Source organism: Lytechinus pictus, chromosome 3 (assembly GCF_037042905.1).
Source record: "Lytechinus pictus isolate F3 Inbred chromosome 3, Lp3.0, whole genome shotgun sequence".
NCBI lineage: Eukaryota > Metazoa > Echinodermata > Echinoidea > Temnopleuroida > Toxopneustidae > Lytechinus > Lytechinus pictus.
Genome location: NC_087247.1, coordinates 22,522,311 through 22,594,399, shown reverse-complemented (window position 1 = coordinate 22,594,399; position 72,089 = coordinate 22,522,311). Strand labels below are relative to the sequence as shown.

The following is a 72,089-nucleotide window of genomic DNA, read 5'->3' as shown; positions in this document are numbered from 1 at the left end:
AATAACAATGATGTCGAAACGGCACTCATCCAGTGCTGAAAACCACCAACATGCCCGGCGGTCCCCCCACAGGACCAAGCAGCATAGCCTCAGCACAGCCGCCCTTGCATCGTATAAAAGTAATATAGCATGACAATTATAAAGCATACAATACAAAAAATCAATTAGATTGAAATACATGTTGGAGTAAGTACTTGGCGGTATTTCGGTCTCAGTTTGAACTTTGAAGGATATTGCCCACTAACAAACAATATTGCACATGACATAAATTTAAGGGGGGGGCGTCATCGTTTAAACTCTGCATTGTACAGAACCATTGCATTTGTGAGGAAAGAACATCTAAACCTGCTAGTCCTTATTCTTGGTAACCGGATCCGCCCAGACCTATTAAAAACTACAAAGTCATGGAAGGGATAGGTATCGTCTCTGATGATACTATGTAGCTTATCCAAGACTGCTTTGTAAGCTACGTCTTCCAACTGGGTTATTGGCAAACCTATCACTTTACTGGCATTTTTTATTGCCTTGCTCAGCCTATCCTTATTCTGGGAAGTTAGACCAAAAAACCAGATAGCACAGGAAAAAGAAATGATAGGTTTTATCAAACTTTCAAAACAGAACAGAAGAGTCTCTCTTTTGACGCTGAAAGATTTCAACTTCCTCAGAAAGTATATTATTTATTATTTAAAATTCATTAAAGATTAAAATTGTGTTTTTTTTTTAAGTCATTGCCCTTGTATTTCAATGAATATACATAGGCCTAATATAAAGCCATACGATGGCACTGTTTAGGGGGTCAAGTCAGGGAATATTTTTTGAGAGTACCGTTTTGTTTCCAATACTTGTTAAGGTTAGGGTTTCACACGCCAATACTTGTTAAAGGGTGCATTTTCAGAACATGGAAAATACTTGTTTAAGGTGCTTTTGGAAACCCCATTTTCACGCATGGCATCCACTCGTCAATGGAAGTGACCCCCCCCCCCCCCCCCCCTGGGTGTGGCCCTTTTAGTGTTGAAAAATTATTAGATATGGTAACATTAAAATTGAAAGAGATCACTGCCAGACAGACATTTCAGAGTAAACAACACACCCTATGAGATATTTTGATGGACACGTTTATGTTTAAAATTGTCAAAAGGTTGTGCCAATAGCCAATAGATGACAGTACTGTCTGGGCCTTGAGGTAATAAAGTAACCAATCGAAAAATTAATTAGGAAATATATCAGCCAAGTTTAAGGCCATGAGAGGAGCAGTACGAAGTTACAAAATGTTCTTGATTCTGCCGCTGAAATTATTGTTGTTCTCATAGAATGTGGCACCCTTTGCATGACCTACCTTGCCCTGGTATATAATCAATAATTTTATTGTGTGATGCGCATTCACTGAGGTTGCCGGTTATTGGAAATCAATTACTATACTCTAGTTTCGAAACATGAGTTAACCTGGGAGAGAGGATTGTTGCATTCTTTCCTTGTCATTGAAGCAGATGCAACCCATGCAGGGGGTCACCCAACACAATAGCACTGAGTTTACAAAACCATCCCCCATAACATATTACTTTCATATCTATGGATCAAAATTATTCTGTCATTAGCATAGGAAATACATGAGGAAAATGGGCTTTTTCACCAGCATGACAGCCCAAACCATCCTTCAAATTCTCAAAATGCAATGCTTTGGGGCGACCATCTTTACTTGCCCAAAGATCTACCATAAACTTCACATTCTACATTAAGGCATAAGAATGAGAATTGCTATTACAGCATGATTGCTTGATGGACAAATAAGGTAGCCCTTGAAATGAAAGTAATAACCCCCAAAATTCAGCAGTCCCCCCAATATGGAAGGAAGTAGCCCCCAAATATAAACATTATTTCCTATACTGTTCCTTATACACCTTTTCAAAGTACTCTGTAAATATCACCCTTTTGAAACATTAATAATACCAATACACAAGAACATTTTTTTAAACTATTCTCCAGACTTTTGATATCAACCCCACAATCCTACTTTTTTCTTCTTCTTCTTTCTTTTCTATTGATATGATAACATAATATGATTCAAAAAAAATATCTCATAACTCACTTTTAGAGGATTTCAAATGTAAGATATCATAAATTTAAAGTAAAATTAAGTTAATCAAGACTCAGTAAACTGTAGTTCAAAATCAAACTATTAAAGTAAATTGCACTTAAAATTTAAATTTAGAATACTCTTATAATCATTCAGATGATATGATAATTTATCTCATTACCAGTTTTAAAAAGAAAGAGATTTTGGCAACTTAGGTAAATGTTATTAATTACTTGCTCTGTCCTCGTAAATTGAATACTTGTTATAGTCATAAAGTCTAGGTCTATAATCTTATTACTATAATTTTCTTGTATTTCATCATCCTATTAGTTCTGTATAATGATCTATTCAAAGTCAAATCCTGAAAATGTATATGAAAAACCCACAAAACCTGATGAAATATCTGATTCAATTGCAATGTATATTTGAAGAATTCTATTGATATCAATGAGATATTATTAGATATACTTGGTCAATATTGAGCTCGCAATCATTCAGTGTTATTGCTCTGCATTTGATTTTGACCTCCAGTTTCATTATCTCTGGGAATGAAGAGTCAATATTTAACTGATAATACACAAACTGATGTCCATAATATTTACATTGATAATGATAAAATCATTTACATTTGGTGAGTATCCTGCATATGTGACTGTAGGTTTACTTACCCATAAAAGAATATAGCAGTGGCATAATCAGCAAGAAATTTTAGGGGGCTAGACGTGGCGGAGAGGGCAACGTTTTTAAAAGCAGAAGCGAGTCAGTATTTTTTTCAACAAAAATATAATTTTGTGATAGATTTGACTTAACATTCAGAAAATGATTTATATTTTACCTAATTTCTTTTATCACTTGTTTCCTCTTGGCCATGAAAATGTTAGGGGGTCCTTAGCCCTCCCAACCCCCCCCCCCCCCCCCATCTGTAGGCCAGTGGATATTAGAGAAATGAATACATAATATTGTATGTTAAAGCATTTTACAAGAGAAGTTTATTATTTTTTTTATTACTAATTTACAATATTGAATAGAAACCCCTTGGTTTATTAATTGAACTGAATCATTGCCCCTTAATTCATATAATCTTATAAGATACCAAAATAACATATATTTTTAAACAAAATTGTTGGAAAAACTGTTGTTTATTTAGCAAAAAGCAGAACTTTTTTTTTCAATTAATAACCTTGCGTGAGCTCAGATCATATCATCTTTCAATGAAAATTACCCATTCTGGCAGTAATTGTTCAAATTGCTTATTTGACTTTGTACCAAAAGATAAAAAAAAAACTTTTTTTCCTTTCAAGGTTCATAAGCTTTTATAGTGCATTGATCTGTCCTTACAGCTTCACGAATTTAACATTAATATTTAGCCATGACCTTGATGTGAAGGGAAAAGAAAAACTATTGCCAAACATGAGCATATTACTCATTAATGTTATCTCATATATCCTGTGAATCTGATATTTGACATGCCATGTGTTTGAATACAAAATGGATTTGTTTTGATAGTTTCAGAATCATAACAAAAATGATAAAAGAGGGTGGTTTTTTAAACTGTGAACACCCCATGGAAAAGTGCCAATAAAATTAATATGATGTTCAAATATTCACAAATATAAACAAAAGAGTCATGTCAGTGGAGGAACATCAATGTAATAACAATCTGACATTAGCAAACTTTTGAAAATGAACTAATATTCATCAAATATGAGAATGTTGTTTAATGTAAATTATGAAAATGAAACAAGATTATAGATAAAAATGAACGCAAGTGCAACTTCTCTTTGCGAGGAGTTAGCTTTGAAACACTTTTCATTTGAAATTAGTTGTGGACATAACTGTGGTTACAAATTTTCTGTGCCGGTTGGGCCTGACCATTGCTGTCCACTGTAGATAACACTGGTCCATAATCATATTTCTACTTACATGAGAATCTGCCAATCTCTTTTGGACTGCTGAAATTTCTTGGACTTACAAATTTGACTTGGGAGATGTTTTACATAATCTGATTCAAAATGAATTATAATACTTCAAGCTAGGCGATTGTTGCACTTATTGAAGGCCGACTTATACAGGGTCTACTGTATTTTCTTTTTGGCTGTCCAGGTCGTTGTTGCGAACATCTTGGAGGAAAGACGTAAGAAGGTTGTTGTGATCACCGCAGACTCAGAGACGCAGCTGGAAATCTCTGAAGAACAGATAGGTGGTGGCCAGGAACTGGAAGAAATTTTAGTCCAAGACCTAGTAGCCAAGCATGAGGCTTTCATTCAGAGTGCCAATGGAAGATAACACAGCTGGAAATCTGGAAATCTATGGATGGCAGTCGCAAAGGAACTGGTAGAGATTTTAATCCAAGACCTAAATAGCCAAGAGTGATGCTCTCATTCAGAATACCTCAGAAAGGTGTGTTTAGAATGAACATGCAAGTATGATGTCATTTTAAGAACAGATGATGAAGAGGAGGAGGAGGATGATATTATGTTGTCGATGATAACGATGATGGAGGGGAGAAAGTACTAAATTGAGGTGGAGTCATTTGTTTAACTGGCTTTGATGAGCTTTGTTTGATGAGTTTTAGTTCATCCAGCCCTCTCTCCTTATCAATTGCTGTTTGTGTTGTCATTACTTATAATCTCAATTTTTTATCATCAAGATATGAATAGTTGCCAATTCAGAAATCGTGGGATGATTTGAAAACTCAGACTTGTGTTGACCAAAATCTGATTAGCCTTTAACCCTATCTAGGCCGGGGTATTTTGGGAGATCACATGGTCGGGGGATGGGGGGTGCCTCACAGCCTCCCCCCCCCCCCCCCCCTTGAGATCTCTGCCGTCGATCAAGCCGAAAATTGGGCGCAGGTTTAACCAGGTTATCTGGGACATAATTCACAAAACTGTATAGTAATTTATTTTATGCCAATTGCTATGGAGTGATTATGCTAATTTATGCATAATTAGTATGCAAAAATATAATTACTTTTTCCTCTAACTCCTAAATGAAGCTCCAAATGTTCTAATTTTTGGTATAGAAACTCTTTGAGGTGTTCTTTGCGAATGCACAAGAATAAAAATGGCGATATTAGTCCAATTTTTTATTTTCATATTGTTTTTTTGCAATTTCTTGTGTATTTTCAATGAACTTTGTAAGGGACTCTTGCGATCATAAACAGCATAAAATGAATCCATTTAGACCACCAAAATATTCATACATTTATGATTGTTGGTAGAAAACTCAATTTGCATTGCCTTTGTACACAAAATCAAATTTTTTAGCAATGTTTGGTCTGACATGCACGTACAAAATGTAGGTGCTTTGGTCTCAAAAAGATGCGCAAGACTTGAAAGTAAAAAGTCAGCGAGTAGTGGGGTCAACAAATTTTGTGCAGCGAAAATATTTCGTGAATCGTTGAGGGGGGGGCCTCGGCTCCCCCTCCCGGCCTAGATAGGGTTAAGTAAAATTATGAAGTAATCTCTTTCATTTCCATGTGGCCAGCATTCCCCTCCACTACAATTCTAAATGGAAGTCATTCAAGCTTGAATCGCCTCTTGCAATTTTTTTTTACCATAATATTCCTTTTTTTAAAGTCTTCTTTTCATATTATAATCATCTATGCAGTATAGCTTGCATTAAAAATGACTTGATGCTTTGAAATTTCTATGAATTTTTCCCTATTTACTTTCAAGTTTCATGTACTGTATATGCATTAAAATAAAAACAATACATCTCATACATAAATGTCAATAATTACTGTAAAGATTTATTACAGATTAATTTGGACTGAATATGTTGATCACATGTTTGTGCTTGAATATGGCAGTGATTAATTTCAAGCACTTTGGAAACCATACGCATCAAAAAGTTACCCCTGACGGGTAATGCCCAATTAACCTGTGCTTTAAAATATTCAATTGTTGGTTCAAAATTTACATTATTTCATAAAGACATGCTGATCATGTGATTGTCGATATAATGGAAAGAAAGGTTAAAATTACTTTCTTCAGGAAATGGTAATAAAAACAAAACACGTCTTATCCTTGCAAAGTGTAATATGGCAGAATGATCCAGAGCATGATATTTTCAGCAGTCCCAGAATCATTCCACAGAACCCTGTTTTAAGGTTTAGTTCCAGCATGGACCTATTACAGATGGACACTCATCGAACTAACAAGTGATCGTCCTTGTGCTCTGAATAACATTCTCTTCATATTTTTCTACTTTCTTCCTATTCTGTTCTGCCGTCAATTAGGCGATGAGTTGAAAGAAGAAGTTTGTGATTAAACATTGATATTGCACAAACTGTATGTATGCACAGAAGATAAAATCATGCATAAATCTTGGAAAATCAATGTGCAGTTCTGGTTTACCTTTGGCAACCTTAGTTTATGTGGTTTATGTGGTTTATTTGAGAAAATGTATGCATAATTGCATATTTTAAGATAGAGGCGAAATTGTGATTGATTGCCTATTATTTATAATCCCATTTTCCCAATTTTCCTTCTAATATTCCAGATATACATGGCTCATATCATGTAAAGAGCGTTTATCTCTTAATGTTATTGAGGACATAATGTGTGTGCGGAAATGTACGGATCAAATAATAACATATTTTATGTTACAAAATCGTCTGCTGCTTAATTTTGCTGCTTCAAATCTAAAGCATGTTGATTGAAAAGCATTTTCTAACACGGGACATCAGCCAACAAAACCAAAACCAGGAAAGCTGTGCCTTTGTAAATAATCAGATACGCCTTGGTAGATGCTATTGTCAAAACACCTGTATGCACATAGTCACTAGGCAGCAGATCTTGTTTGATCAAAGAAATTATAATGTTGAATGTCCATCTCTAATAGGTCCATGGTCCCAGAGCCCCCTGCAACTTCGCCTTGGCACATAAGTATCATGTTATAAATTAATAGCCCTTCTCTCTGGTTCATTAGATCATTTTTATTAAAGTAACTCATGTAGAAAGAGGGAAGAGGAAGTATGATAAGTGAGAGGATGAGATGGGAAAGAGAAGACAAAGAGATGGTTGAGAGAGGGGGGGAGATAGAGAGGGGGGATGGCAAGAAAAAAATTTGGGTTTAGGGAGGAAGAGGGGCAAGTGTATACAAAGAGATGGTCAAGAGGGGAAAAGAGATGGTGAGAGAGAAACATGGGCTTAGGGAGAAAGAGATTGTAGGCAGATATGGTCACGAGGGGGAGAGACATGCAGAGAAAAGACTAGATAGAGAGAAGTGTATCGTTAGAGAACAAGACGTGAGGGGTATTAAAGAGAAGGCAAAAGAAATGGTTGAAAGGGGAAGAGAGAGAAATAGAGGGGATGGGAGTTAATGAACTTTAGGGATGTTCTTCAGAAGTTCTATCCCATCACCTCTTTTTTTAAGCTTGTCAAAATATTCATTTTTTCTAACAAAATAAGTCACACTTTCTCATTCACTTGTCAATTTATCATTATTCTCTCAAACATATTCACTTTACCACAAAAAAACTAAAATTTGCTCTGTATATACCATCAACCTTGCATATCTTTTTGCTGGGATCTATACATACATGTAATTAACAGATTTTACTGGCAAGATTACAACCAATATTTTGGGTTTTACTTTTTGCCAAAGTAATATGTTAGCAGGAAATATAATATCCACCTTGTCAATGTTTTGGCTTTTGCAATGTAATAACAGAATGATCATTACTGTAAATAAAATTTTCTCTCAAATTATATATATGTTAATTCTAGGGTCACATGGGAAGATTTCTTCACTGTAATTATTCTCGTCTCTTGCTATTCACTCTCTCACTAACCACTGCTTATTTCGTTCTTTTCAGATCTGTAAATCACTTTGAATCAGCAGACTGTCATTGAGAAAGTCATAGGTTTTTGGCTCATTTATTCAGCATCAATACAAAACAAAAAGATGCAAACAGCCCTATCACAGATACATTTTTCTATGATCATGAATATTAGAAATCATAGAATTGAATACTATGTATAAAGCCAGGCACATATGATGAAGACATTAACATAAATAGTTTACCTCATTTCAGGTACATAACCTAACTGCAGCAAGCCAGTTAAGTATCTTTGTTTGGAACATTGCATGATACCAATGACATTTCTTGGTTCACTTTGGCATTCTAGAACCCTGAATAGAATTTGGTTCAATGAACCCACTACTCTATGAATTGAGTATTAGTATGATGCACATTATGCACATGAATCAGATAAGGTACAAGGGTATTAATTTCAAGCCACCTAGCTTTTCTGGTCTTGAAAGTGCAGTCATAATGCTTGTTTACCCTGGAAATTGTGATTGCACTATACATAAATTAAATGGGCTAAAGTAACAGCTTTCACCCACACTAGGGAATGGTTTCCATTATAATGTACATAATGCCCAGTTCAAAATTTCCAAATGATGTTAAATAAATGCCTTGAAAAAACAAATGTTTGTCATGGTAAAAAGATGATTCATTGATGGATAAGCAGTGAATGTGCAGTAATTCAACAAAAGAACATAGCACAGCAATAACCATTCATACTTGAATTCAACTTCTACCCTGTACTATAATAATGCCAAGTCTTTTCAATCTGCAAAAAAAAGATTTATACTGGACTTCAGAACATCAAATTTTACCGCTGATATCATTAATGTTCTGTATTGCATACTTATTTCAGATATCGCCTATATGTAAACACATTTATAAAACATAAATGTGTCAAGCATTGAAAAATTTCAGTATTCATAATGAACACAGAATACAAATATTCTACTCCACACAAAAATACATTATGCTGGAAGATTTCTAACCAGTCCAAACAATGGAATGTTAAAATTTACACCATTTTAAATAGCTTAAAGCTGTACAGGAGAATATTGATTTTTAAACTTCCATGTTTTGCGTTTATCAAGAAATCTGAATAGAGAAAAATGTACAATTAGGTGAAAACAAGTATATGCCGAGGTTTTAATACTTCAACAAAAATGCTTAAGTTTCCCTTTAATAGTCTATACTGTACTTTTTACTAGATCTCTATCCATCAAGTATTGTTTTTTTATATTGACAAACTTTGTCAGCCATATTGCTTGTTAAGTACGAATGCATTTTAATTTGACATAATAAACATTTCTTTACAAAAATGAATATATTTTACAAATATTATATTACCTCTATATGAAATAAGTTAGACATAGTCATTTAAATCAAGATGTGTCACTTCAAACATCCAGATTGGAAAAAACAAACATTGCAGCAGTAAGGATAACAGGACACCTTTGACTTGGCAAATATCAAAATGCACATCGTGTCGGCCCTGTTGCATTTTAAATCTCCTTTTTGTGATCTATTCTAAGATCTAGAATATGTAGTTACAAGATGAGATGTATAAAAATATATATCCTGTTCCATGCATATATCTCAATCAGTCTGGATGGAAAGCAACGTTTACTACAGGTGATTTGCACTGCCCTAGAAATAATAAACATGGTCAGCATGACATCTACGGTTTAGATAATACATGCGCTATGTCATAGAGTACTCAAACGATCAGCACCACCTGTATTACTAAGTTCTGAGGCAGGCAAAGTGTCTGTACGATCATTCGCTACATTGTAGTGCACCTTGATGGGGGAAGCGCTATTACTGTGTACCAGTGGCTGCCCACTGATGTTGAGGCTTCCTTTAGAGTTTGATTGGCATGGGCAGCACCTCCCACCAATGGACAAGAACTTTGATATAAGGCGATCAAGTGGTGAAAGCGAGTGCATCCAAAGGGGTAGAAAGTCCCAGCTGCGCAGTTTCTCTGGTAGAGCTTGTGGCCGTTTAACTTGAAGGGTGTTCACCACTATTGCAAAAATGGTAATGAGAATGATGGGGATTCCAACACCCAACAGACACCACACACTGATGAGTGACAGACCAAAAATGGAGAGGGGCAAGAAGAAAAACATGAGGATGAGGTACATGATAGCAAACCAACGGTATTTTGCAGTGGTGTTCCCAAGCTTCTTGGCGAGCATGACTGGAACTCTCCTCATCACTGGAATAGGATACCAGAGGAGAATGCCGGAGATATTGAAGAACAGATGGCAGAGAGCAATCTGGATACTGTTTTCCAGCTTGTCACCAGAGCTGGCCATGGCAGCAAGTAGACCCGTAGCTGTAGTGCCGATGTTTGAACCAAGCGTTAAGGGATACATACGTTCAAGGGTGATGACTCCTACACCAACCAGCGGTGTCAGGGCTGAGGTGAAGACCGAGCTGCTCTGGACCAGGAAGGTGATTCCAGCACCTACCAGAATGGCAACGTATCCCGTCAGGAAGGAGAATGGTCCCGGGAAATCTGCATTCAAGGTCTTACGGATGATACCAGCAACACGACCCTTGAGGACAGAGTTGAGTGTCTTGACCATCATGATAAGACATCCACAGAGCATGACCAGCGCAATGACGAGGAGGATGCCACCTATAGCTCGATCTGACAGACCCGTATCATTGAAGACAAAGTGACCTGAATTTAAAGATAAAAAGTAGGAAACATCGTCATACCATCAAATAAAATGCTGCCTGATTTTTATCAAATTCACAGATAGCTAAGTCTATCAATGCTTCATTTGTCTTAATCAGACATATTATCACTACAGCTAATATTTTTGCTAAATTGCTTATTTTATCTTCAATCATAATCTTCCAGATGAAATATCCAGCCATTTTAGCAATTGATATATAACTAAAATACCATCCATTTTTAGATATACAGAGCAAGAAATCATCTGTGACAAGACCATATTCAACACTTACATTTCTCAATATTGACCTTGACCATCCTTGTGACCTGTCCAGAAGACTCTGTGGTAGTTGATGCCATTGTAGAGTTTGGAGCTGTCGGAGAACCAGTGGTGTCCCACCACAGAGGATATCCAGTTGTCGTCTTATTAAATCCAGTGTCAGTGCCAGAGGTGTTGAAGACATTTCCCCAACCTCCCCATCCCCAGCCAGTAGTTTGAGTAGGAGTAGCACCAGTGGTGTTGGCGACAAAGGCATTGGCCGTTTGATTGACAATCTGGGGAACCTCATCTGTCTCGCACCACACTTTCAAGAGGGATTGGTTCTCAGCCTCCAGCTCTCCAGTCGCAATCTTGGAAATCTTCTTGCTGTCAATCTACAGGAGGAAAAAAAAAAAGAAGTAAATTTAAGCGTACAAATTGCATTAAAACAATTTGGTGATTTAACAAAAATAACCAGTCGTCTACAGATCAGCTACCTATCCTGTCCTGGGCTCCTAGCTATGTACAAACCAGCTTTTATTTTCCTTAAGAGTGGCCACATATACATGTAATATGACCAAATAAATAATGTTCAGTCAATGCACAGACAGGTCTATGAATTAAGATTATATTTATCTGTTTAGTATTATTAAGTTTTTTTCTCACCTGTATGATCCTCTTTGAAAATGGTTTGGTTAGCACCTTCAGCAGTTCCACCTTGGCACCCTTCTTGGTCTGGATATTAAAAGAAGCCACGATGTGGCTGGTAAGATGGTAGAGATAGCCAGTTGCAGCCTCCAGAGGGAGCAGACAGATCACAGAAAGCCAATTGAACATATCATGTACGGTTGCCCCACCAAAGGCACGGCGGAACTCTGCTCGATTACCAGACTGAGCCATGGAGACAATGGTGTTGGTGACAGAAGTACCTATGTTGGCACCCATGATGATGAAAATGGCAGGTTTTACAGGCAGAACTGAAGAATGAAAATACACATGAGACAATTCATTACTAAATTAATAACAAAAATACATTAAGAATACATGCGATTTGCTTAATTGGCTAAGTTAAACTTTAAGAATTAAACTTTGGTGTTAAAATTATTTCTTTTGAAGAGAAAATAAATCAAATTTTGTGAAGTTTGGAAATTAGTTGGACCAGTGGGGTGTTATATACATGTATATAAAGAGATAAGTTTGGCTTTATTTACAATTGATTTTAACTTTCTTGTACACATTTTTGCCATAGGCTTAGAATTGAATTGAACAAGTACTTTGGCAGTAAAAAATTGGGTTGAGTAAGAAAGATGGATTTACAATTCGGCAAACTTACTTCCAGCAGCTACAATGCTCACAACGATGGAGGTTGAAGTGGACGAGCTTTGGACAAGAACAGTAGCTAGGATGCCGATCATCAGACCACATACTGGGTTGTTGAGCAGTTCATTCTGCGAGAAGACTTCTCCAGCTTCTTTACCACCGAGGAGACGGAAGGCAGAGCTCATCAGGTCCAGGGAACAGATGAAAAAGTAGAGAAGTGCAACAATGAGGATTGGCTTGAGTAACCAGCTGAACAACACCCGACTGAACTTGCCACAACATGTTAGCTCTGGAAATAGAAATCAATTGTTCTCATTTAATGATTGTACACTAGAACATGGAGGTTTAAAAAAAATCTGAACCAGCTTATTCTAGACAAATCTATCAATACTCTTCAGCATTTCAGCAGCTTCATTTCATCAAGATAATCAAAATCAGGTAGACCTGCTCAATGTGAATAAACATTTGAATTAAGATAACAGCAAAGCTAGCACTTGTATCAGCTACTCAGTAAATATGTTCAAGTAATTATGCCAATGAAATGTAAATATTGTTATTATTTTTGTGATTGTTAAACCAATAAAACTCAAATTAAAAAAAAATATATACTATATATATATATATATAATGATCAAGTAATCAGTGTGCTGATTTGAGATATGTGTAGTATTCTAAGGTAAAAATTGACCTCTTAAATACAAATTCTCAGTTATGAATTCAAGAATATATACTTGTGCATGCAATTCCTAATCATGAAACTGGTTTCATCATTCATTACATGTAAATCATCATAAAAGCGTTATAAAATAAATTCCCAGAAAGGATGAGGTCATATTGTAGTGTATGGACTCTGCATTACATCACGTGTACTGTAAATCACAAGGCACACAGTCTGCGCTTGCTCCATGCACACATGTACGATGTACATATACGGATTTCCATGCATGATGCTATTATACACCAGTGCACACTTTCACAATTCATACTACACACACACACACACTTCGGCAGCATCTATTGTGCATTCAAAGAATTCCTCTTGTGTGTAGAGTGAGCACTGTGCGAAGGGTACATGCAGGGAAATTGCTTGTATAATAATGCTAACCGGCTTCTGTACCGGCATTTTGGAGCGCCACGTGGGAGTTTGCCTTGCATTCATACTTCATACTAGTTCATAGGGTGTGCCACATATATGATATACTAGTAGGAAGAAGCATATGGCCATTGAACAAGAATTCATTTGAAATTTTAGTTATCTTAACTCGATATCCACCTTTACGGTACTCTTATCTTAATAGTAATAATACATGTATGTCAATAGGGCCATAACACAAAAGCTTAACAATGATCATAGAACATTTTTCTACAAATAACAATTGATTCCATTGTCTACAATCAATCATGAAAATCTAGCGTTCGATTAATTGCTAACCTTTGTGTTACGGGACCCAGATCTATACTTCTTTCTTAAGAATTTTAAAATCATCAAAAATTACATGTGCAATGTAAGCAAAAATGTAGAGTCTAGACTCTGATTTATAATAGCATATAACACATGCAATGCATGGAGCTATCCCAGGGAAATATGTCTATCTACAAGTACATGTATGTCCTTGATAGGAAGAAGAAATTAATTCCTGTAAGGTTAACTCAAAGCCTGACATAGAACGCAACTACCACCGGATTTCAATATCAAGAATGAAAAGTTAAAAATTTTATGCGGTTACAATGAAAATTCGATTAAACAAAATGTTTCACTCAGAACGAGATACCAGTACTTTTCTTTTTAATTAGGTCTGTAATTCTATTTAAGATAGGTCTATAAGTAAGAGACTATATAAAGGCAGACTTATTTTCTTAATCTATAAATGCCAAAGATTCAGGCATACAAAATAGCAAGGAAATTATAACAGATCTAGATACCTGTAATCCATATTTTGAAGCCCAGCACAAAATTTATGGAACAACTTATCTAAAATCCAGCATACATGCACTGTTTTCAGCTCAGTTGGGAGAGGTCTCTCCAAATTAATGTTTTACATCCTGCAATGACCTGCATGTCTTTATATTTAGTCATTTTCAAAATCTGAAATCAAAGTCAGCGATCAGTTTCATTGTGCAAAAAAAATATAGGGCCTTAGAAATCTATATAAATCCAGGTCTTACAAGAGTATGATTACACTAATCTCACAATTGTGATTGTGACACATTTAAAACCAGCTGTCTTATATAGTCTTTTCCTCAAAGTTCAATCATCTAAATGTAGATCCACTGTAGCCTTACTCATGTATCTAAACTTCATTAGATCTATATTTTTTAATCCATTTTAATTTGTATAATAATAATTCAGCATCATGCTTGCAACAACTAGAATCTGCAATTTTTAATTAAAAAATCTTTTAGACTTCTTTAAAAGTTATGTTTCAGAGAAACAGAGAAAGGTAGGCCCTAGATCTAATTCCACCTACTGACCTAGGCCTAACAAAACTTGATATGACAAAGTAGAGTCTAGATCACGAGAGAAAAAAAAGAGGGTTTTAAAACACTGAGAAATATATTGGATTAAAGTTATGAAATTTCAAATATATGCTTAATCTCACAAAACGGTTTCTTTATGCGAGGCCCACTTTATGCTGTATGATGGGGGTCCCCATGTCTGCGCACCTTAAAATTTAACTTATCTAGAGATCTTAGTCTAAGCCTGAATTTCTTTTCATTCCACAGAAATTTCCAAAAATATCATAAAATTTTTGGAGAAATAGACCCTATCTAGATCGAGAGTCTATGTCTGACTATATTAAAGATTTTCTTGGAAAAATTCTTGGCCAGTCATTTTCAGATTGAACATAAATGTGGTAGGGCCTAGGCCAAGGTCTGCGCACCCATTTTCTTTAGATCTACACAAGATTCAGCGATTTTGATGAGAAAGGCCGCATTTTGAGGCCGTCGCATGAAATGCCTGAATTTATTTTCAATAGGTTTTCTGCCATTTTGAAATGGATGTCTGTCTACATGGTCTATGTAGACTATTGCAAGTGTAAAGTTTTTGGTCGTTGGCGTTGTGTATCTTCTTTTACTAATACCGGTACTATCAATCCAATTTTTTCAGTTCTTGGTAGGCCTAGAACAAATTTGAACCTAGGCCTAATAAAATACAAAAAAAGTGGGAATATGAGTTATGACATCAATTTGCTCATTGAATATTCATTGAATAAGACATGTCTGTTTCACCAGAATAAAATTATTATTATTAAAATGTCAAAACTTTGTCTTTGTTAGGCCTAGGCCTACATCATGTTCTACTTCTAGATGTAGAGCTACCTACTAGTCCTACTCCTAGATCTATTTGTTGACCGAGTTTGATCAAAATAAATTTTCAGTGTTTTGTTTGTCTGGTGATTTTGGTGAAATTTCTGTTAAAATCATTATTTTCAGCCCGCAGAGCGTCCCTTTTTAAAGGAGAATGAAACTCTTGGAGCAAGTTAGCTTTTGTTAAAGCAGAAAAATCAAAGAATAAGATCAACAAAAGTTTGAGTAAAATAGGACTAGCAATAGAAGAGTTATGAGCATTTGAATGTCGAGATCGCTAATGCTATGGAGATCCTCCCATTGGCAATGCGACCAAGATCTATGATGTCACAGATGAACAACTCTCCCCTTTTGGACACTGAAAATATACCCCAAAACATCTCTTTTTGCTCATTCTAATCATATGACAAACGATTCATCAATGATATAATGTTGTGAAACCTCTGTACTTGTCCTCTCATAAAGAGAACACCTCACCTTGTGATAGACTCTATAAAAATGAGAATATAAGTGAAATAAGTAATAAAGTAATGTCTAATGAGGGAGTTGTACGTGTGTGACATCACAGATCTTGGTCGCATTGCCAATGGGAGGATCTACATGGCATTAGTGATCTCAATATTCAAATGCTCATAACTTTCTTATTATTCATTCAATCTTCCTCAAACTTTCAACAATATGTTTCTTAGATTTTTTTCTTTGATATGGATTCAGCTGGTTTCAAGGGTTTCATTCTCCTTTAATGTTTCACTTCAGTCACATTTTCCACAAATTCAGTTTCAAACTCAAAGTTTAGTCTTTAGTTTAGTCTAGATCCAGAGTTTAGACCCTAAAACTAAAAGGCCTAATCAAGGCCCTAGAAAAGTATTTAAAAAAGTCTGAAATAAAAATTGTGAACATACCACTCCAAGGTGTGCTTGTGTCTTTCAGCTCAGACAGGGCCCATGGATCCTCCTCCTCCTCTTCTTCTGCTCCAGCAGGAGGCTGTTCCTCTGCAAGCAGGGTGCCATCTCGTTTTTTCTCTTTCACGTTCTCATCCAAATCCAAATCAAGATGAACATCTCCATTTGCAGCATCAGTGGCTCCCAGATCAACCTGAAAAAAAACAAACAATTGGTGAAAATAGGTCTAGAATCTAATAATAAAAATAAACAAAAACAAAACAGTGGCTAGTATCAATTCCAGTAAGATTAATGGATGCTGAGGAGTGAAGTTGACTGAACAAGTTTCTCAAGGCAAGTCAAGAAAAAGTCACAAGAGTTTGCAAATTTGTACCTTTCGAACTTCCCAAATAATTTGGTTTTGAGTAAGATCTATCACAGAATATGGCGGAGGTGGTGTCTGGCTTGGGGTGTGTATTCTCGATGGAGCCAATAAGGGTAAAACAACTTGAGAATCCTCCATATCTGGAGTACTACTTCTTGGTGGTTGTGTCTCTGAGAAGTCGGAGGCAACCATCTTGCTCGAGTGTCAGACATTAACTGAGATATTTTGCTAGCGCCAATTGAAGATTTTTCGAACCCGGCCAATCAGCACGTCGCATATCGGAACCTCCTCTGTGACGTATCATTCATTCACAGATAACCGTACTAGACGTACATGTGATGGCTCATGGTGTTCACATGATCAGCAGTTGTGGGACGAGTTCATTTTATTACGGGGGTTGTTAGAATTTATAGAATCAAGACAAATATAGTTGATTGATATATATCTGCAAGGAAAGGTAATATCATATAATATTTTATATCTAAAAAAAGTATTTATATATTTTATAATAGCATTTTAATGACAAATATTGGTTTATATCCACACCTTTTCTAAGACTTAACCTAATTGTATAATAGATTCGACCAATTCTCTGCTGTAAACATACGTAGACACTTTGAGCACGTGGAGCACATAAGATAATACCGGTACGTACCGTGAGTAACCCACTTTTTGTGTAATTTTTTGTGCTATCGTAGTAATGCTAGTGCATGTGTATTGTGCAGAGTGCACCTGTACCTCAACGTGGAATGTACATAATATAATGCACAGTAAACATATCAACACCATTCTGTACAAAGTATCGCGATCGAGGACTGAAGTTCACCGGGTCGGATTCGTTTGTTTACATACTAGTAGTAGATTAGAGTCTAGTAGTTGTAAATACACATGGATTCACCCCCTTCAAAATTATGAATGAATGGAGCGTTGCAGTTGCAGGTCTGTAAAATCCACAGGGAAAGAAAATATTTTCAATGTTTTCATTTCATTTCAGGCTTCCAAGTTTAATTTTAGTCATCGCGGGGCAGCAGGATCGAACCTAAGGCTATTGCCCTTTTGCAAGTACAATGTAATTGTAGTTTAGTCATATTATAGATCCTAGATCTAGACCTAGATTCTAAATAAAATATACATATTTGTCTAACTTAGTAGAGCTAGATTCTAGGCCTACTTTCATTTTCTGTTGGAAGTTGGATCATAGAAAAAACAATTGCCAATATTATCAAAGAACTATGGGGAATTTAGTCCATTACCCCCTAAAATATAAAAAAAAAAACCCTCCCCGGGCGCCCCCCCCCCCTTGACCCTGACCCCGACCCCACACTGAACCGCGAGGTACATGTACAAGTACAAAACTACCTACATGGGTCATGGTACATACAGCGCCCGGTCTCCTGTTTAACGGGTACAAATTCAGCGCCATATGCCATGTGATTTCTGAATGAACCGTTAGGTTATTCACATGTAGCTAGTGAAGCATGAAAGCGGATTCGTCTGTCTTGTCTATCTTGGAAAGGCCCAAATTTAGGGAAATCCCCTCCGAGCGACCGTTATCCCAAGGATGTTTATTAAATCGGGGATCTGGGGAGTGTTTCATCAACATTTTCATCCGACAAGTAGTCAGATCAGAAATCTTTCTCTGATGTTGATTCATGGATTGGCTGAGAGGTACTGGTACTATGGTAACTGTCGGATAAAATGGGACTTGTCGGATAAAACGTCCGACAAGTCCTTATATGAAACGCTCCCCGGGATTAAACTATCAAGGTTAACGGTTTGGAAAAAAATATAATAAAGGGAAACCATCATCAATTAGTATAAGCCTGTCGTGCATCGTCAAATCACACAGACTTCATAAAATTTCCTAATTGCAAAGATACCCATATCTTTGTTGATTCCGAATCCTTATTTTTTATCAATAGTGATAAAATGCTATACAGGACCAATTACATTACGGCATATAGATTTTATTTCGAGTTCCGTTTTTTTTTTTGGGGGGGGGGGGGGTGGCTGGGTTTCGAGTTCAATGTAATTTTCCACCAAAACAGAGTAATTTGACCAAGTGAAATTTGTATGCTGGTCTCACATCAGTTCCAGTAGGCCTATTGAAATAATGTCATAATTCATCATATATGTCACCAATCTATAAAGGGAGATATCCATTTATGATTATTAATAGTGGAAAGAATGGGTCGTTTGTAGGTCTTAGTTAAAAAAAGAGATCAGCATGAATTATTAATTGATAAATTTATTTGTTTCATTAACACTAGATTTTAGATCGGAACATAACAAATTTAATTAAAGCTCACACTTCGCGCTCGCGTTGAAGATTTTAAAAAGTGAGGCCCATCTTGATCATGGTGACAAAAAGCGCTTCGCGCTCGCATAAGTTACTGAGATCCTCATCTGCTCATAAGCCACCGCAAACAGTCCTAAACATAATTTGTCTTTTCAGATCAGTATATAATGTCAGCTCGCTTTGCACTCACAATTAATGTTTGTTAGGCAGATACACATCTTGGTCTTGATCACGATTGCAAAACTTGCTCAGAATGTTCAATTTTCAGCTCTGACTACATCCAAAATTTTGAGCTCGCGTGCCGCTTTATGAGAGATGGTGAAGACCTCCTTAAAACTTTAATACTTTATTTCAGACTTCAACCTCTCCTCAAAAGTTATAGTTTTCATAAAAAAATAATAATTTGCCAAAACCGAGCGACTTAATTGCCAGCTTTATTAACTGTTAATTAAGCTCAAAGTAAATAAACTGCCCAACTTTTTCTTTTCAATTTGATTGATTTCAATGAAGTAAGCTTTGAAAACATGTTGCGTGTTTTTGCTATATCAATCACAATTATTTGATTGTGGCTAAAATAGTGCGCCAAAATTACCTTCCACGCTCCCTCCACACGCTTAAAATGATCATGAAATTTGCACGGCTATAATAGCTCCCAATAAAACTAGTCTGTTCCGTACATGACATCTGCATGCATAGCCTAATGCATGTTAGGTTTTGATAAAACTATGTCCCATAATATGGTATTGGGAATTAGTGTTTGTCAACTATTCATCCCATCCTTGCTCTTCAAACATACACGGGATAATCACGAGCACAAAAAAGAGCTCACAATGGATCGATCAATATCACAGTTTCCGTCGCTTCAAAACGAAGGCTTTTGTGTAGAGGAGGCGGGAAATTTGAAAATGGTAAACAGTGGGAGTGAAGCAAACACAGCGAAGCGAACGTACAATAAAGCACGACCGGTGGTACTCAGTAGTACTAGTAGTGCATATATTGGTGGGTATATTCATGGAGGTATATGACGCCGCGCCAGGGATGACGAGTTGGCGGTAATAGTCAAATATGACTGGTCGCCATTAATTTCCAACAAACAACAACGACGCTTACTGTTGTTCGAGTTTGGTTTGGTTTCATTGGTTTCATTCACGATTATTAAAAACTATTCAAAATATAAACAAAATGTATATCAAATTATTATGTGTAACAATATTCAAACATATAAAAATACAAAATATATAACTCATATCTTAGGGATAACCCTTTTCAGATTTGCTGTGAATCCGAACAGCCAATCTGCCCGGCCAATCTGTTCTTTCACGAGGTGAAATGGCGTTTTCATCAGAAAAATGACTTTTGTCAATGTATTTTTTATTTTCAGGAGAGACAATAAATTTTGTAATAATGAACATCAATCTTGAATTGGAATATATTCTGGTTCGACAAAATGGTTTATTTGTATTTATATATAATATATGTATATATATATATATATATATATATATATATATAAGGGGGGTGTGTGTGTGTGTGCATGATAACTCCTTGGTTATTTGTGAGTCACAGACTATACTAGTACTTGTAGTCTACAAAAGAAATAGAGGTCGGGTTATAATGTCCAATTTGTTCTGTCCACTTGCAATCACGCCCTCATCGTTTATTTACAGGTAATGCTATGAACCATGTGAGTAAAAAAAGAGAGAGAGAGAGAGACCTCACAAATCCTCATTTTTAGGAAAAAAGTATGTCATTGGCGCATAATCATATGGTTACAAAGAGTATCTTCTACCAAATAATTTGATACCATACTTTTTATGTGGTATGTCTTCACGTTTGGATAATCAGTAGTTATTCTTTGCAGTGATGTAAATTTTGACCTGCGCCAAAGTAAGGCATGACTGCAATGAATGAATCCAGATGAAAATTTAGTAAACATATTTGCAAATCCATCCTCAGTGAAATTAACCAGAGAATTGATTCTTAAAAAGTGTTAATTAAACAATAATTTAGTACAAATTATTGAAAAGGTGTTTTGAAATGTATTTAATGCAACCGTTGTCATGGTTGTAAGATTGTCATTGGCATCTGAATTCATTTTATTAGTCATTCCCTACTTTGGCGTAAATCACAATTTACATCACTGCAAAGAATAGCATCCTGTGACCATGACGGTATCAAATTATTTGGGAGAAGATATTTTTTCAGGCCATGTACAATGATTATGTGTTCATTAAATTAGTTTCTTTAAATTGGGGATTTGGGAGGTGTCAAGTTTTTTTGTTTTTGTTTTTTTACTCACATGCATGGTACAGAAAAAAAACAGGATTTTTTTATAAATTAAAGAAATAGACATAAATTGAAGAGTTTTAGAAAATGATGGATGTGGGGAGGGGCTGGGCGGGGCAGATGTTCCCGCTCTCCCAAATGTTTGGATGGTAATTATTTTGTTTCGGAAATGATGCTCACCATTAGGCCTAACCTTTTTCCGAGTTGTCAGAAAATAAAAACCTTTTCCGAGACGAGATAGGTCACTACTCACTATAGACGTCAGCAAAATGCTCGATATGAACATGGGAGCATGCATGTTGTTGACTTATATTGATATAGAGTAGGCCTATGAATTTAGTATTTACAATCGTCATAATTTTTATATTCTTTATGCATTAAAGGTCATGTTTTGTGAGTTTGACTTTCACCAAAAAAACAAATAAATTCAGAGTATGACGACCATCGGGTGACGGTGACGATAGAAGTGGCGATGATATGAATACATGACGCTTGGTCTACACATTGGTTACCAAATCAAAAGAGGTGTCTGTGTAACAAAAATTAATATAATTTACGTTTTTGCTCTCGAACGAAAGGGGGGAGGAGGTGGTGAGAGAAGAGCCTTAGGGGACGTGTGCAAAACTCCAGCACATGTTCTTCACATGATAGGATGTGGCGTCGAAAATTGCCATGTTCCAAGAGATACTTCAGCTTCTTCCAACTTTAGCATCTAGCAATCAACCCTCCATCAAAATACATCGAAATCAGCTTTGCCTCCATTAACCAATGATAAGCACTAATTGCAAGTTTGATTCAAGAGAGGTTTACTGTACATGTTTCTTGTGATGCACTCGCTATTAGTAACCTTAAGGATCGCATTCCGAGATGGGAGGTATAAACAAAATCTCCATCTCCAATCAGTGCTGACTCCGGGTGCTGACGTACGCCATGCATCATGAGGATGTATTGCGTGCACTTTGCGAGGATGCATGTGTCTTGAGAAAATGGGCGAAATTTCTGCCCAGGAAATGTTTACTAAAAATATTTATGATAATCTTACAAGTTAAGAAATAACATTTCTTTCTAGGAAGAGGGCAACAATGTTCCCCTTTCAAGATAGACTCGATTTCATGTATTACAACTATTGATAATAATCATAATAATAGATTTATGAACATTATATCATGCAGTTCAATTTTCTTCGATTAATCAGTATAAAAACAAGCAATAAGCAAACTATTTGTATTCCAATATTCCTTACACACCCAAATGCCTTCAAACACCTCTCATTCTCAAATCTTGGCGCGATGTGGTTGTTATCCGTCATTATGCTAAAATTTGGAATTTTTCATGAATTTCCTCCTCGAATTTATTCATCCGATGGCTTCAACCACGCAGTGCTCTTCACTCAAGAACTCCATCCATTGGAAGTACAATATTATTATGGATGCATCAGATATCAGACCACATTTTAGCCGGCCAAAACGTGCTGGTATTAAACAGTGACGGAAATGTGCTAACTATGATCATGAAGCTATTACAGATTGTATTGTTAGTTTGGTATAGGCGGGGGTATATATAGGCCTATGTGTTTTTTCCTTTTAATGAAAATGTGTTGTGACTGAAGAAAATGACAGCTGCACGAGCGGGAATAATAGGTGAGGGAGGGGACCAGGGGCTTTTTTTATAACTTGTCTATCTCTCGTGTTCCATTATCATTGCTTGTTTGTTACGTTGTGTCTACCTATAAACCCCTAAAAGTTCTGCTTTTCAAACCTATCTTACAGATTTTCTCTTTATTTCGTCAAGTTGAAGTTTATCTATCTGCTGCACCATTTTATTGTAAACATCAATTTCTTTATGTTGTTATTATGTCTTGAAATAGATCTCCATTTCGAGACAAATTTATGTATAAAAACGATCCACTCAAACGTTACACGGTATAGACCAGCTAAAATCAATAATTTGTGCTTAATGCAATAACATGCAGACTGCGGAAATAACTCAAGGGCAGTGTTACTGGGATAGGATCTGGCGACCCCCCCCCCCCCCATCACAATCACGGGGGAGGATGACGCTTAAAAAATATAAGAAACTCGAAAGCGACCGCGAGCTTGTAACGAGGCGCTTCTTTATTTTATAACATGAAATTGGAGAATTTATTGTATTCATATAGTTTTGTTGAATTTTTTGAAATTTTTCACCCCCCCCCTTCCCCCTTATATACGGCCATGATCAAAATACACCGCCCTTGCATGATAAAATAAAAGAAGTAGAAAGTATATACTGCAGCAGCCATGGTCGACGCATCGAGCTTGAACATGCTCTGCTCATGGATGATCACGTGATTAGGTAGACGATGGTCGTCCCGAACGGGATCGAAAAATCAAAGATGACGGCTGACGCAAGTGGGTTAATTGTTTTTTTTATCTCTGCATGCATGCTCATATACACCCCAGTCACATCACCTTACCGATTCCCATCCGATATTTTCACAGCCTGTTTTTTAATAAGATCTTACTATCATACAAATGGGGGATTGGGGCCATGGATCCCCCTCCCTCAAAAAATTAAAAATAAAAAAAGGAAAGGGCAAAATGTGAGATTATTCTCTGAATATTAAGTCAAAGTTATCTACTAAAATTTTGTCTAATTTTAATTTTGCCACATACGCCGTATCTGGCTCCCTCAAAAGTTTTGACTCATGAACCCCATTGCTGATAAGTTCTTACTACCCCCCAAAATGTAACGAGTAAATATTAAACATTGGTCCCTAATCCTACAAGCATAAGGAGCGAAACTTATTTTACCAAAACCTCACGGAAAAAATAGTATCTCTTCAAAGTCTGGGGAGACACCACTTTAAAAGGGAGAGTCACAATGCTAGCAAAATTTGGGTTAACGTTGCTGTCCAATTATTACACGGCCTATCATGATTTGGGCGGGAATGAATAGTCACATCAAAATTGTCACCATCTTTTGTGAGGAACAGGTGGAAATAATCAATATGTATCTGAAAATCAAACAGATCATTTATTGCTATGATAATGTAAAATTGACGTGACTTTTACCCAGTGCTCCTGTATGCTTCATGACACAAAGCAGGCAAAATAAGGTATTGGATCTCAATCCTCTGCATGAACTTTACACTTCATTTCGACATCGTCTTAATCAAGTTTATTGCCTGTATCATGACTTCGATTTAATATTGATGCAAGAGAAAGCAAACACGCACTCTGCATTGTTCAAACACAAACTGATCCCGCCAACAGCCAATATCTGATGATCGTCCACATCATCGTTGTCATGGTTACGACCGTGACGGAGAATGGTATACTCTGTGAAGTGGCCAGGCAGGATGACGATGCTGCATCGATCTTCCAGCAATCGAATCAATGTGACTCGATACTCCAGGCAATGATTCTATAAAACTTGAATTGATGAGATTACTTGAAGTCAACCTCGGGTCAGATCGATGTGAAGAGCATTTTCGCTCTCAACCCCTCTCAACATCATCTGATGCTATGTACACCCAGGTTCTCACAAAGATGCTCTTCTGCTATTTTCCCATGTACCTTTCGATACAAGATTTCTAATTTGTGGTTTGAACAAGTTTAAACTTTCTCAAACTCCCCCCCCCCCTTCTCTCTCTCTCTCTCTCTCTCTCTCTCTCTCTCTCTCGCTTTCTCTTCCTCTTCCTCCCCATCCTTCTTCTCCTCCTCCTTCTTCTTCTTCTTGCTCCTCCTCCTCCTCCGTCTTCTTCTTCTGACTCCTCCTTCTTCTTCCCCTCCTCCTCATTCTATTTCTCTTCTTTTCTTTCTTTCTTTCTTTCTTTCATTTCTTTCTTCTTCTTCATCATCTTCTTCTCCCTCTTCTTCTGGCTCCTCCTTCTTCTTCTTACCCTCTTCATCCTCCTCCTTTTTCTTCCTTTTTTCATTTCTTCTTCTTCTTCGTCTTCTTCTTCCATCTTTGATAGAATTTATAGTATTTTAAGATCAAGAATCTCGTGCATAATTTTGTTTAAAAAAAAAAGATAAATTAATTTTAAAAAAGAGATTAAAAATTTCGATGTGAAGACAAAATTTTCCTACCACCCCTTTCACCCTCCCATTGTGCCTTTAAGTCCTGAGAAAGTTTCATCGTCTACCATAATATAATATATCGACATGATCAGAGTCGATCGATGTATATTTCTCAAGAACTTCTCAATCAGCAAACAGCCTCAGCAGCATGCGCACACGTAGGTGTTACTAATTTTGTCTTGAAGAGTTGATGGCTCAAGACGTGAATGGAATCCTTGCAGGGGCGGATCCAGCTTTTTATAAAGGGGGGGGTTGGGGTGGTATGCGAGGGAGCGTAGCGACCGAGTCCAAGCGAGCGGAGCGAGCGAGGGGGGAGGGTGTGGGAGGGGGGGGTGTCCCCCCTCCCACAGTAGGGAAAATTTTTGAAAATCTGTGTGTGAAAATGGCGTTTTCTTGCATCTAAAACACCACTCTTTTTGGTAAAGAGGTCGTTGCCAAATTAACCCCCATGAAAAGTTTTTTTTTTAAAGATAAGATTTAAAAAAATGGTCCCCGGATTTTTTTTTGGGGGGGGTTGCAACCCCCCCAACCCCCCCTCTAGATCCGCTTCTGCCTTGGTATGACATCAACCTATATTATCTTCAATACATGCACCCATTGACGAGGTATAATCAATCATCATGATCTCTGACCTGAGCCGTGTCTCTCTTTGAGCTGACATTGTCGGTTTTATAATGATTTAGTGATCAGACTATCGGAGAAATCCATATCAATATGCATTATTTTGGGCACATAATACAATAAATGAATCATTTTTTTTTCAAAACTGGATGAATATAAGTCTTTTCCCCAAAATCGATAGTAATAACTATATCGGATGAATATAAGCTTAGCAGATAATTATTGATGAATGGATGGATGAATAATAATTTATCAAGAATTATATAAATAAAGACGATTTGAAGAAGAAGACAATGATTGGGTCCATCGGTAGGAATTAAATTTGATTAAAAAATCGTTTTGGATTTTAGATACATACTGCCAAAACCAATATTATTAAGGCTCTTTAGTTTTCTACTCATTTTATTTTGCAATGCAAAAAAATTTATCATGACAACGCCTTCCCCAAATATATTGTGATCCCCCCCCCTTGCCCCTGGGTATGCACTGGCCCATGTATATTATGACTAAAACTATATGAACTGAAACTGTGCCTCTTTTACTCGGTGACTCAGAACAGGTGATAATAGCAGAAATATCGGATTGTCTGCATGAGAGGGATCATAATTTGTGAAATACAAATGCAGATATTCTAAATGAAGATAAAATGCACATGAAAATCACATGTACGGCCACTGAACGAGCATGCTTATTAACGATGCATGCATGAGAATTATCCTAATGGAATATAACGGAATAAGGGGATGATTATTATGAGGAAACAACATCCTCTATTACAGCCACTAACGGGTGGCAGAGTTTCGAGTCCACCGATATGAAACACTATTTTTTCTCAAATAACTTCGATCCTATATAAAGGACACATGTACTTTGACCAGGATAGACCTAAAATACATATTTCCCGAATAATGATACCGGCCGTAAATAAACGGAAAATCTTTAAAGGTCAAGTCCACCTCAGAAAAACGTTGATTTAAATCAATAGAGAAAAATCAGACAAGAATAATGCTGAAAATTTCATCGAAATCGGATGTAAAATAAGAAAGTTATGACATTTTAAAGTTTCGCTTATTTTCACAAAATAGTTATATTCACAATTTAGTCACATGCAAGAGAGAGAATCGATGATGTCACTCACTCTCTATTTCTTTTGTTTTTTATTGTTTGAATTATAAAATATTTCAATTTTTACAGATTTCACAATAAGTACAAACTTGACTAAACCATTAAAATGTTAAACAATGGTAATTCCACATGTTCAGGGAGAAATAAAACTTTGTTTCACATGACATTGATGATAAAATTAGAATATTTTATTTTCATACAATAAAATACAAAAGAAATAGTGATGTCATCAGTTCCCTCATTTGCATACCGACCGGGTTGTGCATAATTATAATTGTTTTGTGAAATTAAGCGAAACCTAAAACTGTCATAACTTTCTTATTATAAAACTGATTTTGATGAAATTTTCAGTATTTTGCTTGTTGGATTTTTCTCTTTTTATTCAAATCAACTCTTTGTTAGAGTGGACTTGTCCTTTAAATTCGTCATGATTTTTTTTGTAATGATAAAATCCCTAATTGTAAATTATTTTCAGTGTATAATTATGGTGGTGCGCTATATTGTACTACGATCCAAAATAACATTGGAAACCGCATAGAATTTGAAACAAGGAAATACATACATCCCATTTTTGTCTCACCTGCATAGCAGAGTGAGACTATAGGCGCCGCTTTTCCGACGGCGACGGCGGCGGCGGCGTCAACACCAAATCTTAACCTGAGGTTAAGTTTTTGAAATGACAGCATAACTAAGAAAGTATATGGACCTAGTTCATGAAACTTGGCCATAAGGTTAATCAAGTATTACTGAACATCTTGCCTGAGTTTCATGTCACATGACCAAGGTCAAAGGTCATTTAGGGTCAATGAACTTAGACCATGTTGGGGGAATCAACATCAAAATCTTAACCTAAGGTTAAGTTTTTGAAATGTCATCATAACTTAGAAAATATATGGACCTAGTTCATGAAACTTATACATAAGGTTAATCAAGTATCACTGAACATCCTGCATGAGTTTCACATCACATGACCAAGGTCAAAGGTCATTTAGGGTCAATGAACTTTGGCCGAATTGGGGGTATCTGTTGAATTACCATCATAACTTTGAAAGTTTATGGATCTGATTCATGAAACTTGGACATAATAGTAATCAAGTATTACTGAACATCCTGTGCAAGTTTCAGGTCACATGATCAAGGTCAAAGGTCATTTAGGGTCAATGAACTTTGGCCAAATTGGGGTATTTGTTGAATTACAGCCATAAATTTGAAAGTGTGTTGGTCTAGTTCATAAAACTTGGACATAATAGTAATCAAGTATCACTGAACATCCTGTGCGAGTTTCAGGTCACATGATCAAGGTCAAAGGTCATGTAAGGTCAAAGAACTTTGGCTACGTTGGGGGTATTTGTTGAATTGCCATCATATCTCTATAAGTGTATTGGTCTAGTTCATAAAACGTGGAAATAAGAGTAACCAAGTATCACTGAACATCTTGTGCGAGTTATAGTAGTTTTCAAAATCAGCACTGCTGCTATATTGAATCGCGTGATGCAGGTGAGACGGCCAGAGGCATTCCACTTGTTTGTATATAGAACATAGGCCTATGAAGAAACATTACGGTTGCGAAAATAATGATCGTAAAGTGGAATTTTTTTTAGAAGTAATAGCAATTACTACTCACATTTTAAAATCAATCTTTATAATACACCAGTAATTTATTCTTCATTATTATACAATAATCTTCTCTTTCAAATTCATAACGATTAATTAATATACGATTGTTAATAATTTTTTAGAAATTGAAAGGGAAATATATATGAGAATTCCAAACGGACTAAAATAATCGGCGGCGCTAATAATAGATTATAGCATGAGTTGACAGCGAGCTCATGATGAGATTCGATAATAATTGATGTCTCATTCATTACGTGCTTTGCTGCCATGCTTCATTGTATGTACTTATACACAGTCACTGCTTATGAATATCATTTTGACATGTATATGCCTACTATGATGTAAGGTATAGAGGGAGGGGTGGTAGAAAAGATATGTGAATATTCACATTTCTTATTTATGCAAAGCTCCTTTAAACATAGTCATGACTTATATTAAATATTATTTTGTTTTTGCTAATTTCCCCATATAAGTTGGAGGGATGTTCCTATCGATCTTTTTATTGTATCAGTGCAGTGTGCACCTGTTTTTAGGATAGCGATAAATAATCCCTCGTAATTAGAAGGGTTGGATAATATTTCAGAAGGGATTCAATAAATGGTCGGGATTTATTCAGAAAGATGGATAAACCAAAGGGCATGATAAGCACAAGTGATTGGATCCCCCCCTGCCCCCCCCCCCTCCTCCCCTGCCCCAGCTGCGCCTCTCCCTCTCACTTGTTTTTGTGTGTGAGAGGGGGGGGGGGCGGGGTTCATATATAAATTTCTTGCACACATTTCTTATTTATGCGTTTCATGTTTATTTGATTTTGCTATGGTTTGAAGTCAAGATAAAAAAAAAATGCATTTTGATGATAATTATAATCACATTTTATAGGATGATCAAGGCGGACCATTGACCATCCCTTCTCTGTCATTTTGTGCTGTGTAGATAAACGGGAAAATGCAAATAATTAGACAAAAAGCATATAGAGATCACGTACTGGCGTATTGATGGGGAGGGGCCTGAGTCCACCCCAACAAAAATTACCCCAAGAAAAAATTGGAGAAAAGGAAAGGATACTAACATTTATATTGTTTTCTATCATTCATTGCCAATCTCCATCGCAAGATTAGATTTTCGTATAAACAACACTCTAAAAAATATTGGGTAAAAATACTCCATTAGGGTAATTATGTGTCCAATCAACATTGGGCATTTTTATTTATCCAGTGTAATGAAAATTTTGCCCATTCTAAAGTAATTGCTGCTTGTTTTTATAACCTTATACTGGACATGGGTAAAAAAAAACTGTTCCAGATTGGTTGGACACATATTATACCCTCATGCTGGTTAAAAATTTACCAAATATTTTTTACAGTGAAGGAGGTAACAAGATTTTATCGCTCGCGATATTTTGTTGCTGAAAAGTTATATACCATATTTGGCCTAGGACTCATTTTTTTGTGCGGGGGGGGGTATAATTACACCACTGATGGAGATATCATGGACAAAACAATATTCATGCACAGTTAACAGTCACGACAGTGTAAGTGACAGCCGAAGGAGCAGCGAAAATTGGATCGATGGAAAATGACAGAATAATTCTATTTTGATTTATCATTATTAAAGAGATGGTCCGGGCTGAAAATATTTATATCTAAATAATAGAGAAAAATTCACAGAGCAAAATGCTTACAATTTCATCAAAATCGGATAACAAATAACAAATTAGTTATTGAATTTCAAAGTTTATCAATATTTTTTTTTAAACAGTTGTATGCACATCGTCATGAATATTCATTAGATGGGCTGATGATGTCACATCTCCACTTTCCTTTTTCTTATGTTATTACATGAAATCATAAATGTTTCATTATTTCATACAATAATGCATCTCCATTATGATGAACTAAGTTGCGACAATAAAATAATAACTAATGCACTTAATCAGTTGTCAATCCAATTGTTTTAGTTCTTGGTGGAAAATTTTTGACTAAACCTTATTTCATATAATAAAATACAAAAGAACAAGTGGGGATATGACATCATCAGCCAACCTAATGAATATTCATAAAGACATGCCTAGAACTATATGTTTCACCGGAATAATGCAAATCTTTGAAATTCAATAACTTTGTTATTTGTTATCCAATTTTGATCAAATTTTCAGCATTTTGCTCTGTGAATTTTACTCTATTTATTGACATATAAATATCTCCAGCCTGGACCATCCCTTAAATAAAACCAACACAGTCGCAGAATATGTACTTTAATGTCCCTTTATTATAGCTCGTAGCCCGGGGGTGGGATACGGGGCTCAATCGAACCCCCTATAATTATTTCCAAAAGCAATTTAAATAAAATGAAAGGAAAAGGGGAAAAGGATGAGGAAAGAGAAGGTATCGAACCCCTATATTATACGGCCTGCTTTACAGTGATTTTTTTTCAGGAACATAATTATTCCGATTACGTGTTCTATCAAAATCAAAACAATGGCGGACGGTGAGAATTTAGGATGAAACGGGGATGAAATCCCAAGTTTTTGTTAGGTCGTATAAGGCTCCACTGTTATTTATCAAAGAAAGTCCCTCGGTCATTCGCTGACCTGGCTGAGGTTACGTCTTGCAAAGGGAAAAAGTTTATAATAAAACCATACAACCGGGGCGGCCGGAAAAGAACAATACAATTTGTAGTGTGATTACAGGTTTTTATATTTAAAATAATTCTTTAGCACCGGCTTTGATCTCTAGAATAATGTGTATTGCTTTGTGATGAACATCTAGAGCACAATGTTTTCTTTATTATGTTGGCCTATGGTATAAGCAAATATGAAGAAAGGAAAAGTGCATTGGGGGGCTTGAAATTATACCCGGTGAAGAAGAGGTATAAAAAGGGATGGCAATTTTACATTAAAAATTGGCTGCCATAATTGAGAACAGAAAGTTGGGATAGAAAATGGAATGGGATGATTGCAATGTGAAAATAAAGGTTGAACAGTATTTAGCGATGATGGCGCACTTCATCATTCTCATCAATACGACACTAAACGTTCTTCATTCATGATTCTAGGAAGTGCACCTTTATTTTTCACCGACTTATTTGTTCTGAGCCAAATCATTATGTACTGATTTCCGTAGCTTATATCAGTTATCAGTGACAATCACCGACTATTGTTTTGTTTCATGAAATGCTACCCATATCAGGCTTGGTTGTGGAAAGTCGGGTCACTTTATCGGTAACAATTCCCATAACAATTACTTATCTAGCATTTAAGGCCCACAAGCCTCAAGGACAACTGAATATGCCATCATGGATAAATAAAAACTGATGATACATGTACCATTCAGATTATCTTTGCCATATTTTTAAATAATGCATGCTTAAGTTAAAAAAAAAAAAAAATTACTATTGGGAAAGAAGACCAATTTTGGAGGCGTATAGGTTTCCGCACAAAACAAGTTGAGGGCGCTAGTCCACTATTGACAAAATGCTACAGTTGAAAACCAACAGGGAATGGATTTACCCAGGGTACTTTTGGCTTTTGTAAACCATAGTTTGAGCGTGGAAATATTAGATGATTATTGTTATTATTATTATCCTTCTTCTGTTAGTTTTGAAACAAGGAAAGAAATACTAGTATAGAATGTTTAATCGTTTTTAATTTGGATGCAGACATAATTATTTCACAAAATGTTCAAGTTAATGTTATAATCTTGGTTCTGTTATTAAAAAAAAAAAAAAAAAAAAAACTCGTATAAGAACATGAAGATATGGCACTTGATTATGAAGAATGCATTTGAAAAAAGATATTTCTTTTGACATCTGAATGAGCTTTTTCATTATGATGCGAAATGTCAATCATGACTGGCTAATAAACGCTTCTCTTAAAGATACTGAACAGCGCCATCAGTGCTTCGTGATCTAAAATCATGCACATGACGTCAAAATGATCACGTACAGCTGAGTTGTTGCTAAATATGACCCCTGGCTTTTTTTTTTTTTTTCATTGTAGACTTCTTAAGCATTACCACTAAGTTTCCCTACTAAGATTGTATGCCAGCAAAGCAGTTGAAGGGTGTATCTTGGCACTCTCATCTAGTTTTTGTGGCTGGTTAAATCCATTTTTATTTATTTCTTTGTCTTCCGATGATGAGATTGTAATCTTATCTAATTCTACATTATTATGTCTTATAAGTGCAAGGAGAAAAACAAAACAAAAATGAGGTGTGTTATACAGAGCGAGTGCAGCCTACTGAAAATTGACTCCCTTCTTTTTAACATAATCTTGTGACAAATTTAGCTTGTAAGATAGTCAAAACGGCCAGATGTTAAAAGGAAATCTTATGAAACTTATATTATGACGTTGATATACAAATTTCGTATTAAAAAAAACCCGCAGCAGTCCCCCATCCCTTCATTCTACGCTAGTGATTAGGTGATTCTTTTAATTGGAACTAAATGATATTGAACTGAACCGAAATAAAGAAGGATAGTAACGCTATAGTAAAAGCGAAAACCAAGGAGAAAACAGATTAAACTTCTTCGCAACCAAAGTCAACGATCGTTAGTCTTACTATATGGAGCCTCTATTCAAAACCACAAATATCGTTATGCAGAAACAAATATTCACCCGTGATATTATCATAATCAAATCAAGAAAATGACACGTGACGAGTTATTTACTGTAATGACCGTAATTGTTGCCATATACTTCTGAAGTATAGCCTGCATGTAATTTCATATCACTTTTAAGCAAAAATGACATGAAAGTAATTAGAGAGCGACGGAAATTTGGCGTTACTTCATCTTTCACCATACGATTAATTTTTCGCAGCCAAATTCAGGAAATCCATGATGGAATACTATAATTCAGCATCGTCCGGTCAGCTTAGGATCTTTAGGGTCTTTGGCAATCACTGGGTGATGTCTAAAAGAATATTTTATCTAATAGTGGGTGATCGGATGTGATCCAGAATTCTTCTATTTTGAGGCACACCGGTCTAAAATGTATACTCTCTGGATGCCATCCAGAGACAAATGGATTTAATGTTTGTTCGTGAAAACACAATCATGACATAGGCATATTTTCCGTGGCAATTAAATGCCGTCTTATTTGATTTACAATCTCAAGTTATTTATACATGTATAAATATCTAATACTAGTAGTATTCATTCGTAGGGAATAACAGTCATTAATATGAGACCTTGATTTTACTATAATTTAAATCACACTTAGTATATATTGGTATTACATTGTTTATTAATTATTATTATTTATGTGAGAATTATTCACACATTTTTCATCTACCGCACATCTATACCCAACAATAATATTAATCTTTCCCCTAAATATGAAACGCATAAAATCTACATTCTAATATTTTATTTGTCCATACCAATTAGGGAAAGTAAAGTTTATAATCAACAAACCATGCATACCCTTGCGTGTATACTTATATTGTCTTTTTATGATTGTTATCAATGTCATGTAATAAAAGAAATATCTATTTTTATATCATTATATTCCCTTCATAATATTAACAAAAATTCATTTACAATTAAATACATAACAATTACAATTGCGTCTAAAAAAAAACAGCCAATGACTAAAGTGGCTTGGTTTAATCAATGTTATTGTCTTTCTCATTATTTTATCAAACATCTTGTGCAATAATTGTGAAATGTCAGGTGATGAATTGATAAATCTCTAATGGCTACAGAAAAGATATGCCGTACAATGTTATTGTTTGTGAAATTGAAACAGTATTTTGAATGATACATCTCATAGAGCCTTTAGGCAAGTATAAACAATTTGAAGCATCAATGTTTTCACATTTTCCATGCATGATAATGATTCAGACATTAATGTGTTGATCCTTCTAAAAGTAAAATCATTGCCTGTTTGGAATCAAGTCAAGTAAAACATTCCACTTTAAATTAGATTCTAAATCAATTTGAAAGATTTTACTTCTGAAAAATAAAAACCTGTACTAAGAGAATGTTTGAAGGCCTGTCAGCATGGTCAGTAAACACAGTTTCATGACGTCTTTAATCTGTTTGAATAATATTTCAAATCTTTGTAGGGTTCATCAGAAATTTATAAATGAGCTTAGAATACATTCCATGCCTGTATTTTTACTGAATAAAGTTTAATATTATGATAGGGCTAGATCCCATTATCATCATTTCTCATCATTTTGTATAGTGAATGGAAAACAAGAATTCAGCAATTTGGCCATGGTTCAATTACATTCATTCTTTCTAATTAACACCATGGTCCATTCTCCGTATATTCATTGTCCATTATAGAGAGCAATTAAAAGATATACATTCTAAACGATATCGATTATTCGTCATAATTTAGTAGAAACAATTACTTTCATGATAACAATGTAACAATTACTTTGTTCTTTTGTGGATATAACAAACAGCATGATCACAAACCTCCAGGCTGAAAATGACTATTTGAGTGTTAAAGGGACACATCTATTAAAAACTGAAATAATTCAAATGAATCATTCAGAGAAATGACAAAATGCAAGCATGACGTCATGTTCATTGAAATAATGCAAAGGTTTAAAGTTCAGTAATTTCCTTATTTTATTTGTTAATCCCATTCCGATTAAAATATCGGTGGTGAGCTTTGTTGAAATTTTACTTTGGTTTATATACTCAAATTATTATTTTCAATCTAGAGCATCCCTTCAAGCAAAGTAAGACGGAGTTTTGTTTATCCAAGAAGCAATATCACGTACTGTATATACGGACTGAGCAATGCTTTTTAGTGGATCCCTCATTTCCAAATAAGATTTTGTTAAAACTATTTTACAAATGTTTTGGAATTCGTAATTGATTTGTAATTATTTTTATCATATTTCATTTGTATTTGTTTATATTTATGCTGTATGTTTGATTGGATTTGTTTATAATGTTAATGGAAATGAAAATAAAAACTTGAACTTAAAAAAAACCTTGACTATAACAAAATGAGACGTTCATAGAATGTAGAATAAATGAATATTGCACTTAAAATGTATAATCAAACAATCGAAATTATGAAGAATACTCAAGTATTCTAAACATTCCATACATAAAATGAATCAAACAAATAAAACTACAGTTCAACGCAATATTGGGATTATTCTCCCAGATAATGTTTATCAATTTCTTTAAAACTAATTTTTATTTTGATAGAAAGAATTAATGCTTTCTATTTTGCGAATACGAATAAATAGATGAGACACATGCAGGTCTTTGGCAAGATGTTTGAAAACAGGATTTAACAATGAGTGAGGCTTGTTTTCGATGAAAATACGATGCACCTAATTAAGCACACTTTGAGTTATTTAATTATATAAGGTAACTTTAAGCTGAAACTAATTATAACGGAGGAAATTGGTGGCATTAAAAGATTGTTTTCTTCAAATTTCAGCTGTTGTCGATTACAACCCCGTACAAATTTCATAGACTTAACAATGAAAATAACAACGCATACCTTGATATGATATTGAACCTAATCCGTTTCTAGAAAAACCCTTAACCAATATTAACATCAAGGTCGCTTTTATTCAATCGACCTTTTGAAGTTGATTGGCCTGGATGAACAGTCTAAATGACACGTATAGGGTTAAGTATTGCTGCAGTCACACAGGTAAAACTATCTCAAGATCAACCAAATATATTACATTATTTCCAATGACAGACATCATTCCAGGGGCGGCGATCCTGGGGGGGGGGGGGCGGGAGGCACAGTGCCCCCCCTCCCCCCCACTTTATGAAGCACTGAAAAGGTGCCCTTTTTACGCAAGAAAAATGCCCCCTCATGAACGTGTACTGTGCCCCTTTCACCTGAGAAGGACCTGTTTTATGTGTGAGCAAGTGCCCCACTGCCTTCTTGTAAGTGCCCTTTCTCGAATCAGTGCCCCTTTTTACCCAAGAAAAGTGCCCCTAACGAACTTGTAGACTGTGCCCCTTTCACCTGTGGAGGACTTGTTTTAGGTGTTACCAAGTGCCCTTTCTCGTATTAGTGCCATTTTTTTAGCGAAATTGCCCCCTCTCGAAAGTGTTCTGTACCCCTTTCAACTGAGAAGGACCCGTCAGTGCCCCCTTGCCTTCTTGCCCTTTTTCGAATCAGTGCCCCTTTTTACCAAAGAAAAATGCCCCACACGAACGTGTTCTGTGCCCTTTCACCTGAGAAAGACCTGTTTTATGTGTGAGCAAGTGCCCCGTTGCCTTCTTGTAAGTACCCTTTCTCGAATCAGTGCCCTTTATACCCAAGAAAAGTGCCCTTCAAGAACGTGTTCTGTGCCCCAATTACCCGAGTAGGACCAATTTTATGTGTTATCGAGTGCCCCTTTGGCACAAGAAAACAATATTCTCATTAATTTTGTATATGATACTACAAAACGTGTAAGGATAATTCTACGTGCTTCATGGGTCATGTCAGTGGGGTAGATAAGCAGAGGCATACAGATAGATGGAGGGGGGGGGGCTTTTGCCCCCTCCCCAAAATTTTCACGACCAAGAAAAAAAAGAGAAAAGGAAAGAGAGAAGGGTGAAATATGATTTATTTTCTGAGTATTAGTTGTCAATATCTATCACAAATTGGATTTTCGTTATAAAAATGTCAAAATTTTTGCTCGCTCACTTTGCTCGCTCGCAACTTCTTATAAATTTACGTGATACGACATATCTAGCCCCTTTAAAATTTTGGCCCATTACGCCACTGAATATAAGTCAGTTTTTCTTTGTTTTAAGAAAGTGCCCTGTTCGAAAGAAAAGGTGCCCTTTTCCCTTGTGCCCCCCCCCCCCCACTTTTAACTTCGCTCCGCCGCCCCTGCATCATTCGGTTTGGAGTCAATTTCATTGGTGTGACTGAAGATTAACAGTAATGCACTTGTGACCGTTGCAGATTACGTGTGCAGTATTTTAGATTATTAGTTCTGTGATCCCTCTGATATAAGCTTTAATTTTTACAAGGTCAAAAGTCTTCCATCAGTATTTGACAAGATTGCAGACCCAACTGACATACTATCATCAATATCATTAGTTTCAATAATCATGATAATGATAACAACAATTACGATGACGAACGATTTAATTATAATTGTCATTGTCATTTTTATTATCATTATTATCATTAGCACCATTGTTATTATCATCATTGTCATTATTATCTTTATCATTATCGATATTATCATTATTTTTTTGTCACTATTATTCTCTTCATTATGACCATTACATTTGTGATGAAATATCTCTATTGCCATTATAAGCATCGTCATTATTATTTTTGGTATTCATAATTGTTGTCATGATGTAGCATGCAGAAGGTGGCATCCATGCTTTAAACTCCATCGGTGACGGTGGCACAGTCACAACATATACCCAAAACAAAGTGACAATTAAGAAACAGCCAAGCAAACACCTATTCAAGGAAACTATTTATCAACGCATTATCATAGCTTCCTTTCTACCAAGTCTATTGCCTTCCCATAATTCACTTGTGACGCTGTCATAGGGGTTTCCCCCTTCTGCTGAGTGACGTAGATGCTGTTTCTTTTTCGGGTCTTTGTGCTCTAGAGAGTGGATCATGGCATTTGTCTATATCAGATGTATCATTCGGGTTTTTCACGGTTATTCACACTTTGCCCGCCTCAGATGAGTCTAAAATTATTTTTATATGATTATCTTATGAGGTATTTTAAACTACCACAATCAGTAGCTTGGGGAGACCGAGAGTATCACATGAACAGTAATCTATTTCAAGCAAATAATTATGTCTACCACAAAACTTGAGCTCGAAGACCTTATTATAAAACCGTAAATCCTACATTTTCATGACTGTACGCAGCGGGATAGTTGCCCCCTCCCCCCCCCCCCAAAAAAAGGAAACTTATACATTATTGTACTGAAAATGTTCACAAAAGTCACCAAAATTTTGCACGAAATCCTCTCACTTACAAAATGCAAAAGCTCCCCATGAAAAGCTCCCCCCCCCCCCCACCCCATAAAAATTGCTATTCTACAATATTCACTAAAAAAACAAAAGTCATGCACAGTCTGTCTATTAATTCTAGTTATCGGTAGAAACGCGCCGCAGCATGGTCAACCAGTAATATTCCATTCTAAAGTGGACTATATTGATAAAGGTCAATCGAATTATTGTCTAATGCTTGAACATTATAACAAATCTATCCCATCATCCCATGCGAGCAGACAGCCAACTGGGAGAAAGCTATCAGGTTATGCCGTGTTGCGTACATGTCGGAAATCTCAATTTGAAAAGGAGCTGAGAGGGGATCGGAAATACGTCAGAGATATAAATAACCGAACGAGAAGATGAGATAGAATTATATAATGGTGGTGTAGATAGATTTCAGATTCTCAATAGCAGATGATGGAAGGTTGGTTATTGTCTTTTCGGGTTCGACAACCCCTCCCATCAAAGTTAAAACTGGTTTTTTTAAGAGGAGGGAGAGCTAGGGTGTCGGATCGTGCTCACTGAAAGATTTAGGGTTCAAAAGGTTGTAAAGATTTCAGAGAGGGAAAATATAGGTTCTTTGTTTTGTTTTGTTTTCCTTCAGAAAGGTATCTTCTTTTATCATTTTGTGAACAATATCAACTGCAAGCTCCAAATATGGGTTGTGATAGGATGGTGACATATTTCCTTGCGCTGTTCGAGAGAAATTCGAAAGCATTTTGGAATTTTCATTAAAAAGATCATCAATTGAATTCCACTCGAATTTATGAACTAAGGTAAACTCTTAAATAGTTTTTATTTTTATTTTTTTATAAAAGAAAATCTTTTGAATATGTTGCTGCTGTCATATAATTCGCTCCCTTGTGATATACAAAAACGCACGTCCCTCCATGCATTAAAAACACTGGAAATCATTGAAATTCTGACTGTCATACATGTAATTACACTGAATAACTTGATGTAATGATTCCATGATACTTGTTGATTCACTCTATAATTATGTATACTGTATTCTGTTTTTACTTTAGTATTATGTTACATACATTGAATTGCTATATTGATGTTGAGTTATTTGTTAAACTGCAGGGCGCCTTTGGAAAGCAGTTTTGCATAACTGAACAGGCCTACCCTGCAGTATAAAGTAAAAAAACAACTAAATAAATGAATAAATTTACTCTGAGAACAAGGGGGAGACCTGCTTCGCGAGACATTTCATCTAAGTTATGCAGGGGCGGCAAGATGACAAAAAGGCGAGATTTGTTCATTTTCAAAATGAAAACAAGTGGTTACACGACCAATTCCCCCATTTCCCATATTTCATTTTTGCTCCCCTTTATTCTGCATTTTTCTTTGATCACTTAAAAAAATCGATGTTCTCAGTCTGATTGTAGCATCGTCCGTTTATACAGGCCAACTAAAATTGCAAAAGACATCACGGAAGTTGTAGTAACTAAATTAATTATAGACAACGTTTGGCCAAAACGCTGATACAGTTGATACCGACGTTTCCTCATTTTATACTCAATAATCGCATGGGGTCAATCGCCGTACGTTTATGATCTTAAATTGTCGTTTTGCACCTTCATCACACTTTTTTTTTTATAATTCTATCTTTAATATCTAATATATAATTTGTAATCATTATAATAATATCGCCATCATCATGCATTTGTTTTAATCTATTCTCTTTATGAATGAGTCTCCTCTCTTTAGGAACGATGAGGAAACTGGTATAAAAATATGTATATACTTACGAAATCTATAACAATATTAGATATTTATGTAGTTTTATTTGAGTCTGGTGCATATTTTTTCAATGAAAGCGCCTAATAAATTTAAAACAAACAGCTACAACAACAAAATTTGCGTTTTAAGGTAGACTATTCACTTATACTTCACTTACCAGATCAACGGTGTCCTCCCTTCTCGGCATGGTGATGATATCCAAATTGTATCCTTTATGTCAAACAATGTCACCTGCTATCCAGTCAGCTGATTTTCAGATTAGCTGAATATGGTTATTATAAACTATTCAAGAAAGGAGCACATCCAAGCTCTTAGTTTAACAGAAGCCTTTACACCTTACGCAAATCGTAAGGTATAACATGAGCTCGTGTCGAGGTCTAACGGATAGACTGAAATATTTGAACAAATTTCCCGGGCATTTCTCCTCGTCTGCCGGACCGTCTTTGGCGAGGGATGTCAACTTCGGAGAGGTTTTCTAACAAGAGGGGGTTCGTCCGGCAGTTCCTGAGCTCATATAGGTCTAGGGGTAGTAGTGAGAGAGGAAGTTTGGCAAGGGGAATGCTGAGAACAGGTGACGTTTGCATGGACAAAATATGAGTAAGAATCCCAATTACACTGGCCTTTTTGTTGGGTCGGGGGCAAGTTATCATCATGATCATTGTCACCAAGCGGATGATGCAGACGGTATCACTACACTTCAAACCTAAAAAAAAGAGAATAATCTATATATTATTCAATATAATTGAAAGTGTAAACAATGCGAACAGACCGGGAGATGGAAAACGTTTGGCACATCCAAACTTTTGATACTGTTTTTTTAATAAATATTTTTATGGGAAATATTACGATTGCAAATATTAGCATAATCGCTCCGAGTGCGCAAACTGCATGGCGAGCTTTGCAGAATTAAATGGCGAAAGTGGAAACGTGACCTTTGAAAGGGAACGGTGCTATATCTAACAGGAAGTTTGCAGTAAGTGGGAAGGGGGAAGAAGCTGATGAAGGCAACTATTTACAAGGTAATGACGCACAAAAGCACAAAATGACTCTAAGAGATTTCATTCTTCAAAATTATGTGCCACAAAAGAATGCAGAGCGCACGTGACTCTGGGACGTGACTGCACTGAAAAGCTCAAAATGAAATGGAATCTTCATAACTTTTTGTTCCGAGTTTCTCTGCGAGGGCGTAAAAACTGTAATAATTATGTCTTTAATCTTTATTAGCCGATGAGGTGTAATATTCAGACTGATGAATGAAGTGAAGATGACCTGTCGAAGGCACAGTAAACGCCTGTGGATTAATGTATCTTTACTTTCACATGCAATTTTTAAACCCAGAATTCAGCTCTGTTTAGTCATCCTTAGAGTTGTGGGTTTTCATGGTTTTGGCAAAGCATGGGAAACGTGAACTTCTAACAAAATCCAATTATTTTTTTAACAAGATATGAATGACGTCGTTAATAACATGTTTATGCCTAAATTGAAAATTGGCAATTTGGCAGTCATTTACATTTAATAATAGAATTCAAAAATTTCTTTCTTTCTAGGCTTTAATTCAAAATATATATGAAGAGTATTATAGTCGACATTTATAATCTCATGAAACGAATATGTATGAATATTTGCGTTGCTTTTATTTTGTTTTTTATTTATCCTTGGTTTTGTTGCCATTGGTTTTAAAATGGCATGTGCGTTAACAAGTCGAATAATGTAGTGAATGCTAAACAAAGGCAATAATGTCACCAAAATTAAATGCTTGTAGGAGTTGTAGCTATCGAACTCATTCCCTACATTTTTATATAGGCGCCGCTTTTCCGACGGTGGTGGCGGCGTCAACATCAAATCTTAACATAAGGTAAGTTTCAGAAATGACATCATAACTTAGAAAGCATATGAACCTAGTTCATGAAACTTGGACATAAGGGTAATCAAGTATTACTGAACATCCTGCCTTGGTTTCAAGTCACATGACAAGTTCAAATGTCATTTGGGGTTAATGCACTTAGACCAAGTTGGGGTATTTGTTGAATTTCCATCGTGACTTAAATTTTTTATGGAGCTAGTTCATAAACCTAGACATACGAGTAACCAAGTATCACTGAACATCCTGTGCAAGTTTCAGGTCACATGACCAAGGTCAAAGGTCATTTAGGGTCAATGAAATTTGGCCATGTTGGGGGTATTTGTTGAATTGCCATGATCGTAACTTTGAAAGTTTATGGATCTAGTTCATAAACTTATAGCTCATAGACATACGAGTAATCAAGTATCACTGAACTTCCGGTGCGAGTTTCAGGTCACATGACCAAGGTCAAAGGTCATGTTGGGGTATTTGTTGAATTGGCATCGTAACTTTTAAAGTTTATGGATCTATATAGTTAATGAAACAGACATAAGAGTAATCAAGTATAAAATAATTGTTTTGCACACATCTTAGATCACATAATCATGGTCAAAGGTCATTTTGGGTCAATGGACATATTTTTTATTTAATTATGAATGTTTTCTTTTGTGAATAATTATTCAATAGCTGTTTTCAAAGTCAGCACTGCTTTTTTTTCGAATCGCAGGCGAGACTGCCGGAGGCGTTCCACTTGTTATTAACGTCATGATAAATCCTGAAGTTAATTGGGCAATACATGAAACATGGCACAATGCTGATAAAAGCTTCTTTTTTTAAATCATAACGTTGGTATAAAAAAGTCCACAATTTGACTTAAAGGTGGGGAAAAAATCATGTGATTCAATCCGTCATAATGACGTCATACACTATCTGTATATCATTGGGCCCCGCATTGGGCATACTTCCAAAGTTCCAAAATGTTCAAACAAGGTGTTGATAATAAAAGGCAATAAGATATTCCAAATGCATTAAAATTCTATTCTGAATTAAATTATTTAATTTTCAGGCCGGCCTATAACATTTTCAGGCCGACCCAACAAGACAGCTCTTCAATTAATATGAGTATACTCATAGTTTGTAAAGATGTTTTGTTAAAATAAATGAATTGATGAATCAACGAATATGAAAATGAATAAATTATTAGGCAGGTAATTAGATAGATAGATAGATAGATAGATAGATAGAAAGATAGAAGGAGAGAGATATATTAATTGGCATTAGGAACACTGATTTGGAAAATGATCATAGACTTAGATTTTGTTTAAAACATAAGCTTATCATGAACGAAGCAACATGTGAATTTGGCAATGTGAAGGAAAATGGAACAATGAAGGATGACTTTAGCAGTTTAGCATATTACCAGGCTTGATATGTTTTCCAGGCCAGACAAGGGGTGGATTTAAAATATTTAATTATGACACAGATTATATCCATTTGGTAAACTGCCGATTCGTATATTGCCAACTCTCCACTTATCACATGGTCTACCTTCATTTAGTCTGATGACAATCCGTCCATCAACATTTCGTCTAACAACCATTTGGTTCAATAAGCATTTAGTCCAAGTGGACGAATTGGCAATTAGACCATGTGGATAGTGGACGAATTGATGATAGACCAAATGATAGTTGACGAGTTGGTAATTAGATGAATTGGCATTAGACCAATTAGAAATAAACCATCCATATACTGTACATGACATAATATAGGACTGTGATGTTAACATGCAGCAGATACTGAAGATGGATCATTCTACTATAAAGTAACTTATTTTAGCCTGTCTATAGCTTTGTTAAAATATTGAAGTATCACCATATATTATAGTGCAAAATTATGTTTCCTCCGTGTAGGTGAAAATTTAAATTTCGTCTTTGGGGATTAGATAATTCTTTCGTTAAATATCGTAATTCTAATTCTTATCTCCACAAATATGATGCATACTAATCAGAGAGCGATATATAACAAAGATTATACCATGGATTGTCTAATACATTTTTTTAAGTGGAATAATGACATATACCAATATTTAAGAGGGCCTTAAGGAAAAAAAAAGTTTAGTATTTTATTGATTAGGCATAATGGATTAAACAAAATAATAATATTGATCACTGGTTATTGTTTGTTTACCTTATTAGTTTTTTAATAGATTCGATGAAATATTTACAATCCATTATCAAATAACTTAACAAACTCGTTATAAGAAAGTCTAATGTTTATCGTGCCCATGCTTCATGGATGTATTGTATGTTCTCATTAATGTTTATGACGCCGTCTTCGACCGTCCATCCACGCCAGCGCCAGGTGCTGTTGCCTGTTTCTATAATAGATCGCAGATTTGTCTCCGGAAGGAAAAATACCTATAGCCAATATCAAACGTGATATTCGTAACCATAAAGGGCCATAACCATGATGAAATATTTTTTGTATAGCTCTTAAAAAGATATTTTATTTAATTGCAGCTTGACGGAGAAATGATTTGCTTGTTATTCAATTTCACTATTTATATTTCATAATAATCATAACTTGCTTATCCACTTACTGTTTATACTGCATGGGTATGACACATTATTATTCCTTGTTCAAACGAAAATGTGTATAAAAATGTGTAAAAATGAGTGTAATAAATCTTGCTATACGCAGATACTTCACAAGAGCTTAAGTATCAATGTCCATGATGTTGGTAAAAACTGGGAAAGGTTATATAAGGTAATCAATCAGGTAGACCTGTTCATGATTATTTTGTTCTTTTTATAGGTGCAGAAATAAGTACAAGAAGTAAGGAAATGCAAGCGTGAGTACGAATTAAGTAACCGATGTATTGCTTCGCATTTTTAGAATCCCAGTTTGATAATGGTCTGAACTGATCACAAAAAGGTGATGACAATGAAGAGAAATTATGTATTTTCTTATCAAAATGGAGTTGGTGCCCTTTTTCCCTTTCGGCCTATTTCACTCCCATTGAGCATCCGTCTTTAGTCAAGCGTCATGTTAAAAAAATATGATGGTGATGACAGTGGACGATTCTTTAAATAAATTTCCATCTTTAGATGATCAAGATAAAATGTAACCTAATCTACTCGTAAACTCATCCTGTATGCCAATAGTCAAAGTTATGTGAAGGGATGTGTAACCATGGATACAAAATATTAAAGCTCTTGTGAAGACGAGATTATTCAATATTATACATATCTCATTTCCAGCGTATAACAGTTATTGGACCTAATATATAGGGTGAAATGTTGGTATAATTTTAAAGGGTTGGGGCTGGATTTCTCCCCAGAATTCACAAAAAGGACAGTTTATTATGTTGAGTCAGTTTGACATACTAGATGGTCGCTCGCTCGTATCAAGTTTTCAGAAATTGTCCTCAAGTTTTGACTAAATACCACACTCACTGGCGTACAGATAGCTGGACCAAAGTTTTCACAACTAAGAAAATTAAATAAGAAAAATTAAAGAAAACAAAAGGAAAAAGTTTTGAAACATGATACTATTTTCGTAATTATTATGTCAAAATCTATTTGAAAAATAAGATTTTGTATTAAAAAAATATTTGTTCTCACTCACAGCTTTTTAAATATTAATTTGTCCCCATACGCTATGTCTGCCCCCCTCAAAAGATTTGTTTTTTATGCTACTGACCACACATTTATCATCCCGAACACTGGCGTACAGATAAGGGCTTGGGGGCCACGACCCTTACGACCAAGGGGGAGGGGGGGGGGGGGGGGCAAGGACGGAGAAAAAGATAAAGGAAAGAAAATTGGGTAAGAGATCTTCTTTATGAAAAAAAAATCTATCTCAATCTTAAGGGGCTGGTTTCAAGGTCGAAACTTTTTCTCGTTTGCTTTTAAGAGCAGGGGCAGCAGAACCAGTGTGTGTTTGTGTGTGTATGGGGGGGGGGGCTAATATGTAGAAAAAGGTGAAAATGGCAATTAAATTGTGATGCTGTACAATCATGTTCACCCCCCCCCCCCCCCAATATTAAAATCGTTCTATGGCAATGAAGAGTGTAGGGAAATTGTTTTTTTACTATTCTTGTCACACAGTAACAGTCAAAACTTTTTGGGATGTCTTTCTAATGTAGGTATCCACAATCAATGCTCGTAATAGGCAGGCAATGGAAATATAACTGGGGAAACATAATGCAAACAGTTTGAAAATATCGTAGGCGTTAAACAAAAGTATACCAAGTAACTGACCTTTTTTGATGAAATTTCTATCCCCATTTTCTAGACGTTGCACACTTTCACTTCACAATCACCATTCAGTTCTGACTTCATAATTAAAAAGTAAGCAATGTCAAAAAGCTATCTACATTGAATAGAATGATATCTTTGCTCAACAAGATGATACCTTTTTATATATCTATAACTGACTAAACAACAATTTTTTCGATTCAAATATCATTAAAAACAAACATGGTTAAATAACCCCTAAATCCGATCTGCCCTTGCGGTAATTGGCAAATCATGTGGTTATTATATTACAGAGTAAAACAGATACACGATACTTAGTATTCCCAGTTTTGGTGACTATTTCTTTGATCTTGTTCTACCTGTACCCATGGCAATGTTGCAAACTGCTTGCAAAGTGCAAGTTATCCTTAGAATAAAAAATACTATGTGCATGCCGTATACTTAGTTGGCATAAATTGCAACTGTGATAAAATGCCACGTATTCTATTGTCCAATTAATGTCTGAAAACTGTGCCGGTCATTAAAATTAAATAATATATATATGCATATTATAGATACAGACGACATGCCGAAACAACACTTGTTGCAGCTGAATAATTAAATATTATTCTGATAACAACCCTGAAACTAATCTTTCCTGTGAATGATATGAATTTTTGAAACATAAATTATGCAGTGGAATATAAACAGTGATATCTGAAAGATTCTTTTTTTTCTTCAATTTCCGAAGATTCTCGAATATCAATGTGGAGCCACAGCCACCCCTTTTCTTTTTAATTTTTTAATTATTCATTTTTATTATCTTATATTTTCATTAAATTTTTATTATTTTTCATTTTATATATTTTTTTTCTGGGGGGGGGGGATGTGTAGGTGTGATGAGCAGACACTATGACGCTCACTCCACGAGGGATATTTTGCATTGTATAGTCATCTTTGCCATTTACTATATAGTTTGCTTTTAATTTTAATGCCATTCTTCTCTGGAGATCTGCAACAAGGCGTCTTTCAGTATTCTAACATTAAAAAATATATTCTGCGATTGAAAAAGTACTTATAAAAGGTAACGCATAAGGGCAGGGCTGGAGCAAGTTGTACTTCTATAATGACCATGAATATTTACTTACACGATACAGACAAAATTTGATATATTCAAGGACTAATTGATTACCCTTACATTCAAAGGAACATATAGTCATGGTTTTCAATTTCAATGTAACGTGGACATGGACGCGCGGCAAGGGATTTGGAGTATATGGAACTTAAATTCAGAAAGAAATTTGTTAGATTAAATGCATTTATCCAAACACGGCTTTTAATTTGTTTGGCTCTAAAGGGAAAACAACAAACATACAAGGAGAACAGATAAATCGTTCATATTCAATTAAACTAGAAGTAGACGTACTCTAAAGAAGGGGAGTTTAAATTACTGAAAAGTTTACAGAATGTGTTTAGGCAATGTTTTTTGCAGCAATGAAATGATCTATTAAAATATTGCAGTGACATATTCAATATGAAATTTTAAATCTTCGATCAAAAAAAAAAAAATCTACGACTCACTTAAAAGAAAGATACAGTGGAGAGATGTCATTCTCGGTTATACAGTCACACGTATAAATCGCCTCAGATCGACACACTATATTATGTTATTACTAATGACAAATCATCAGTTAAGGGTGTTTCGTTGGTGTACCTGCATGTAGTATGAGTATTATTATGTTGAATAAGAGATCATGAATGACGCACATGATGTGGACGTCATTGGGTATGTAACTCGACATCAGGTCATCAACAGATGGCAGCGAAAGATTTTAAACCAATGAAAGATTAAAATAGAGGAGGGGAGGGGAGAAGAGGAAGGAGGGACTAGGGGAGATGAATAACAGTACAGTCCGGGGGGGGCACTTCCATTGACGAGTAGATACCATGCGTGACCAAAAACAAGTATAAAAAGGATCTCTTTTTCAAGATAGGGCACGTTACGTACTTCACGTAATAAGGGTGTAAAAACACTAAAATAATGAAAAAAGGGTATATATTTCGCTAGGAAAACTACGTGGTTACGGTCCAGTTTACGAGGGTATAAAAATACTAAAAATGCGTTATAAAGGATGTACTTTGTGCCCCTACGTGTTTAGGGTCCCATTTGAGTGAGGTGTGTGGGGTTGTATTAAAACCAATGAGAGTAAAGGTAAAACTGTCGTCCGTGATCACGTCGGTGACAACAATAATCGGTGTACTTGTTTAGGGGGTCAATTCAGGGAATACTTATCAAGGGTACCATTTTGTTGCCGATACTTGTTAAGGGGTGGATTTTCAGAACATGGAAAATACTTGTTTCGAAACCCCATGGTCACGCATGGTATCCACTCGTCAATGGAAGTGCCCCCCCCCCCGTACAGTAGTCATATAAGAATTATAACACATTGGGGGGGGGGGGGTCCATGTTCCCTCATTCGACCATGTCATGATTAGTGCTCAATCACTATGTTATAACAGTTCCCTGGTTGACTGATGCAAGGAACCCCCAGAGACTGTGATGGTTCTAATTCTTAATCTTAGAGGTGATTTCATTAAACTTCCAATTACTTATGGAAACTTATATATACACAGTAGACTGCAAAATATAGCAACAGAAAGTGACTGGTAAATAAATCAAATCTACGTTGGATAATTTAATAACAATTTTTTTTTGCTAATTTAACTTGGTATGGTATCACATATTCAATTACTGTTGCAAAGCTATAGTGATGGTGCTATGAAGAAAGGAAGTGGTCGGAACAAATTTTCAATAAAGTTTGCTTAAGTTTGCCAACAACAATCAAAATCTGACACCGGTTATCGGGAAGATGTTGGCGTATGTAACATCTGCCCGAAGTAATCAAAAGAATGTTCGTGTGTGTGTGTATGTATGGGGGTGTCAGTGGCTCCATTAGAGAGCATTTCATCTCAGGGGCGGATCCAGGATTTTTCAAGGGGGCACACTTGTGCTAGAACGGCAAATTTAAATTACAAAATTGTATTATGCCTCTCAAAAGGGGGGCACGGGCCGGATGTGCCCCCCCCCCTCCTGCTGGATCAGCCAGTGTTTCGTCTATATAACATCAAAAATAGTGGCGTTTGGAGTGGACATGAGGTTCAGGTGCTTAGAAGTAGGCCAAAAATAGAATGACAACCCAACTTCATTAGGATATCAATAATCTTTAATCATTGGCAACCAAAAGGACCAAGAAACGAAACCAAAAATAAAAGGAAATTCACCAGTTTAGAAGACAGTTCCAATATTAGCATCGTCATGACCACAGACCATCATCATGCTCATTGGCGGCATTTCAACGAATGTATCTTTGGAACATGATTCAGAATACATGATAAAAGTTGGCACTATACAACATAATCGTGATGCTTTCAATATAAAGAGTATAATCAACTGATGGAATTGATTAAGAGCGCGAGAGAGAGAGAGAGGGGGTGAGTGAGAGAGAAAAAAAATGCATAATTAGCAAGAGAAGGAAATGAGAGAGTAAATCGTATGAGAAAAACTTGGTTGAAGTCACAGGCATTTTGGAAATTGACAGATTGCCTGAAAACATATGATTAAACTTGTTAAGAAATATCCACCTGGTTTTTATCATTATGTTTATTCATGTGTATTTATTTTACTCCGTCAATGTACAAATAATGAATAATGAGATATCGGCTGTCATTCTCCAGCTGGCATTGTACCAGAATCTAGACTCTATTCTATGAGTAGAAACACACAAAACACCTGAAATGTAATGTCATTTCCCGTCTTTAAATTAAACAATTTCTTTTATCAGCCTGTTTATAGTCGTTTTTATACAATATCAAGCATATAATGATAATAGTTCGCATTATGAGTATTATAGAAACACGCAAATCTCCTAAAATGTAATGTAATTTCCCGTCTTTAAATTAGACATTTTCTTTTATAGTCCTTTTATACAATTTCAAGCATATATGTAATAATCATAGTTCGCATGAATTCATTTTCAGTTCCATTAAGCTATAGACCGACATCTTGACGAATTAAATCATTTTGAAATCCATAAAATCCACTTTGAAATTATTTGATTTTCATTATCAATGAATTTAAAATTAATATACACAACGAATGTAAAAATAGAGTATTTTTTCAAGAGATTATAATGTTCCGATTTGGATCATATGACTTGAGAATATATAATAACGAACATGTTTTGTATAATCTTTGCATTAATCCTAAATGAAGGTTAAACTGGTAATTCTTTTTTCCCCTTAATATCTTAAAATAATAGTTTTGTTAAGTTACATTTTCAAGATACAAAATCAGAATAATTTTCATTTGCGGCTGGGAACAGACCTGCCAAAACGAATTACAAAAGTTGATATAGTTCAGGAAAAATATTTAATCAACGAATTATATTAATACATGTAATTTCAATTCCAATTATTATCCTTTTTATCATTCACATTCAAATTTGGAGATGGGGCGGGGCGGGGTGAAACACCTCTAATGGGACAATACCTTCAACCATGATCATGATGATTTAGGGGCATCGGTATACTTCCCCCTTTGGTTGGAGAAATTTTCTATCAATCAATTTGTTTATTCATTTACTTGCCCCCCCCCCCCCACGAAAATACCCAGAGCCACCACTGTACGCACCATGCAGCGGAGGGGACGGGGGAGTTGTCCCCCCGAAACGTACGTCGAAACTAAATTTTCAAAAAATTAACCATAAGTGTGCACAATTCTTTCAATTTCACTTTAAAAAAAAATGCAAAAGCGCCCGAATTACAAGCTTGATCGCTTCGCTTCCTTGCTCAGTTTGAGTTTCTTCGAAAATCTCTTGGTGGAAATCCTCGTATCATCAAATTTGTGGAAAATCAGTGTCCTTAAGCAATTAGCTTACCGTGATTAAAATTTACATCTATTTTAATAGGATATCCTTGCAAGTTGTGTCAAATTAAACAAATAGGGGAATGCCCTTAACCAAGGACAACGATCGATATTTAGATTCAAGGAAACTGCTCCCTTCCGCTTATCATCAGCTTGATGATGTACCAAGCTAGTGGTATGAGTGAGTTGCAGAGTTCCATCTCCAAAAGATATGTGAAACGAAATGCTGCTTTTGCCGTTATTTGGTTCGTTTTCTCCACCAAAAACTTCTAAAGGAAACTCATATCAGTTTCCAGGTATTGACCTTTTATCCAGTCATGTTTTGTCAACAAAGAAATGGTAAAACAGTATTTAATCGAGAAACGCCAGAGCTAAACAAATTCACTTTTCTTTTGTATTTTATTATACGAAGTATGATGAATATATTATATCTGAAATATTTCTCTAATTTGAAAATAAGTCTGCTTCATCCCTGAACATGTGAAATTGCCATTGTTGTAACCTACTCTGATTGATCAAGAAGGTTCTTATCAATCTGAAATATTATATTATAATTCATGTCATAAAATACAAACGAAATAATGAAAATGTGGCACTATTGGCTGTATATCATGAAGTTTTACACATCACTGTGAAAAAAATAACATTGAAATGTCATAATTTTCTTATTTTATTATGTAGCCTAATCATAATTATTTTGGGCATATTATGCTTGTTTGATTTTTCTCTTTTAATCAAAATCAATCCGCACTCCCCCTTAAACAAAGAAAGCAAATGAAGAAATAAGGGACAGTGAGAAAATAGAGAGACAGTGATACAAATCAAGGCAGAGAGAGAGCGAAACATAGGAAAAGAGTAAAAGAGAGACGTAAAAGAGACCGAGAGACAGATAGGGAGAGACATGAGAGGGAAAGAGGGGGGAAGATACAGATATGAAAAAGGTGATTCAGGTCTTAGTAGGAGTAAAGTGTAAAAGATGTAAGTGGTGTATATTCTAATCACCCACATCCTTAACATGATGTCCTGTTCTCTCTATCTTCAGGCAGGCAGGGTGGATCCCACATGGATCGCAAGCTTCCGTCTCTGTCTGAGACGTTCTATGGTCCGTGCCAAGAGAAAAACAAAATCAGATGCTTGTAGAGCAAGAAAGGCATTAAACTCAGTCTCAGCATGTGGGAACTATATGTCCTTCTGGCTCCGAGCAAAGATTATGTCAATGTGGTCATGGTGATAGATCTTCTTAAATAGACCAATGGTGTTAGATATCCTGAAAATATCCATATTTAATTCGTCAAGAAAATAATGCAAGTCTCTGTCCATGATCATCTCGGTGATCCTTGACAATGACGATGGCTTCATTGAAAATGGAACAATGTTATCCAGGAACAAATCTCACGTCATCCAATTCACCCCTCATTCATCGCTGTGGGAGTATTCTTTAATTTCGAATAGGCTTATATTAACCTCCCCCCACCCTCTCTCTTTAATATGCACATCTTTCTGATCAAATTTGTTAAAAGCAAGGTATTCTTTATTTGAATCTACTTATAATATAATAATAATAAAAAATAGTTTTTCAATTCCTTTTATACTGATCGTGTTATTAGTTCGTAATGCCGTTTCAGAATTCACAGATTTTTTTTTCTCAAAAAATATAAAAATGAACTGCAGTTGGAACAGGGGAAATGAGATTGATATTCATATTTTGGCCGAATGACCATAACAACCGTTTGGATAGGCCTACATTTTTGAAGATTTTTAAGTTGTTTATTGCAAAGATCATACTCTATAAATGTAGGCCCTAATATAATTATGATAATTTTTTCTTGATATATATCAACCTGTAATTTATTTGAATTGATTTGTGAAGCTTTTTAGAGAATTATTGCTAAAACGCGAAAAACTGTTTTTTTAAAATAATTTTATTATCCCAGACCCTTCATAATTTGTTACCATGTTTACTGTATACGTTTAGAATTAGTGATAAATAAGTACCATAGTTATGATCTAATATTATAAAGTCCTTCAATGTAACGTGGACCCGACGTGGACGTGGACGTTTTTAGTTGAAAGGGGAAACTCGCATGGGTCAATTTGTATGCCTAACGTTGGTAAGACTATTTATGTTTTATTTATGGTGATATTCTATTTTGAAAATAGAAAAGGATTCTAAAACATATTTTCAAAGGTTTCAACGTTACAACTTACATGATTGCATTTTCTTGAAATTTCCATGCTGCCCTCTCTCGGTCACTTGTGAATAGTTAGTGTAATTCGGGACGATTTTCAAAAAGTTGATAGCCCGGTTGATAGTTTCCTGATAAGATCGAGACTACTCAAAGGAAATATCAAATATGATTCTGTTCAAGTGTAGTCGTCATAGCGTTATTCAGACAGACAGATTTGGTAAGTAATCAATAACACATCGAGGAAATGTTAATGTTTATATTCCGAATGTCAGGTGTGTGGAGCCGAGGAGCGGTACCGGTAATGATTCAGCAAGCTCCCCTGAACTATGGGCCATGCGAGCGCTGAGCGCCGTAGGCCTACCCGGTACCTGGCCTCGTAATAGACGGAAGCTCCCTCACTCGGGCCTCGGCACAGACGAGTAGTATGGCAGTGCAGTGTATCCTATTGCCGGACACCTTTATTTCAGTGCTTTAAAAATGACAACTAGAGGAAATACAATCAAGAAAAATTTACACTTGCTATTCCAAATATTATGAAAATTATGAATATGATAAAATTATTTTATATTTACCAACCATTTTCTTTGCTTATTTTCGCGCGCGACAAATTACATCATGATTCCGGACGCGCGCCGGACGGGTAAAGATATCCTTGATTATAATGATGTAAGAACAAATTTGTGTGATTTTTTTTCTTCTTATATCATATCATGAGTAAATTCTAAGTATTATTTGCTTTTTTATATCGAATCTGAGTACGGTAGATGTTGGTAATAAATTCGTGTTTGATAACTTATTTTATTTTGTCTTGTTAGCTGCATGTTCCATGGCACTTTCCAATAATAATATGCTCGCGTTCGTATCGTGACGCTCATCAAGTTCTATCGATGCGCTGCTGATCGACGGCTCTACTCACGGTAAACCTCGCGCACGGGTACTACCTTGAGAACTAGCCGTCGACGATCACCCACAATACACCACACCTCATCATTCGATCGAAGGAGTGGACGAGATTGAAATTCGGCAAATCAGGCCCATATTTCCGTTAGAAAATATATCAATTGTTAATACAAAACTATGTTATATGATATTTTAAGCATTTTCTATCATTTTTAGAGATAATTAGGTAAAAGTTGGATTTTTCGCCTTGTTTTTGCAATCTTGTTCTATGTATTGCTCTGTGAAATTGAATTGCGGAAGTCTTACGGTACGAATTTGTTTTAGAACGCAGTAATATGTGCGTCCGGAATCATAATAGTGTCCGGTAATACAATACGTGACTATACTTGGCGAGATGTGAAGACGAAAAGCTTAGAAGACTGTTATGTTAAATCAATGTCGAGAAGATGATTTGCTGAAACTTTGCAAATTGATTTGTTTGGAACAAGATGGTGAGTGTTGGAAATTGGAAAGTCGTCCTGTTTCCAGTTTCCACTCATTCAACGAACAAGGTCAAGAACGTTGAAGAAGCTGACGCTGACGACACAATTGCACAACCAGAAGTAACGTTTCTTCTTCACTTGTTTAGCCAGGAATAGGAAAAAGATGAGATAGCGAGTACAGAATCAATTGGAACTGGGAAATTTGATTTCTTTTAGTTTACTTTTAGGACAAAAAGATGACAAGATATTGATACCGGTACTTAGAATTTTAAAGTCGACTTCTGTGGAAAATGAAGCTGAAGAAGAGGTGACGAATATAATTTTTTTTTAGAATTGTTTAGTTTTACTCTAAAACTTGATTTAATCTGGAAAAGAAGACATGAAATGAAGAGTTGTTGAAACTTGGCAAGTCAAATTGTATCGGATAAGAACTTAAGAAGGCACGATAATTGTGATACAATGTACATAAAAATGAGGGGTGATTTCATCCCCTTGCTCATTTATATACCAACCATATTATATTATGCATATCACTGATTCATAAAACAATGCTGAACTTCAAAATTATAATGGAGATCCAGGTCTACAAACTTTCTTATTTTACACCGCAACAAGCCAATTTCCAATTTTCAACAACTTGTCATCTTGTCGTGATTTCCCAAACAAGTCTACTTTCTGATTTCGAGCAACTCATCTTGCTCTTTTGTCCCAAACAAGTTGAACTTCTGAGTTTCAAAAATGCATCTTTCTTGTCCCAAATAAGTTAACTTTCCAAGTTTTAACAGCTTGTCTCAACATTTAACTCATCTTGTCTTCTCATTTCATTGTCTGGTTGGTTAAGCTCGCTTCTGTAGTAGGTCTACAGCTGATATTTTTCTGTTTGAAGGAGTTTAGGCTTTGTGAAATTTGTCACTTCTTTCTCCTGTTTTTAATGTGTATGCTAGCTGTGTACAAAGCGAATAGGAGATACATTATGTCACCACCACTGACGAGTATTCTGGAAGGTAGTAAGTAAGCACTGCACAAGTGAATGGACCGATGGCTTACACGTATCAGTAGGTGTACTTATCAGGATAATGCCAAGAAACTTATTAAAGACTTTTAAAAACTTTTTGGGGTGTAGTTGAGCAAGACATAGTCCAGCAGGGACCCCGGCTAAAGGTACTTTTGTATTGTATTGCACTTTGTGCTTGAGGTGTGCCCAACACGCATATACTTTACCTTCCAAAAAATTCAGGCCTTTGGACCCATTTGCCATTGAGATTGACAATCCTGAGCCCCATGAACTCTTATAGGGGTACTCAAGGCTGAAAAATATGATTTGAACAGATAGAGTAAAATAGACAAACAAAAAACTTTAAATTTAATCAAAATTGGACAAGGAATAGCAAAGTTATGACATTTTAAAGTTTTTTATTATTTTAGTGAAACAGTTTTATGCATGTCTGTGTGAATACATGCTAATGATGTCTTATCCCCACTTATTCTTTTGTATTTTATCATATTCTCCATGAATGAAACAAATCTGATTGATTTCTGATTTAATGTGTAGAATAATTACTGCTTAAACTTATTTTGTTAGTAGAAGCGAGACAGATCATACATGTACACAAGTATGAAAAAGTGAAATAATAATTATATTATGTGATAACGTAAGAAAAAGCAAAGTGGGAACATGACCTCATCAGCCCACCTATTGCATATTTAAGTAGGGTGCACACATATCTAGATCTTAACTCTGTTTTCACAATATATGTAAATTTTTAAATTCAATAAATCTTTTAGTCTGTTGTTTATAAGATTTTGATGAAATTGATAAAAATTTCAATCAATTGATTTTTGTGACCTCTAATTCTTATGTATGTTTTTTTTTATTAAACTTTTATATTCTGTTTGTGTTTAAGGAATAAACAATAACAACAACAATTTTATATTGAACTTGGTTGATTCATTAAAGTCTAATCAATTTTGAGAAACTGTAGGATAATCAAATTGATTTTATGTCCCTTAAAATAGATTTTAGCTGCTGCTGTTTCTGAAACAGCCCGTAGTCATTTTGGACTCTCTTTTTTTTTTATCTCTGTGCAGTTTGCCAGCCCTTGTCAACATTTCCTAATATTACCCTTGAGATACACTCTTTACAAGGTATCAGCATGAACGATAAGAAGAGGGAGAGAGGGGAACTACTGCTGCCACTCCACCTACTGGTCCCTAGAAAAGGAAAAAGGATGTAGAGAACACTTTAGATTCTCAATGGATATAAACAGGTAAGGGTTAGCAACAATGTTAGGGGGCCTAATGATAATGAATGTGATGTTACCAGTGATGATGATGTCTGTGAACAAACCAGCAAGAAGGGTGCTCTTGTTTGTGATCCTGATAATGTTGGTGCTACCAGTGATGATGATGATGATGATAATGATGGTGATGGTGACGGTAATTGATGTCGAACAGTAGAAGGTACAGTGTAAACGGGTCATTCCATCTGGATTCACCCAGTGGTTGCACCCGACCGTCTCAGAATTCGTTGTAATTTGGTACACATAAAATTCACCATGGCCCACGTACAAAACAAAAAAATAAGTCCAATTGGTCCGTCGGTTCTCGCGCTACGGCCCGCCCTTTTCTCCTTGTTTTGACAAAAATGGGCGTGACCTTCAACTTTCAATGGCCACTGCGTCGTAATGTGTTGACCAATTGTCATGAAACTGGTACCATTTATTAGGAAATTCAGAGAGGAATCCAAAACATGCATCAAATAATGTATTGGAGCGATTTATAAGGTCATGACCTTTGACCTTTAGTTTGACCTTGAGTTTGACCCCCGGACAAACAATTTTTTAACTTGATTTTCATGTATATTAATTATTTGTATGATATTGACAAAATATGTTAAAACCAATGATGATATTTTATGTCTTCACCTTTTAAAACTCTTCCAAAGATACCATGAAATTTCACTCTAGTCCCACATACTAATATTCATGTTAGTAAAAGTGTTTACCAGTTACATGATTTCTTCCAATCTTAAGTTACAGTATGCATGCACATGAAAAGAAATTAAGCTCATCAGTTCACAAATGAAGCATTAAACATTTATGCTCATGAATAGGTATCTGTTTAGGCATTTTGATGTTCAGCAATATATATCATATATATATATATATTCTTGTTAGTAAAGTGTTTACTTTTATCATAAAATTGTTGAGTATATGCCTATTTACTAACAAGAATATATATATATATATATATATATATATATGTATATATATGACATATATTGCTGAACATCAAATTGCCTAAACAGATACCTATTCATGAGCATAAATGTTTAATGTTTCATTTGTGAACTGATGAGCTTAATTTCTTTTCATCTGCATGCATACTGTAACTTAAGATTGGAAGAAATCATGTAAATGGTTAACACTTTACTAACATGAATATCAGTATGTAGGACTAGAGTGAAATTTCATGGTATCTTTGGAAGAGTTTTAAAAGGTGAAGAAATAAAATATCATCATTGATTTTAACATATTTTGTCAATATCATACTAATAATTAATATACATGAAAATCAAGTTAAAAAATTATTTGTCCGGGGGTCAAACTCAAGGTCAAAGTAAAGGTCAAAGGTCACGACCTTATAAATTGCTCCAATACTTTATTTGATGCATGTTTTGGATTCCTCTCTGAATTTCCTAATAAATGGTACCTGTTTCATGAAAAATGGTCAACACGTTACGACGCAGTGGCCATTGAAAGTTGAGGGTCACGCCCATTTTTGTCAAAACAAGGAGAAAAGGGCGGGCCGTAGCGCGAGAACCGACGGACCAATTGGACTAATTTTTTTTGTTTTGTGCGTGGGCCATGGTGAATTTTATGTGTACCAATTTACAACGAATTCCGAGAGGGTCGGGTGCAAAATTGCACATTCATTGGGTGAATTGGCATGGAATGACCCAAACATGAAATTGCTGCATATTGAGTGTATCTTGTCTTTCAAATCACAGATTCTTCAGGACTCTACTGAGCATGTGCAATGACCTGATGAACTCTGGCCAAGCCATTCAGATCCAGTTCCTGGATGGGGTAGTTAAAGGAACCATCCTTGGTTATCTCCTACCCAGTCTAGTCACAGCTCTATGTCATCTTAGTCTGGCCCTAGATGAAGCCCTGATCCCTTACTGCCTCATCAGTCAGGTAATTTTCTTCAGTTTCTGGGGAGGATTTATGAAAAGTTTTTTGTCAGTAATATGCACTGACTGATTTGCTCTCAGCCAATCAGATGCAAGGATTCCCAGTAGCTTATAACATATGTTGTTAGTGTAGTAGGTGTCACGGTACACCCCATGTATCTTTTGTGGGCACTTGATGGTCTTAAAAAGGACCACCCAAACTCAACGTTTCGACAAGTGTGTTTTTGTCGTCTTCAGGAGAATGCCCATGAAAGATACATGGTATATCGTGGAACCACTACACTATCCTTCTTCGACATGGAAACCTTCAGAAGTTACATCTGTTATTAATCACTGACAAAACTCTTTTTTAAATGCTCCCTAGTTTATTTTATTTCCATATTTCATATGAAATAAAATTGTGTAATATAAGTATTCACAATAGTTGCAATAAATGAATACATACATTATATTGTTTAAAACAAAAGTTACATAATTGTAAAATGATCTATGGGTGGCAAAGGGCAAAAATATGGAGGAAATTTAGCCATGTATGAAGTTATTGATTTGATGATACATTGTCAAACATGCATAATAATCCATTCTGTTGTGATACCAGCAAAATTAATTTGATGTAAACTTAGTTCTATTCTATGCACATTGCATGCATGCCCTGGTAACTTGAAAGAAGGATGGAACTTTAAACAGAAACATAAAAAATGGGATAATTAAAGTTGTAAAAATACAGTAGTTCTGCATTACAAAGATTCTGTTCCTTTTTCTTACAATACATGGGAAGCAAATCATGAAAACAATTAGTGATTTTCACTGACTGTAGTTATAAGCATTGCATCTGATTGGCTGCCTTGTAGCATGTTTTGAAGTTGCAATGCTGTCTTAATTGTAAAAAGCTGAAGTTAATGTTTCAGTACTCTGAATGGATTCATATCTTGCCACAAATGTTTAATGCTATATATGTACATGTATATACATGTACTGTTAAACTTACTCAAAATTGAAGTTTAATTGAATGATAATTTGATATTATGTTTATTTTATTCCCTTTTCATTTTTATCGAGGAATGCTGTGGAAAAAAAAGGACAATCATAGATTAGGGGATATTAACTTCCTCTCAATGTTCAGTTTATAATGTTACTTTGAATCTTATATCATTTTATCTTATAAAAAAAAAGAGAAAATCATGCGGCGTATCACTCACTAAATAGCTAAATTAACCAACTTTTTGAAGAAAATATAAATACCAAATTAATTTGGGGCAAACATGTCTGGTGGAAGATGTGACATGTCATATGAAGGCAGTGTGTGTCGAATGATGGTCGCGAAAACGCTTATTATATATTTGCTTTTGTTCTAATTCTTTCTTGTATTTTCCCAAATAAACATTTGTGGACTTTTTTGTAAGTATAAATACTACAAAATTACGATGTTTGATACTTTGGGAATACAATAAGACAATTCTATAATAAAGAAAAGTTGCTTCACATGTCGAACCTTGGGCAGCTTACTCTTTTTAAAAACAATACCTGGAAGCATACAAATATTGTATCTTAGCAAATGAAGTGCATTATGCATTGCATTAATATGAATAATGGCATTATGAATTGCATTATGAATAATTGCATTATGAATTGCATTATGAATAATGTAAAGATTAGATGGAAATTATTCTTCATTTTAGGGAGTATGTATTACAAGACTGCATATCAAAATAATGCATCCTAGATTTTAAGAATGCAGGGTTTTAAGATATTTGTAAACTGAATATGTAGTTAAGGCTCCATTGGTAGAAGCATACTGATATTATACTGACAAAGAGCATAAGCTTAGAATCATGTTTTTTATCAAGGAAAATTAGTATTTTAAATTGCTTGTAATTCATTCATTGTAAATGTTTTGGGCCTAATGGAAAAGGCACATGATAATGAATAAGAATAAAAAGAGAAGAAAAAAAAAAGGATGAGGAGGAGGGATGGAAGGAGAATGATGAGGATGAGAATGGGGAAATGCTTAAAGGAGAATGAGGGGAGGGGGGATTTACATCATGGACATTACTTGGCATTATCCTTGAATATAACAATGCTGTTTGCTTAACTTTTGTGCTTGTTGTTTTATATCTTAATGATCAGGAGTGAAAAGAGCTGTGAGAACTATCATACGAAGCTTCAAATCTCAACGCCCTGGGCCTCCGGTAAGACAGTAAAGACCATTCATCTTGTCAGGGATAACCACAAGCTCAGAGAGACTGTTCACATCCAAAGGGCAAGGTGCCTATAAGATTTGAACCTCATTGTGCATCCCAGTATGATTATGACAAGGTAAAAAAAAAACTGTACCGTGTGAATAAAACAAAATTGACACCTCACAAATCCCCAATTTAAGAAAAAAAATATATCATGAACGCATAATCATTATATATTGGAAAGAATATCTTCTCCCAAATAATTTGATAACATATTTATGTGCTATGTCTTCACGCTTGGATAATCAGTAAGTATTCTTTGCAGTGATGTAAATTTTGATTTGCGCCAAAGGCATGGCTGCAGTGAATGAACCCCAAATGCTAATGATGTCATAATCCTACTTGAGTTAGTAAACATATTTGCAAATCCCTTTCAATGAAATTAACTAGAATTGATACTAAAAAGTGTTTATTAAACAATTATAATGTACATTACTGAAAATGTGTTTCGAAATGGATTTTAATGCAACCCTTGTAGGATTATGACATCATTGACATCTGGATTCATTCATTGCAGTCATGCCTTACTTTGGCACAAATCAAAATTTACATCACTTTTAAAGTCTACCTCAGAAAAGTGTTGATTTGAATCAATAGAGAAAAATCAGACAAGCATAATGCTGAAAATTTCATCAAAATCGGATGTAAATAAGAAAGTTTGACATTTTAAAGTTTTGCTTATTTTTCACAAAATAGTTATATGCACAATTAAGTCATATGCAAATGAGAAAATTAATGATGTTTGTCACTCACTATTTATTTTGTTTTTATTGTTTGAATAATACAATATTTCAATTTTTACAGATTTGACAATGAGGACCAACTTGACTGAACCATATAATGTTAAACAATGGTAATTCTACATGTTCAGGGCGAAATAAAACTTGTTTTCACAGGACAATGAGGAGAAAATTACAATATTTCATATTTCATTTAATAAAATACAAAAGAAATAGTGAGTGAGTGATGTTATCAGTTCCCTAATTTGCATAATGACCGGGATGTGCATATAACTATTTTGTGAAATTCAGCAAAACTTTAAAATGTCATAACTTTCTTATTTTACATCTGCTTTTGACGAAATTTTCAGTGTTGTGCTTGTTTGATTTTCCTCTTTTTATTCAAATCAACTATTTGTTGGAGTGGACTTGTCCTTTAGAATATCTCCTGATTGTCCAAGCATTAACACATACCACATAAATATGGTATCAAATTATTTGGGAGAACACACTCTTTCAGGACATATAAAATTATGATGATCATGTGTTCATGACATATTTTGTCCTTAAAATGGGGATTTGTGAGGTTTAATTTTTTTTGTCTCACACAGTATTATATTCACTTGGTCTACAAACAGTTGGTCTTCTTCTTGGATAGTCTTATACCCCATGGGCTAAATCCTTTTGGTCTAATTGCCGTTTGGTCTCCACAACTTAGTCTATTACTCATTCATTATAATTTCCAGCTGGTCTAATTTCCAGTTTATCTACTTGAAAATAATTGAAAATTGGGTTCATTTATTAAAACTAAAAAGACTAAGTGGTGTTAGACCAAATGGATATTAGACAAAATGGGTATAGCCTTACTGAATATTTGATATTAGACATAATGGTTACTGGGTGTCAAATCGTCAATTAGACCAAATGGGTAGATGAGCAACATATAGTTGTACACAAAACGGGATAAGACCATGTTTGATGGAAACAAAACGGAAAGTAAACAACATGGGCAAGACCAATTGACAATATACCAATAAATCAGATGATCAAGGCCTATTTACATCTTGTTGAAATTCAGAAAACAAGATCTAGGCTCTATAACACAAGGGTTGCAATCAATTTCTAAATACAGTGGGCCATTCAGTTAATTGTACAATCACAATCGCTTATTTTGTAAAGTCTTCCTTGAAAATGTTCTTCTTCTTGAGTGCATACTATCCAGACATATAATGACAAAATTTACTTTTTACTTCTTTCAAAAGCATCTAATGTCTATGCAGTAATGTAGAAATCAGTGAACATGTGAGCTTTTTTTTTTAATTTGGCAGTTGCCTACTTAGGTTGAAATATGCTGGACCCAATACAAATTCAAGGAAAGTTGTGGAATATGGAGGCAATACGTATGGCTACGATAGGAGTGTTTGAGATCAGGCCAGCCTAAAGACTTAGTCAAGGTAAGGCATTTTTATCTCACTGGCAGGAAGAGCCAACAATTTTGAGGGGGCCAGACATGGTGTGTTGTGCAACATTTATAAAAAGCTGTGAGCGAGCGAGCAAAAATGATAAATGGGAATCCAGCATTGGTCATAAAAAATTGTTTGAGAGAGAGAGGGAAAATACCTAAAACAGTTATGGCAGTTTTTAAAAAGATCTCTAAGACTATGTAAATTTCAAATTGGTAACTGGGTAAGTAAATTATGACAAGTGATATGAACAACTTTCCCAAAGTCCATGTACTTAATTATGAGGAATTTGTGGTTTTCCTCTAAGTATATATTCCTCTGGGGCAGTAATAAAAATACATATATAACCAAGAAAGCATATTATTTTGTGTCCTCATGAAAGAAAAATATAATTTAAATTAAAACTTTTGAAAGTCATTTTAGTCATTTTATGTATTGAAGGAAAGAGAAGAGTAGTCCTTGCCTAAAAACGGTAAAATCATTATGATATCACCATTGCAGCCAATTTGTAGTCTTCAGTGTTATATTGATTACCAATTTCACAACTTACAGACATTTTCTGATATCGTTCAAACTTTTACCTATCAACTTGCCTGATTTTTCTTTTTCCTCTATAAACATCTTTTTATTTTTTGATTCCCCTTTTACCCTTTTAAAACAAAAATCTAATTTTATAATTGAATTTGACTTGATATTCAGAAGATTATCGTATTTAACCCTTTTTCCTTTCTTTTTAAACATTTGTCTTTTTTTGTTGTGATTTTTTAGACCCTTATTATGTTACATACGTAACATGCTGTATCTTGGACACACATGATATTCACTTGTCAAAGCAAGTGGCAAACTGGGAATTTACCATAGCCACTTTTTTCTTCTTAATTTTAATGCGGCTATGTCAGCCTCGTCAAAGGGACAGGGACGATGAGAGTGAGAGAGTTAATATCTTTTGCTTTGACTGTATTTTTTAATTTTTTATATAGCAGGGCTTGGCTTATATTGCAGGTCACTACGTCTTAAGGGTACAATCCATTATTTCAATCTACAGCGTAAAATGTGTTGGTATATTATCTTTTATCTTATAATGACTGAAAGAAACTGAAGTGTTTATCTTATTCTATTTCAAACTCAGGGAACGCCTACCTCAACGGGACCAAACTCTTTCAAGAAGTGCAAGACAGGATTCAGTAGACCCTCGGCCAAGTGGAACATCAAGAGCAACATCAAGCAAACATCAAGCAAACACAACAAGAGCAACAACAAGCAAACACATCTAGAAGAGCACCAGCTGGATGGCAGGTTATAGTGTCAGATGGAAATAAGGGTTACAAGAAATGTATTATATTCATGTACAGAGAGAAAGGGGGAAGGGGGAGGCAAATATTCTCAATATACAAGTCAACGAAGTGATGAAATGCGAGACTCTGAGCATGCTCATACTCAAATATACTTGGTAAACCTTTTGATATCTATTGAGACGATTTTGTCTCGCCTGCATAGCAGAGTGATACTATAGGCGCTGCTTTTCCGACGGTGGCGGCGGCGGCGTTAACATCAAATCTTAACCGAAGGTTGAGTTTTTGAATTGTCATAACTTAGAAAGTAGATAAGCCTAGTTCATGAAACTTAGATAAGGGTAATCAAGTACTACTAAACACCCTGCCGAGTTTCAGGTCACATGACCAAGGTCAAAGGTCATTTAGAGTCAATGAACTTTGGCCATGTCGGGAGTATTTGTTGATTTCCATCATAACTTTAAAAGTTTATGGATCTGGTTCTTGAAACTTAGACGTAAGAGTAATCAAGTATTGCTAAACACCCTGCCTGAGTTTCAGGTCACATGACCAAAGTCAAAGGTCATTTAAGGTCAATGAACTTAGATTATGTTGGGGGGATAAAAAAGAAATCTTAACCAATTAAGGTTAAGTTTTTTAAAATCATGACTCTGATTGTATATGGATCTAGTTCATGAAACTTGGATATAAGAGTAATCAAGCATTAGTAAACATCCTGCGTGAGTTTCAGGTCACATGACCAAGGTCAATGAACTTTGGCCGTGTTGGGGGTATTTGTTGATTTCCATAAAAACTTTGAAAGTTTATGGATCTGGTTCCTGAAACTTGGACATAAGAGTAATCGAGTCTTACTTTAACACCCTGCCTGAGTTTCAGGTCATATGACCAAGGTCAAAGATCATTAAGGGTCAGTGAACATAGTATATTATCATCATACGAATGGTGTTTTTTGTGAATGATTATCATCTGCTCACAGTTTTTAGGCTTATAACTTTGTAAGTTGATATAAGTAGTTTTTAGGCTTTTAACTTTGTAAGATTATATAAGTTAGAAAGAAGAAAACAGTTTCTTAAATGAATAATGTACATCTAACAAATTCCCTAAAGTTGTCCTTCATTGGTCATTCCTAATTATTTATTTTACAATCTTTATGATGGTAAAGGCGAGGATTGTCTGGCGTGGCACGTGTCATCACGTCACATGATGATGATCACGCATACTCTTTTGTTGAGGGCTGGAGCTTGTCAAGCATGAAAACTTTTTAAAAAAGGCTCCCAGTAGTTTTTTTATTTAAAGAAATATATATATATAATTGTCATATTCAGAATCACCTGGGAGTATATGTTAATTTCATTTTTTGCCCATTTTGATTGCAGGGGCCCTTTCATAACCAGGCACTATGCTCTTTAAAGGACAAGTCTACCCCCAATAAAAAAGTTGATTGGAACAGAAAGAGAAAAATCCAAAAGAGAAAAAAAAGTCATTTAGGGTCAGTGAACATCGTATTTTATCATCATATGAATGTTTTTTTTTTTTTTTTTTTAATCATTATTCTATAGTTGTTTTCAAAGTCCGCACAGCTCCTATATTGAATTGCGTAATGCAGGCGAGACTGCCAGGGGTTCCACTTGTTATAACATTTTATGTTTCAGTCAAGTTAGCCTTGATTGTCAAATCTATAAAAATGTTAATATTGTATAATTCAAACAATAAAAAGCAACAGAAATAGTGAGTGAGGGACATCATCAACTCTCTAATTTGCATATTACTGATTTGCGCATAGAACTGTTTTGTGAAAAAAAGCGAAACTTTAAAATGTCACAACTTTCTTATTTTACATCAAATTTTGATGAAATTTTCAGAGATATGCTTTTTCTCTATTGATTCAAACCATCATTTTCCTGGGGTGGACTTGACCTTTAAATATGCTATATTTTATTAACACAATAATTATTAATGATTTATTGATTTGTACAATAGAGTAGACTGTCCAAATGTGTCTTATTCATGTTTGTGCTGCCTAGCTAGCCTGAATATATAAAATGTGTGAGAACAATTTGCGGATTAAAAAAATTATTCATTGTGCAATATACTAATCAAAGGTCACAAATTCTGAAGTAAAATTTGTCTCCCATATACATAAATGATTCAATAGAAATCAAAGAACAATTATTGTGTACACAATTATGGGATTTTAGATTACTTAATTTGTTGATTTTAAAGAAGGAGCACAATCCACAATGGGCATTTTCACGGTAACTGACGTTACACGGCACAATTTTACACACTTTTCATTATGTGTATGATTATCTTCAAAACAACAAATTAAAAGTTTTGCTTAAAAAGCAAACTCCCATCATTTATAATGAAAAGTGTGTAAAATTGTGCCGTGTAACGTCAGTTACCGTGAAAATGCCCCAATGTCAAGAGAATATTGTAAATAGATAATTTTTTATGTATAATGTGGTTTTGTCAGACGTATATTATACGACTTGAGTATTTTAAGTAACTAATTGCTGACTGATTCCTCAGTTCATGAAATATGTGATGCATTATTTATGTGAATTTTAGGAAATACATTATTTTTACCCCCAAAATATGTTCTTTTTCATACTGGGATTCATTTGTGTATGAGTATATCAGGCAAATATTCAATAGTGTATATTTACATATCATTCAGTACTGGAAAGAGAGAGATAAAAAAAAAAACACTACAATGTCGGAGATTAAGACCGATGTGGTGACATAAGTTAGTATTTTCCTTGTAGACCCACTCAGACTGGAGCAAAAAGTGATATTGAGAAAACTCTAAAGCTACAAAGCACAAAGATGAAAGTTTCATGCATATCATCTGTTTGCTATAAACCAAGTATTCTGCATATAAAGAACAACTCGAATCGGCAGGTTTCAAAAGTAGGCTTTACTTTGCTTCTTAATGGCCTGAATTTCGTGATGTGATACTGTGTCAGGAGGGTTATGATTCCATAAGTTCATACGTATATGAGATCAATTATTTTTCTAATTTTTCAAGAAAGCGTACATTTTTAAGGTGCAATTTTCAAAGGAAAATGGGACAATTATTCAGTGCTCAAATGGATGGAAACGTGCAACTCTGGAATAGGTTTTTTGGATTTCTTTGTTTGGCTTTTGTTTAGCCTAAATTGGTATGTTAGGAAAAGCTGTTACCTACACATAATATAAATACAGGTAGAATTGGAAAGCTGTGCCAAATAACCAGGAAGTAAAAACATGGCATACACCAGGCCAAAGGTGTAATCAAATCAAATGTGTACTCTGGAAATCAAAGAAATTTTCATGTTTTTCTGTTTCCAAACCTATGGAATTACAACGCTCCTAAAAGAGAACGACATCAAGGATTTGAGGCCGCTGAAAAGCAAAATGAAACCTATTTTTAAAGCTTGATAATTGGAGCTCTATTCCCAAATAAAATACTCTGCTCAGTGGGGAGCGGTCAGGGTCCTATAAGGGTGATAATGATGATAATTTGTGATGATGGTGGTAGTTACAATAATGATGATCATGAAATTAAAAGGAGGATGGTCCTGATGTTAGTGATGATGATGATGATTTTCATAGTAGTGGTGGTGATGATGATGATGGTCATGGTAGTGTTGGTGCCCGGGGGGGCCACTTCCATTCACGAATGGATACCATGCGCGACCATGGGGTCTCGAAAAGCACCCTAAACACGTAATTTCCATATTCTGAAAATGCACCCCTTAACAAGTATATTGGCGTGTGAAACCCTACCCATAACAAGTATTGGAAACAAAACGACACTCTTGGCAAATATTCCCTGAAATGAACCCCTAAACAAGTACAGGAATGTTTTATTGTTACGGGTCCTTCGGTCGTCGGCTTTACCTTATTTGGTTTAGTACGACCCCATCTACTACACCTCGCGCAAATCGGACTCTAAACACGAAGTGTTGGGGCAAAATAGACATCCTTTATAAAACATTTTAATTTTGTTTTATCATTCCCGCAAATTCGACCCTAAACACGTAATTTTCCTGGCGAAATAGACACCCTTTTTTCATTATTTTTGTGTTTTTGACACCCTTATCACGTTACGTACGTAACGTGCCCTATCGTGAAAAGGACATCCTATTTACGTGTTTTTTTGGTCGCGCATGGTATCCACTCGTCAATGTAAGTGGCCCCCCCGGGTGTTGGTGATGATGAGGGTGGTGATGGTGATGATGATCATGGAAGTGATGATAATGATAAGTGATGAAAGTCACATGCTAGAATAAGTTTGATCTTTTAATATAAAAGCAATATTGTGCAATAACAAATTGAAACATAAAAAGTACATGATAAAATAGAGAATTCATAATATTGCGTAATAACCGATTGGACCCTACATGATGAAATGTAGTATTGCACAATATTGCGCAATAACCGATTGGACCCTACATGGTGAAATGGAGTATTGTGCAATATTGCGCAATAACAGCTATGACCCTACATGAAGAAATGGAGTATTGCGCAATATTGCGCAATAACCTATTGGACCCTACATGGTGAAATGGAGTATTACGCAATATTGCGCAATAACAGCTATGACCCTACATGGTGAAATGGAGTATTGCGCAATAACCGATTGGACCCTACATGGTGAAATGGATAATTGTGCAATATTGCGCAATAACAGCTATGACCCTACATGGTGAAATGGAATATTGCGCAATAACCGATTGGACCCTACATGGTGAAATGGAGTATTGCGCAATATTGCGCAATAACCGATTGGACCCTACATGGTGAAATGGAGTATTGTGCAATATTGCGCAATAACAGCTATGACCCTACATGGTGAAATGGAGTATTGCGCAATATTGCGCAATAACCGATTGGACCCTACATGGTGAAATGGAGTATTGCACAATATTGCGCAATAACCGATTGGACCCTACATGGTGAAATGGAGTATTGCGCAATATTGCGCAATAACAGCTTGGACCCTACATGGTGAAATGGAGTATTGCACAATATTGAGCAATAGTCGACTGGACCCTACATGGTGAAATGGAGTATTACGCAATATTGCGCAATACAGCTATGACCCTACATGGTGAAATGGAGTATTGCGCAATATTGCGCAATAACCGATTGGACCCTACATGGTGAAATGGAGTATTGCGCAATATTGCGCAATAACAGCTATGACCCTACATGGTGAAATGGAGTATTGCGCAATATTGCGCAATAACCGATTGGACCCTACATGGTGAAATGGAGTATTGCGCAATATTGCGCAATAACCGATTGGACCCTACATGGTGAAATGGAGTATTGCACAATATTGCGCAATAACCGATTGGACCCTACATGGTGAAATGGAGTATTGCGCAATATTGCGCAATAACAGCTTGGACCCTACATGGTGAAATGGAGTATTGCGCAATATTGCGCAATAACAGCTATGACCCTACATGGTGAAATGGAGTATTGCGCAATAACCGATTGGACCCTACATGGTGAAATGGAGTATTGCACAATATTGCGCAATAACAGCTTGGACCCTACATGGTGAAATGGAGTATTGTGCAATATTGCGCAATAACAGCTATGACCCTACATGGTGAAATGGAGTATTGCGCAATATTGCGCAATAACCGATTGGACCCTACATGGTGAAATGGAGTATTGCGCAATAACTGCTATGACCCTACATGGTGAAATGGAGTATTGCGCAATAACCGATTGGACCCTACATGGTGAAATGGAGTATTGCGCAATATTGCGCAATAACAGCTTGGACCCTACATGGTGAAATGGAGTATTGCGCAATATTGCGCAATAACCGATTGGACCCTACATGGTGAAATGGAGTATTGCGCAATATTGCGCAATAACCGATTGGACCCTACATGGTGAAATGGAGTATTGCGCAATATTGCGCAATAACAGCTTGGACCCTACATGGTGAAATGGAGTATTGCGCAAAATTGCGCAATAACAGCTATGACCCTACATGGTGAAATGGAGTATTGCGCAATAACAGCTTGGACCCTACATGGTGAAATGGAGTATTGCGCAATATTGCGCAATAACAGCTTGGACCCTACATGGTGAAATGGAGTATTGCGCAATATTGCGCAATACTCCATTTCACCATGTAGGGTCCAATATTGCGCAATAACAGCTTGGACCCTACATGGTGAAATGGAGTATTGCGCAATATTGCGCAATAACAGCTATGACCCTACATGGTGAAATGGAGTCCCAGGACCAAAATCCAGTTAAAACCAATTAGGGCAAAACCAATTGAAACCAGTTGGCCAACTGGTTTCAATAGGGAAATTGGAACAACTGGTTCCAATTGAAAACCAGTTGCCAATTGGTTCCAGTTAAAAACCAATTGAAAACCAGTTGCCAATTGGTTCCAGTTAAAACCAATTGGGCAACTGGAACCAGTTGGCAATTGTTGTCAATTGGTTCCAGTTGTTCCAATTTCCCTATTAAAACCAATTGAATCCAATTGGAGGCAACTGGTTTCAATTGGTTCCAGTTGAAACCAATTGGAGGCAACTGGTTTCAACTGGAACCAGTTGAAACCAATTGGTTTCCAACTGGATCCAATTGGAACTTCCAGTTGGAACGAACTTAATTAGTTACAAATTAATTAGCATTTGCACTAACTATTTCTCATGCCAACACAGAAGCAGTGTTATATGTCTATTAATACCAATGTAAAGGGCATTGATAAAATACAGACTTTCATGTGTATATATTTATATGGAAGATCTTCAAATATATGTACTTTTATTTGATGTAATTTGGTAACAGTTAGTGGTGTCCTAATTATCCTTTAATCTGTTTTAATTATAATCTATAACATTTATGAACATGGTTTTCACTGCTAAGTATTCTAAATACTAATCTTTAAAAAGTGTGGTACTTGAAATTGTAAAGAATTAAATAGATACATTGTTAATGATGATTAATCTCATAAAACATTAATCTGTGCACACTGGCAAATAATATGCAAATTAACTGGTTTCAATTGGATCCAGTTGGGTAACTGGAAAATTTCCAATTGGAAACCAATTGGAAATAATTTCCAGTTACCCAACTGGTTCCAATTAGAATTCATTTCCAGTTACCCATCTTTCCAGTTAGA

At 35.5% G+C, this 72,089-nt stretch overlaps 1 protein-coding gene and 1 long non-coding RNA gene across 2 annotated transcripts; one reads left to right on the top strand and one right to left on the bottom strand.

The window, feature by feature from the left end:
* Positions 1-7,943: 7,943 nt before the first annotated feature.
* On the bottom strand, positions 7,944-17,054 carry LOC129257610 (sodium-dependent phosphate transport protein 2A-like). The gene is made up of 6 exons (XM_054895980.2): positions 16,742-17,054; positions 16,369-16,561; positions 12,171-12,446; positions 11,504-11,814; positions 10,872-11,232; positions 7,944-10,581 (listed from the first exon to the last, which is right to left on the bottom strand). The coding sequence occupies exons 1-6, from the start codon at positions 16,922-16,924 to the stop codon at positions 9,599-9,601; spliced, it is 2,307 nt and encodes a 768-aa protein (XP_054751955.2). The 5' UTR covers positions 16,925-17,054; the 3' UTR covers positions 7,944-9,598.
* Positions 17,055-53,702: 36,648 nt separating this feature from the next.
* LOC129256454 (uncharacterized) lies at positions 53,703-66,384 on the top strand. Its single transcript, XR_010292985.1, has 6 exons — positions 53,703-53,865; positions 57,119-57,297; positions 59,040-59,229; positions 61,353-61,541; positions 63,513-63,638; positions 64,777-66,384. It is a non-coding gene; the product is annotated as an uncharacterized LOC129256454 (long non-coding RNA).
* Positions 66,385-72,089: the final 5,705 nt, after the last annotated feature.

Bases quoted from the DNA above. Each gene is read 5' to 3' on its own strand.
- LOC129257610 (XM_054895980.2), bottom strand. From the start codon at position 16,924: ATGGTTGCCTCCGACTTCTCAGAGACACAACCACCAAGAAGTAGTACT. The intron at 16,562-16,741 runs GTACAAATTTGC...GTTTTTTTTCAG, and splicing joins TTATTTGGGAAGTTCGAAAG to GTTGATCTGGGAGCCACTGA. The intron at 10,582-10,871 runs GTAAGTGTTGAA...CTTTAAATTCAG, and splicing joins CAAGGTCAATATTGAGAAAT to GTCACTTTGTCTTCAATGAT.